Source organism: Aquarana catesbeiana, linkage group LG09 (assembly GCF_042186555.1).
Source record: "Aquarana catesbeiana isolate 2022-GZ linkage group LG09, ASM4218655v1, whole genome shotgun sequence".
NCBI lineage: Eukaryota > Metazoa > Chordata > Amphibia > Anura > Ranidae > Aquarana > Aquarana catesbeiana.
Window position 1 is genome coordinate 102,392,767 of NC_133332.1, and position 52,956 is coordinate 102,445,722.

General features: G+C 40.9%; 2 protein-coding genes across 2 annotated transcripts; both read left to right on the plus strand.

Annotated features, from left to right (window-relative positions):
* The first annotated feature begins 9,080 nt into the window (after positions 1–9,080).
* Positions 9,081–36,407, plus strand: LOC141108974 (olfactory receptor 6F1-like). Its single transcript, XM_073600930.1, has 2 exons — positions 9,081–9,599; positions 35,439–36,407. The coding sequence occupies exons 1-2, from the start codon at positions 9,081–9,083 to the stop codon at positions 36,405–36,407; spliced, it is 1,488 nt and encodes a 495-aa protein (XP_073457031.1).
* Positions 36,408–40,570: 4,163 nt separating this feature from the next.
* LOC141108975 (olfactory receptor 6F1-like) lies at positions 40,571–43,156 on the plus strand. The gene is made up of 2 exons (XM_073600931.1): positions 40,571–40,831; positions 42,179–43,156. Exons 1-2 carry the CDS (start codon positions 40,571–40,573, stop codon positions 43,154–43,156), a joined length of 1,239 nt encoding a protein of 412 aa, XP_073457032.1.
* The last annotated feature ends 9,800 nt before the right edge of the window (positions 43,157–52,956 follow it).

Genomic DNA, 52,956 nt, shown 5'->3' on the forward strand with positions numbered 1-52,956 from the left:
CTCATCAAATAGCTTGGGGTGTCCACTTTCCAAAATGGGATCATTTGGGGGGGTTTGTGTCATCTGGGCATTTTATGGCCTTCAAAACTGTGATAGGTAGTGAGGAGTGAAATCAAAAATTTACGCCCTTAGAAATCCTGAAGGCGGTGATTGGTTTTCGGGGCCCCATACGTGGCTAGGCTCCCAAAAAGTCCCACACATGTGGTATCCCCATACTCAGGAGAAACAGCTGAATGTATTTTGGGGTGAAATTCCACATATGCCCATGGCCTGTGTGAGCAATATATCATTTAGTGACAACTTTTTGTAAATTTTTTTTTTCATTATTCAATCACTTGGGACAAAAAAAATTAATATTCAATGGGCTCAACATGCCTCTCAGCAATTTCCTTGGGGTGTCTACTTTCCAAAATTTGGTCATTTGGAGGGGTTTTGTCCTGCCCTGCCATTTTAGCACCTCAAGAAATGACATAGGCAGTCATAAACTAAAAGATGTGTAAATTCCAGAAAATGTACCCTAGTTTGTAGACGCTATAACTTTTGCGCAAACCAATAAATATACGCTTATTGACATTTTTTTTTACCAAAGACATGTGGCCGAATACATTTTGGCCTAAATGTATGACTAAAATTGAGTTTGTTGGATTTTTTTAATAACAAAAAGTAGAGAATATCATTTATTTTCAAAATTTTCTGTCTTTTTCCGTTTCCTCCCATACACCAATAGACAATGTAGTCATCAGGAAAAAGAAGCAGCCAGCAGCTCCATAACATCAAGCGTATTCATTGTAAAGCCTTCACAGCGAGTACAGTCAGCGGCAGACGCTGTTCGGCGATAAGCCTTGTTCACAGCACCAGTGACTGTACCGTCAGCACTGCTGACTGTACTCACTGTGAAGGCTTTACAATAAATACACTTGATGTTATGGAGCTGCTGGCCGCTTCTTTTTCCTGATGACTACATTGTCTATTGGTGTATGGGAGGACACCTCAGCTTGGGCACCCTGACTGCAACTTCCAAAAAGGTTACTGACATATCCCAGGACAACTGATGATTGACCATTGCAGATGAGATCCAGCGTAGCTGTTCATAATTTTTTTACCCAGGCTTGTCTGACCCCCTGTAACTAAGGGGTCCACCTTTTCTGGTAAGCGCACTCTTATGATTAAGCATATGACATCTAATGCGTTATGAAAAGGGATCTGCCTGCCCGTGACAAGAGGAATTGAATACATGTTTCTATATTTTCTTTGTGCTGCACTTGAATTTGTTTATTGATTGTTATTGAGGTTGGTGAATCCTTTAGTGTACAGCTTGCATTCGATATTACGTGTAGTTTGCGCTGATTGCCCTTTGTTTATTAGAAATCATATGTGTGCTTTAAAAAAATAACACATCTAAAAGTATATAAATGTACATTCAAAATCACCAAGGAGATTGTGAACACACCAGAATAATCTAAACATGAAAAAAGTCTATCCTGTACAGGATCATAACAGTGTAAATCACATCACTGAAATAAACAAAGTAAACACTTATCAAATACTGCACCTGTATGCACCAAAGTATAATCATTATTGCAATTCCAACACTGCACCCAAATAGTTGCAAGATTGGTTTCCTCTGCTTGAGATTCCCCGGCTCCAATCCACTCTGATTACAGAGGAAAGTTTCTCGATTTTCCTCCATGTCCCAATACTCAGTGCTTCATCACTACTGACTAGGCCTTTTCTGGAACTTCTTGTTTCCAAGTTTAAATTAGTATTTTTTGCTAGAAAATTACTTAGAACCCCCAAGCATCATATATTTTTTTTTTCGCAGAGAACCTAGAAAATAAAATGGCAATTGTTGCAATATTTTATGTCACACTGTATTTGCACAGCAGTCTTTCAAGTGCAATTTTTTGGACAAAAATACACTTTAATGAATAATAATTAAAAAAAAAAAACAATAGTTACCCTAATTCTTTTGTATAATGTAAAAAGATGATGTTATGCCAAGTAAATTGATATCTAACAACATGTCATGCTTTAAAATTGGGCACGCTCGTGAAATGGCGACAAACTACGGTACTTAAAAATCTCCATAGGCGAAGCTTTACATTTTTTTACAGGTTACCTGTTTAGAGATACAGAGGAGGACTTGTGCTAGAATTATTGCTCTCGCTGTAACGATCATGGCGATACCTCACATGTGTGGTTTGAACACCGTTTACATATGCGGGCGCGACTTACGTATGTGTTCACTTCTGCATGCAAGCACGGAGGTATGGGGCACTTTACATATTTTTTTCTTATTTATTTTACTTTTTATTTATTTTTTTATCACTTTTATTCCTTTTACAAGGAATATAAACATCCCTTGTAATAGAAATAAGCATGGCAGGTCCTCTTTATTAAGAGATCATGGGCTCAAAAAGACCTCATTTACCTTTAAAAGCAAAGCCAAAAAAAATATTTTTTTGACATTTTGACAAAAAAAAATAAAAATAATAATTTGTTTATGCCTGAGAACCGGAAGTGAAGTCAGAGGTCACTTGGGTCCTCCAAAAACATAAAGCTGAGTAGTAGGCATCTTGCCCTCACTCAACTTCCTGCTCGGGCATCAGCCACATTGGATTGCCTCCGGGCATTATCAACGGCTCCAGTAAGCCCGGAAATTACCAGGAAGCAGCGGGGGGGAGAAAATCTCTTGCCGCTTCTAAAAGTGATCTTGCGGCAAATCTGCCACTGTGATCACTTTTATCGGAAAGCCAGCTGCCTAAGGGGAAAAAAGATACTGGAGTTATGGCATCTAGCTGCAGCCATAACCCCAGGATTTAACGTAAAAACCTGCTTCCTGCTAAATGGTATTTAAAAAAAATGTAAGATTCAGGTACAATACACTTCAGTAAGGGTTTTGGTGCTGTATTTGTGATTTCTGGATTTTGCCAATTGTTCTGTGAACATCCAGTGTACCGAATTTTGATTAGTTCATCTCTAGTCAATATAGTTAGTACACTACTGCGAGGAAGCTGTGTTTTGTATAAAAGTTATATTTGTAGTAGCAATAATAATAATAACCATAATTATAATTTAACCTCTTCACGCCGACAGTACATTTTGTATGCAAATATGCAGCCACTCGGCGTCAAGGCCCACCTGCCAAGCGACCGCATATTTGCATACCAAAATGTGAACAAACCTGTGCCACCCTGGAAAGCTCCCTATTGCTACTTGTTTTTTTTGTAGAACTACAAATGTCAGCTGTCTTTTAACATTTTAGTGAAAGAGAAACTGTAATTTTTGATTGCTTTAGGTATATAGGGTAAAGTTTTATAGTCCAACTGTAGCAAAGGGGCAATAAACCTATATTGTGTAATAAGAAGAATTTGCTTATCTGTCTGAGCAGAGGCTGATCTCTGACTAGGATGATTAGGTCTGACTTCAACCCTTCTATTTTGGAAACTTCACACTTTAAAAACCTCCCGAATTGGGCCCCTCCTACCCCAGGCCACAGAGAAGCTGCGTGGGCTACTTTGGCTATTGGTTTGCATCACAGAAGTGATTATATTTGCCACTTAAAGCAGAACTCCACTGCATCTAAGCACCAGAACCCAAAAATGCTATTTAATTCTTTCTTAATATTAATAAAAATTAAATAAAAGCAATGTGGGATACAAGAATTGCTAGCCCGACCGGTTTCGACACTAAGGGGTCTTCAACTGGGGCAAAATGTTTTGCCCCAGTTGAAGACCCCTTAGTGTCGAAACCGGTCAGGCTAGCATTTCTTCTTTCAAAATGTTTTATTAATTTTCCAAGAAAAAAAATATAAACAATATAAAATAATGTGAAGTATAGCAAAACATTACATTACGTTCCCCTGAGGGGGGGTGCAAGACATATCTAAAACATTAAATAAGAATCTATCACACATCATAGACATTGACAGGTTCCTAAGAAGCTATTGTAACTCTTCCAATTAAGTGCAATCCGCCCAGCCTGCGGCCAAAAGTGGGGAGGGGCAAGGAGAGGTTCCGTCGGCACCCCAAAAGGGATCACGCTGTGCACGGCCGAATCTCAACGAGCCACCCATATCGACTCTTGGTCAGTTAGGCCTGGGGTCTAGGATAAACAATGAGGTTGCTATAACCTGATTTGCTGGCCTCAGAGGAAGAGTCTTCCCTCTGCGGAACTGATTGCACTTAAATCGGGGCAACTTTCCTAGTACCTTGGAGGGTTAAGCAGAAGGGGAGTGAATAGAGGGGAGGGGAGAGAAAAAGAGAGGGGGTGGAGAGGAAAGGTAAAGAGTAGAGAGCCCATCAACGGGAGAGGACCACGCCTCCCTTTGTGAACCGAGGAATTTTATGGTTGAACTCCTGTAATAAGGGAAATGCCCATATACTTCGTCCAAGGTTCCCAGATCGCTTCAAATTGCGCTTTGGTGTTGTGGAGAATGCTGGAGAGTTTCTCTTGGGACATAATCCAAGATATTTTACGAGCAGTGGCTTTGACTGAAACCTTGGGTTGTTTCCAAGCTTTGGCAATGGTGAGCTTGGCACCAAGGAGAATGAAGTGTATTAGTTTACGCGTAAGTTTCGGTGTTTTAGGTAAGTTTGCATTGAGGAGGGCGGGCTAACATTTCTTGTATCCCACATTGCTTTTATTTAATTTTTACTTGTTCCTGTGATCACTTTTATTGATTGATGTTTACCATCTGAACTTTTATTCTTAATAAACCTCATTGGTTTTTGACCTGCACCATTGGAGTCCTTCTCCTTCCTTCTGCTTTACATGATCATTCCCTGGAGCCCTCACGGAACATCGTTGAAGACGGCTATTTAACAGGGGAGTACTTGGAGCCTTCACGGTCCAGGAGCTGAGGATACCACCTTGAACGGGTTCTTCCATCTGTGTCCAGTATCTGAGCGACATCTGATGAATACAACAATATCTGATATACATAATATAAGATCCCAAGCCTGTCTGATCCCTCTGTCGTATGGCATTTGGGGTCCATCACAGCTGGTAAGAGTACCCATTTATATCTTGAGTTCCGCTGTTGTTGACTACAGACAAGCCTTACACTGATTATCTCACGATTGAGATTACTCTCACCAGGGGAATATACTATTTAAGATTTTCTGTGGACATTCTTTCTCACACCCTCACTGGGTTATATTCAGCATAGCCAATTTATATTGTATTTTGGTTTCTTTTTAGATGTGTGATTTATTTTTCATTTTTTGTGATTTATTTTCACTTTTTAGTAGCACTACACTATTATTATATTATCCCTGACCTGTCTGGTGTGTTTCTTGGTCTTCATGATGCTGTTTTTTAACTAAGGTTCTCCAACAAATCTATGAGGGCTTCACAGAACAGCTTTATTTATACTGAGATTAAATTACACACAGGTGGACTCTATTTACGAATTAGGTGACTTGTGAAGGCAATTGGTTCCACTAGATTTTAGTTAGGGGTATCAGAGTAATGGGGGCTGAATACAAATGCACTTTTCAAATATTTATTTGTAAAAAAAATTTGAAAATCATTTATCATTTTCCTTCCACTTTACAATTATGTGCCACTTTGTGTTGGTCTATCACATAATATTCCCAAAAAATACATTTACATTTTTGGTTGTAACATGACAAAATTTCAAGGAGTATGAATACTTTTTCAAGGCACTGTACCTTCCTATCTATTTATTAATGCTAGCAACATGACAATTAAAAATAGTTAGTGTTGATTAAAAGAGTGAAGTTCTGCTTTAAAGGTTTCTCTAAATAACTCAACATCTGCCTGCGTATGGAATCAGAGTGTGAATGGGCTAATTATGGATAACTTGGTCTGCTATCCCCAAAATGTTTATTTTCATTACAATGAATATGGCAATAACATTAGGAGTTCCAGGGACATTTTACTGCATGGTGAGATATTCAGAATGTTTAATAGATGATAGGGCACTATCCAATATGCAAAGGAAAAACACTAAATGTGAAGGCAAGAGCTTGCTCTATGTTTCTTCTTGCTTTCCTGATTTCTCCATAGTGCCAATGTGACTTATACCACTTGGACGCTTAGAATCCACCATGCACTTCTTTACTGACTGTTACTGAAGCCACACAATTTCACACTGACTGCTGCTGCAACAAAGCCCTTCCCCACTAACCACCACTGTACTGTCATAATTCTCTCATTGTGCTATGTTTTACATTCCCCAAACTGCCCAATCCTTTACATTGACTGTACAGTAATGGGGGTCAGAGTTTAGTGCCATAAGCAGGGCTTGAAAGAAACACAAAGACAGAAATATCTAGCCTGCTATTGTTGACCTCCTTTTGAAAATGCTGGTTGCCTGGCTATCATAATGATTATCTGGTTCTGTACTTTTTGAGTTATTGACATGAAAGAAAACTCCTGCTCAGCAAGCATTTTTAGAGCTAGTAACTTATAAAGTATTAAAAATACTAGAGCAGTCTAATGCCCCTGTACACACGGTCGGACATTGATCGGACATTCCGACAACAAAATCCTAGGATTTTTTCCGACGGATGTTGGCTTAAACTTGTCTTGCATACACACGGTCACACAAAGTTGCAAAGTGTCGGAAAATCCGATCATTCTGAACGCGGTGACGTAAAACACGTACGTCGGGACTATAAGCGGGGCAGTAGCCAAAAGCTTTCATCTCTTTATTTATTCTGAGCATACGTGGCACTTTGTGCGTCGGATTTGTGTACACACGATCGGAAATTCCGACAACGGATTTTGTTGTCGGAAAATGTTATAGCCTGCTCTTAAACTTTGTGTGTCGGAAAATCCGATGGAAAAAGTCCAATGGAGCCTACACATGGTCGGAATTTCCAACAACACGCTCCAATCGCACATTTTCCCGTCGGAAAATCCGACCATGTGTACGGGGCATAACAGACTGAATTTAATCATTTTTTTTAGAGAGGAAAAGTGAGTATGGTAATCCCTATATTTCTTTCTATACAGATTTATTTTATTTTTGACTCTGAAAACAGTCAAGGCAGTCTATACAATATGGCCTTAGGATCAAGGCGTCCCCCAGACTAAAAGGAAACTGATTTGAAGACAAACACAGGTATGGACCAGTAATAATAACTTTATAAGCTTTGGTGAACATTGCAGGTTCACATTCAAAGTTTGTATTACTGAATTAAATAACTGATATAAAAGTTTTCTTAGGAATGTATTCCCTTCCTACACATAACATTAAGTAAAATTATTCCCCTGTATGTATACACTAATGGGATTTGGTAATATTTATAGAGGTCTATTCATCAGTGGAGGCTTATATTAGTTATATATATAAAGTAATATACCCTGCCTTATTATCGCAGAAAGAATTAACAAAAAACATGATGCTGGAGTATCTTACACAAGATCTCACACTGTGGCAGGTAAAGCAGAACTACAGCATGCTATATACAACATAAAATGTTGTAAATAATGGAATTTTTTTTTGGTTTCTTGTTTTCTTGTTCCAACATTTATTTGGGGGGAAAGAAGGGTTTAGTTAACAACATATACTGTAGGCTAAGAAACCATTGTGAGATATACAAGAGCAACAACAAAAAAAAATGTACAAGACAAGATGCACAAAAAAGTGTAAACAATTTAGAACTGGAGGTACAATAAGGTATTCAAAACTATGGGTGCTAGGCAATACAGGAATTGTGTATTTTTAATTTTGCCCTAAAAGTTGTATGAAAAGATCCTTTCTGGTTGTATAATATTTAAAAAAAAAATGTTTTCGTTGCATTGGTACATGTCCCCTATGGCAGAGTTTGCCATGCTTTTTTGACAGAAGTTCGCCTATTAGCTCTAAAAATAGTCAAAAAATCTGGGTTCATCAAATTTCATACAAGGCTCATTGAACCCTTGGTAGATTGAACCTAGCAGATATGAACATAATTACTCATAACCAAGGAGATGTTTCACTGAGAAGAACGGATGGCGAGACATTTACAAGCCTTCAAGCTGACTGGAACCTGTTATGATATTAAGTGCAGCTTAGCAGTATAATCTTACTAACATTGTTCTAACTGACAAGGAGATGAATATTCTAAACACAGGTTTGAAATGTTTCACAAAACCTATAAATAAATTTAATGTTTACATTGATATGTATAAATACGTATGAAAAATGAATATGAAAAAGTATTTTTTGAGTAACCAACCTAATATAAGAAGGTCATTGGAAAAGGTTATGGTAGGAATGGATAGTGGCTTGAAGAATAGATCATTATTTAACCCTCCCTCTACATCCAATCACCATATAGAGGTATTCAAACAATTGATTTTGAAGGACTTAGATAAAATTGTTCCTAAAAAGAACATGAATCCAAGATACATACAAGAAGGGATTAGTGCCCTGGAAAAACAGAAGGGCATTATTATCCATCCGGCAGATAAAGGGGGGGGGGGGGGGGTAGTTATTTTGTTCAAAGAATTTTATCACTCCCAATTAACAAAGATGTTAATAGATGTGAATACATATACCCATTTAAAGGGGGATCCCACCTGAGAGTATAGACAGGACTTAATGAATCTTGTGGAGTATGGGTTTGATAATAGGGTATTAACAAAAAAGAAAAAAGGATATTTGGTACCTAGCTTTTGTCGTATACCAACAATATACACCCTCCCAAAAGTTCCTAAAAATATGACTAACCCTCCGACTCGACCTATTGTGAACAATATAGGGTCAGTTTTGGCTAGCTTAGGACAGCACCTTGATTGTTTATTGCAGACTATTGTGACTAATACTAGAGCTTATCTTAAGGACACCAAGGATTTTCTTTTGTGTCTCAGTAAAATTAAGCTCCCGGAAGGAGTTGAGACTTATTTAGTAACGTTGTATACTATCATACAGCACGATGATGCATTGCTAGCCCTTAATTGGGCGTTCAGCCAGAGGGATGATATACCCTACATCCAAAAGAAATTCTTAAGGCTAGTACTGGAGTACTGCCTTACATACAATTATTTCTGGTATGGAGGTCACTTTTATGCTCAGAGGAGAGGTGTTGCGATGGGCACAAAATTTGCGCCTAGCCAACCTCTTCATGAGTGAGTGGGAGGATAAATTCATCTATTTCCAAAGAAGGACTGAACTGTTGTTCTTCAAAAGGTATATTGATGACCCGTTCTTGGTCTGGGCAGGCACGGAACAGTCATTGAAGGACTTCGTGATTTTTGTAAACTCTAACCCTAATAACATTAAATTGGATTATCAGTATAGTAAAGACCAGGTTAATTATTTGGATGTCACTGTTTCGAAAAGGTCCAAACAACTAATTACTGAAGTATACTTTAAATCTTCAGACCAAAATAGTTATTTGTCAATATACAGTGGTCATCACCCAACCTGGTTACGAAATATACCAAAGGGTCAGTTCATGCGAGTCAGAAGGAACTGTACTTTTGATTCTGACTATAGGGCCCAATCAGAAATCTTAAAAAACAGATTTGTGGAGGAAGGTTATCAAGCAGAAATTTTAGATTCAACTATACAAGTGGAACAAGTTTCACAAACCCTGTGTTTAGAGAATAAAAAGAGGATTAAGGATGAAAGACATGAGTGGGTATTTATTAGTAATTTTCATGTTCAATTTAGGGAGGTAGAGGAGATTTTTAAGAAACATTGGGAGATTCTAAGTATGGACAAAACCCTCAAGAAAGTATTACCTAAGGAACTAATGTTCATTTATAGGAAGACCTTCTTTTTGGGACAAAGTCGTCAAAAAGGTCTTAGATCAACCCCAAAAACCAAGGATGTTTTGGGATAGGAATGGCTTCTATGCCTGTAGAAGCTGTAAGGCATGCCAACAGCCTAATAACCACATTAGAGGATTAGCGTCCTTTACTTCCACGGCGAATGGTAGGGAATTTGATATCAATAAATTTATATTTTGCAACTCTACACACGTAGTTTATGCTTTACAGTGTCTGTGCAGCCTCATGTATATAGATCGCATAAAAAGAACTCTGGCTAAATGAGTCTCAGAACATATTTACAAAATTCTGATTGGCTTTAAGGATCACAGTCTGCCACTTCATTTCAGACGTAGAGATCCTTCTGATCTGCTGTTTTGGGGTATAGAGAAACTAAGCCCCACATGGAGGGGTTCAAATATGGTAAGGGAGATCTCCAAATGTGAGACAAAATGGATATATCTCACTAATACTCTTCAACCTGCAGGGTTGAACGTTGAACTCGATCTTAACTGTTTTATCAGTGATTATTGATCGAGTTCATGTTATAAAGTTCATTTATGTATAAGCCATACAGTTTCTCGTGACATGTACTTGTTTGGCTATGCGGGAGAAAGTGGGTTGATCTTGGATGCATCAATTGATTTTCCAGGTCTTGTTTTTAATGTGGTGGACTAGTGCCCGTATGGGTAAAAAAAGAATATATGAGGATCATAGGGCAGTGCAGCTTAGTGGTTCCCCTTTGTTGTGCGCGCCCCCTGCCTTCCTTCCCTTTTGGGCTCCCTTAGATGATTAATTATTAATTCTATGAGTCCATTATCCAGCTCTTGAATCAATTTTAGGCTTGCCTATTTTTATAAATTTTTGTACATATTTTTTATGATACATTTTTTATTCATATTTATTAAATTGTGTATCTATTTGGGGAATGATTAAATGTAAAATGTATAATTTATGTTATAAATTTTAAAAGAATATTATTTTATATGTTTTATTACCAGTAATACATTTAATTATTGTTTTTTTGGATTTGTTTAGAATTTGGGTTTTATGAGATATTCATTTCTTTTGAGGAGCTGACACATTAGAATTAATGATGTTTGCTGAATAAATAACGTATAAAATTATTGGAGGTCAACGATTAATTAATTAACTACATTGCGGAATAGATCTACGTTAATGGATATTTATGTAATGTGCAGTTGCCCTCTTATATACCAAGTTTTGATTACTAATGTTATTGCTGTTTAAGATTTATGAAATACATCATACTAATTAGTTATGTATTGTGATGCGGAGCTCTTCTGATGTATGTGCATGTATTCATTCTGGTAACTCTGGTGAGAGGTGGTGAGAGGTGGTGACAGCCGTTTCTTTACGAACAAGTAATGACTCTTTTGTCTGCAGGGTTGTTTGGCCACCATCCCCATAGTCTACGATGATGCTGTCTTGATAGATATTATGAATAGGTGTGCACCGTGTGAGTGTGATCGTTTTGTGGTGGGAACCATTGAGGATCGTGCACTGACATATAGAAAGGGTTAACGCACCAGATTGACAGTTTATAAATTTGCAAGTCCATGCCGTGTGGGTCACGCCTATTGACAAAGACGTATCCACATGGCTTGAGCATTTGTCATTGGCTCCAAGTTCTTCCCGGGAACCACCACAGACAATCATATTTCCAAAAGAGGTTGTGAAAATATTGGAACTGAATTATACAGTGCAATATCTACTGAACTCTTTTTTAAATAATTTGTTTGTAAGTGCATTAGCATAAGGGATGGGTTTGTCTGTTAAATAAAATTATACAGTTTTACACTATGCGGGTTCTTTTCCTTCCTTACGTGTGAAAGGATTGTGGCTTGTTTGGTCTGGGCGATCCACAGGATCAGTACGTTCGATACCCCTCTTTTTGATCGATGTTAGATTTCCATGCTGATGTCCTTTTGGCACTGATTACAAAGGCTAAACATATTATACAAAGGCGATTGTGTTTTGGGAATTCGGGGAGTGCAATTCCTAAAGGGAGCGGAATCACATGGTTGTGGTGATGGTCAAACGTCTACTCAGCTGATGTTTTTGATATGAACTGTCACACTGATTTACCGCATTACTCTGCACCTGGATTCACACACTATTTTTAGATTTTATTTTTTTTGTTTTAGCTCTGCTTAAGCTGGAAGGACTATTATTTTTTAGATCTTTTTCTGCTTCTCTTTTTAAAGCTTAGCAGTAGTGTTATATTAAACTACCTGTCCTCCTAGGCCAATGGGGTCTTTTGCTGTCAACTCTCTTGTATTGCCAACCCCCCTTCCTATCCAACCATCTTTCTTGTATTGCCAACCCCCTTCCTACCCAACCAACTATCTTGTATAGCAACCAGGTTCCCCTACCTAGCCAACTGTCTTGTATGGCCCCATCCCTCCCCTGACCAGTCAACTATCTCGTATTGCCACCCCTCCCCTACCTACTCAACTGTCTTGTATTGCCATTTCTCTCCCCTACCCAGCCATCTGATTTATTTTGCCACCCCTCTCCCCTACCCAATCAACCATTTTGTGATGCCACCCCCTCCCATACTTAGCCCATTGTCTTTCATTACCATCTTTCTTTTCTATCCAGCCAACTGCCTTGTGCAATAGGCTTAGATGTAGAGGAAGCCTTGAAATGTGCCTGTGTAGACACATTATCTAGAGATATTTGTGGGGTCTCGCCAGAATTTTTCATTTGTCACAGTTGAGGTGGAATTCTTTTTTCTCACAGACCTTTGCACTAGAATGGCTGAATAAGTCATGAGCAGTAGTATTTTTTTAATGATATTCTGGCTCTTAAATCACCGCCTAATAAAATGTATTGCTTTATATTCAGTGTTGGGATGTTTCTCTCATGTTCATGTGTCTACAGTTTTAAATCCATATACAGTATTTATGCATGGTATGTAGAGTTGGGTGAACAGTTCTGCCCGACCATCAGTTCAGGCTGGACATTGGCTGTTTGCCCTGTTTGGGGAACACTAGAATTCGCAGGATGTTCAGCGGGTGTTCACCCCGCCGTACACCCTGCAATGCACTGCGGGCTGTGCAGTGCATTCAGGGAAGCTGGCCGCGGCGTCCTTACCAACCAATGAGTCAGACTTCAGCCCCGGAAGATTTGGCTGCTCGATGACCAGGCCATTTTTTGCCATACGGCACTGCGTCTCTTTAACTTGCAACTGCGCAGTTGTGCGACCCTGTACCCAAACAAAATTTACGTCCTTTTTTCCCACAAATAGAGCTTTCTTTTGCTTGGAATTTGATTGCATCTGCAGTTTTTATTTTTTGCGCTATAAACAAAAGAAGAGCGACATTTTGAAAAAAACACATCTTTTACTTTTTGCTTTGTCTGGAGGATAAACCGAGTGGCTGTGGCCAAATTGATGATGGATTTACACGGGAGACACTGTTTTTTTATTATGGTACTTTTTGACACTTTTTTGGTAAATGGGTAGGGTATGTACCCCATACTCACTCACATGGGGGGGGGGGGGCAGGATCTAGGGGCTCGATTTTTGAAGGGGGCTTCCAGATTCCAATAAGTTCCCTGCCAGCATACCCCCACAACCACCGGCTAGGGTTGTGGGAATGAGACCCTTGTCCCCATCAACATGAGCCCCCCCTACCCCAAAGCACTAACTCCCCTATATTAAAGGCATGTGGCCTGGTATGGTTCAGGAGGGGGGAGTTGCTCGCTAGTCCCCCCTTTCCTGACCTAACTTTCCTGTTCGGCTTCCAGAAACTTCAATGGGGTTTGCGGTTCGGGTTAGGACTTTTCCCCTGTTCAGTTCTGCTGCAAACTGAACAGGGGGGTGTTTGGGCCATCTCTAATGGTATGCATAAAGCCATACCATAAACAATCTAGAACACCATTACTTTTGAAGGGGGTAAATAAGAGGCTAAAGAAGCTTTTGGGTGAAAATGTACCCACTTTAGTTTAATGTTTGGTACTGAAACACAGCCGCTAGAATTATGCTGCGTACACACGATCGGAAATTTGGTCAGAAAAAGCTATGATGGTTCTTCCGACGGGATTCCGCTCAAGCTTGTCACAACACGGTCACAACAAATTCCGACCGCCAAGAACGCAATGACGTACAACGCGTACGACAGGACTAGAAAAAGGAAGTTCAATACCCAGTGCTCCACCCTTTGGGCTCCTTCTGCTAAGCTCGTGTTAGTAGTGAGAGACGATTTCCGCTTTACAGACTTGTGCTTTTTCAGATCGTTTCACTGCTGTTCAGTTTGTGCTTGTATCTGTTTTTCAGTGCATGTAGTCAGTTCGTATCTGTTTTTAAGTGCGTTCTTGTCCGCTCGTTACTGATTTTCAGCTTGCTCTTCACAGGCCTTGCTGTTATTCAGCGTGTTCTGTTTAGTTCGTTCTGACCAGTCGACCGTTTTGAAGCCATGTTGTGGTTACATACTCGTCGTAGAGTTCCTGCTGTGCAGGGGCTTGTTGTTGGGGTTATTACTTTGACCCAAGCCCAGTCCATGAACAGGGTGGGGAGGAGTTCATGGACCAAGAATTGGTTACTCCAGCGTGACCAATTCTCTCATATGCCTTTGCTGTGGGAGATCCAGGAGAACAACCCTGATGATTTCAGGAATTTTTTCCAGATGACAGACCTCGTTTTTCACCGTTTGTTGGCTTTGCTCACCCCTTATATTACGAAGTAGGACACCTGCATGCAGTAAGCCATCACTTCCGAGCAGAGGCTAGTCACCACGTTGTGGTACTTGGTAACGGGGAGAAGTCTACAGGACCTCAAGTTCTCTGCAGGCATCTCCGCCCAGGCTCTGGGGATCATTATTCCAGAGAGCTGTTCTGCCATCATTCAGTCCTGCAGAAGGACTATATTAGGGTAAGTTTTCTCCTTTAACATCACATTATATGTATCTATTGTTTGCTATTTCTTTCATCATTCCATAATTACCCTGATTGTAATATGCTGTGAATGTCCTCTTTATCCTCATGCATGCTGTAATCTTTTAATGCTCCTTTTTTGTCCTTCATGCATATTTTCCTTCACTAACCTCCCCAGCATGCTATCCTGGGCCCATATACACCTAGCCTAGTCACTTAACAATGTATTTTGTCAGCTCCATTGTAGTACTTTACTCTAAACACCCCCTAGAATGTGTCCAAATGTTATTGTTGTCCTTAAATTCAGGCAGAGTGCCAAAGGCTTTTTATTGGCTCCCAAACTCATTTAGAACCCCCCCAATGGGCCATCAGAGGGGGTGAGGAATCTGATAAGTGGACCATTTTTGTCTTTAAATACTCCTTAAAATAAATGTTATACTGATGTTGGCCAAGAATGTTTGTGTCTAATCTGCTTTCAATGTTTATGTGCAAGATTACTAATTTTTTTTTTTTGTTTGACTCCACAGTTTCCTTCAACGCCACAGGAATGGCAGACTGTGGCCTCCCATTTTGCTCATCGTTGGGACTTTCCCAACTGTGGAGGGGCAATCGATGGGAAACACATCCACATCGTCCCACCACCCCATTCGGGGTCATACTATTTTAACTGTAAGGGGTTTCATAGTATCGTGTCAATGGCGGTGGTGTTGGCGACATATGAGTTTCTCAATGTGGACCTGGGGAAGAATGGCTGGATGTCGGATGGTGGAGTTTTTGCCCAGACCGAGTTCTACGGACGTCTCCAGAGTGGTGGCTTAACAACAGAAGGGGTCCCCTAGTGGTGGGCTTTTTAGGCACATACAGAAAAAGCATAAAAACGTATATAAAGTACAAATATAATTTATTAAGTAGAAACAGTAAAAACATAACAGCAGTATAACATTTATTGTTTGGAATGCGAATCAGACATTTTTACAATAATAATGTGTATACAGTGTTTGAAACAGTACTCTTGCACCCGACGCATTTCGGAGTAAATTAGCCTCCTTCCTCAGGGGTGGGTGTAAATTAGAAACAGTTCTATACTAGAAAAAATATATTAAGAAAACAAAAGTAAGCATTTGAATATGAATGTATGTGAAATATTTCATCATGTACTCTTTATATCTTTTTCACTTACGTTTACACTGCATTAGCTGACTTGGCATTCCATAAAGTTTTAATTAAAAACAGCGACAATGACATGGTCTGTCTACCAAATATGTTCTTGGTTCCGAGGGAGAAACATTAATCTAGGTATTTTGAGGAGGTTATTATAAATCCATTAGTGGTTGAAAATAGGATCTATTTTACATAAATATATGTATAGTTTGCTCTTCTATTGCAAAAAAGAGTAAAGGGAGAGGAGGGGAAACCTCTCCTTTGGCCTTCCAAAAAAGGCCCGTAAAGGGAGTATAAGAGTGAAAACTTGAGGCTCCACTGGGGACGAGAGGCAAGTTCTGCAACAGAATATAATGATACAAATGTATAATAAAGGGTTTGATTCATTACTGAACATAGAAATATTAAGATAATTTTTAAATCATTTTAAAATATTTTTAAATCATACCTGGCGGTAATTCAATAAATGGCGTTGCGGATGTGTGGTTGATGGCTAAAAGAGTAATAAATAAATAAATAATATATTTAGTTGGTTGAATGACTAAATCTAAATATTCGTTTTTCAAAACAAAAAAGTTTGCATAATGAAGTTGTTATAATACTATGGCATTTAATGTGTGAAATATAAAAGAAGAGAAGAGAGATAGTGGTATCAGGCATTTGCATGTAGTAAACTCAGCTTATATTGAGTTTATCTATCAAATTTATTGAAAGTAGCAAAGAAACCCCAGGTAGAGCCTTAGTAAAAAAGATTAGAGAAATATAGTGAGCATATTTAAGCTAGAGCAGTAGCTTCCAAAGAGTACTAGGTTACTTACATAAACAAGGTTAGATCAGAACGTATGACTGTTCAAGCCGGTGTCATCCCGCAAAATGCAGTGGATATCCGGCAAGAGCGTCTGGTGCGGTTAAAAAGCCTCACCTCTCCAATCAGCTGTTGATGTAAATTACAACAGCTGATAGTGTGGGAGGGAGAGGAGGCAGGTATGAGCCATATATGGCCCCCCGGGAGGAGTGAGCACCGCCCTGTCCACAGTGCACATGTGCAAGCATGTGCGTCAGAGCGTTGCCGCGCACACTCTACCCGCTGACACAGTATGCTTCCCCGGCGGACTGCACATGTCCGCTGGGGTCCCAAGATGGAGGTCAGTCATAGATGGATTTGACTGTAACCTCACATAGCGCCGCCGCGGGTTTCATGGCCCGGGTGGCTTTGTGTGCCGGGCGAGCATCAAGTATAGTCTGTAAAGGTAACAGGGTAGTAATTAAAGAGACACCTCCTTTTGTGTGAATAATATAAATGAAAATAAAGAGATATATGTTTACCATTGATGTTGGTTACAATTTTATGGAAGCAAGAAAATACTGGTGGCAGACATTGTCTCACAGGTTTGCATGACATTCTGGGATAAGTTAACACAGATTCACATGACATTGTAGGGTAAGGTATATAAAACAAAAGAAGCATAGACAAAAAAATCATGTAATTCAAACAGGATGGCTGACTTACATAATATATATGGGAAAAGATAGGTATTTTTTGGCAAAATTAACAAGAATGTATTGCATTCAGAGGCAATATGATATAATAAGCAGAAAAAACAGCAATATCATACATAATTTCATAGCAATAACTATTTAGCAAGGGAACTCCTAAGGATTTTCAAACATTGAATCAAAAGCATACATAGTTTACAAATACGAATATTGGAGATAGCAGACTAGAAGTAAATGCAGATGCGAGTCGCATAAAATGATATATGCCTGGTGGGCCCAACATAGGGAAACTCATTTATAAACGTATAGATAACGTGTATTTGTATGTATGTCCAGGTATATGTTGCTAATTGGATATAGGATGTTTCCCATTTCTATGCCACTAGGGGTGGATCGATAAAATCAAACGTATGTGTCGGGAATTCATCATTAACTTTTTTGTTCCAACCGTAAACAAGTTACATCCAAGTCTCAGAGAGAGAGACCGGAGCAAGAAAGAGAAGAGGGGGGAAGGGGGGGGCGCCATATTTTGTCATTATTGTTCTCTACCCCCTGAGGAAAAGCCGTCAAGGAACGGCTTAAACCAAATTGTTTCATTCAGGCCCGGAGGCTTAGTAGCTTATACACACCACACTCACCCACTCAGATAGTAAATGCAATGCGGGGCAGCCCCCACAGGGTTGGCCGAGTACATAACCCCACCACGGGAGCTGAGGCAGCATAATACAAGGATGCAACGTCAGGCAGTGTAAGAGAGTGTGAGGTATGGCTGGAATCTCCATATAACAAAAAATAGTGTATATTCCGTGAAGGAGGGGTATCTGGGAACAAAATATTAAATGTATGTATAGTTATAACAATAGTATGTTATGAATGATAATAATATTTTTAATAGTGAACCCAGTGTAGTTCTATAGGGAGTGACAAGGTTAGGTGGTGCCAAAGATTATTGAAAAGCCTATGTCTGTGAGTGATGGACAGTTACATAGGTATAAAAAGGTATGCAAGACTAAAAAAGTTGCCAAGTGTGGAAAAACAGGCGAAATATTAAAGTGAAGGGCTGCACCACAAAAAGGAAGAAAAGAAAGGACCAAGGGAATCTAAACCAAAAACAAAAGCAAATGAAAAACTTACCCCAACGCTGCATCAAAGCAACACCAGCAAACCATTGTAGCTGGTGTGCAATAACCCCAGAGGGAGACTGGTCAAGGTGAACAGCTCTCTTCAATGGAGAGATGAATATATGCCGCCAACGCCACGCAGGTGAACCAATAAGGGGGAGAATACCGCACCTGAACCGAGTGAACACTCAGCAACAGGCGCGGAAACTCCCCCATGTGGAGACACAGGATGTTGTGGCCGAGCTTCGGGGCAATGACGTCCTGACTGACGTCACGCGCAGCGCGCGTCGGCCGTCACACACACAGCGTGACAAACGTGGAGCGGATGCGCAAAGGGGCAGCCGCCCGATCCTCCCAGACAGGGGAAGGAGGGGGAGGGGCCGCTGAGCGAATCGCAGCTCCCGCGTTGAAGAAGGACCACAGCGGCACCCAAGCGCCAAACCATCCATACAAGCATAATGCTAACCAGGCGTGAAGAATGTGTCGGATAACTGAATAAAATTAAACCATGTGGGAACATTTGACCAGTACAGGGAATATTGCATGTAAAAAATATATTATACCATGTGCAATACTCAAGGCATAGACATAGAAAAACAGTGTAAATGAGTATTCGTATTATCAATTTGTAAACCTTAACAGAAGATACCCTATAAATGAGGGCAGACCTCACACAGGGATGGCAGGGGAACACTGCCAATCCCAAATATACAATTGCTTACATCCCGGTATATATGTAAATAAAGGGGGGAGTTGGGACTTTAAGTGAGGCACCAAAAGTTGCCTCCATCCCGATAATGAATAGAAACCAAAAGGGGAGTTGGGACTTGACAATGTCATGTGAATCTGTGTTAACTTATCCCAGAATGTCATGCAAACCTGTGAGACAATGTCTGCCACCAGTGTTTTCTTGCTTCCAAAAAAATTGTAACCAACATCAATGATAAACATATATCTCTTTATTTTCATTTATATTATTCACACAAAAGGAGGTGTCTCTTTAATTACTACCCTGTTACCTTTACAGACTCTATACTAGATGTTCGCCCTGCACACAAAGCCGCCAGAGCCATGAAACCTGCGGAGGCGCTATGTGAGGTTACAGTCAAATCCATCTATGACTGACCTCCATCTTGGGACCCTGGCGGACAAGTGCAGTCCGCCGGGGAAGCATACTGTGTCGGCTGGTGGAGTGGGCGCAGCAACACTCTGACGCACATGCCCACACATGTGCGCTGTGGACGGGGTGCCGCTCGCTCCTCCCGGGGGGCCATATATGGCTCGTACCTGCCTCCTCTCCCTCCCACACTATCAGCTGTTGTAATTTACATCAACAGCTGATTGGGGGAGTGAGGCTTTTTAACCACACCAGATGCTCTTGCCGGATATCCACTGCATTTTGCGGGATGACACCGGCTTGAACAGTCATACGTTCTGATCTACCCTTGTTTATGTAAGTAAACTAGTACTCTTTGGTAGCTACCGCTCTAGCTTAAGTATGCTCACTATATTTCTCTAATCTTTTTTACTAAGGCTCTACCTGGGGTTTCTTTGCTACTTTCAATAAATTTGATAGATAAACTCAATATAAGCTGAGTTTACTACATGCAAATGCCTGATACCACTATCTCTCTTCTTTTATATTTCACACATTAAATGCCATAGTATTATAACAACTTCATTATGCAAACTTTTTTGTTTTGAAAAACGAATACTTAGATTTAGTTATTCAACCAACTAAATATATTATTTATTTATTTATTACTCTTTTAGCCATCAACCACACATTTGCAACGTCATTTATTGAATTACCGCCAGGTATGATTTAAACCCTGTAAAAATAGCTCTCTTAATATTAAATTATCTTAATTCTTCTATGTTCAGTAATGAATCAAACCCTTTATTATGCATTTGTATCATTATATTCTGTTGCAGGACTTGCCTCTCGGCCCCAGTGGAGCCTCAAGTTTTCCCTCTTATATGCCCTTTATGGGCCTTTTTTGGAAGACCAAAGGTGAGGTTTCCCCTCCTCTCCCTTTACTCTTTTTTGCAATAGAAGAGCAAACTACACATATATTTATGTGAAATAGATCCTATTTTCAACCACTAATGGATTTATCATAACCTCCTCAAAATACCTAGATTAATGTTTCTCCCTCGGAACCAAGAACATATTTGGTAGACAGACTGTGTCATTGTCGCTGTTTTTAATTAAAACTTTATTGAATGCCAAGTCAGCTAATGCAGTGTAAACGTAAGCGAAAAAGATATAAAGAGTACACTATGAAATATTTCACATACATTCATATTCAAATGCTTACTTTTGTTTTCTTAATATATTTTTTCTAGTATAGAACTGTTTCTAATTTACACCCACCCCTGAGGAAGGAGGCTAATTTACTCCGAAACGCGTTGGATGCAAGAGTACTGTTTCAAACACTGAATACACATTATTAACGTAAAACTGTCTTATTCGCATTCCGAACAATAGATGTTATACTACTGTTATGTTTTTACTGTTTCTACTTAATAAATTATATTTGTATTTTATATACTTTTTATGCTTTTTCTGTATGTACCTAAAAAGTCCACCACTAGGGGACCCCTTCTGTTGTTTAGTCTAAATTTTGGATGTGGCACAACAATACAGTTGGCTGCCGATCCGTTATTCTCCAGAGTGGTGGCTTGGGATTTCCACCTGCTGAAGAGAACGTGGAAGGACTCCCATTTGTTTTTATCGCTAATGAAGCATTTGGTCTGGGTGATCACATGATAAGGCCATTCCCCCAGAGGACCCTCACCCCAGAAAAGAGGGTTTTTAATTACCGGCTGGCCAGAGCCAGAAGAGTCGTGGAGAATACCTTCGGGATAATGGCCAGCTGGTTTCGCTTATTTCTAACAGCAATTAACATGGCGGAGTACAAACGTAATCACATTGTTTTATCCTGCTGCATACTGCACAACTTTTTAAAGCGAAATGCACCTGGTTATGTTGCCACAGTTGGGCCTGAGGCCGGACTTCAGGAGAATCCAATGACGGCCCTGGAAGCTGGCCGTCCTGGCTTGCCCCCCCAAAGCAGCCGTGAAGTGCGTGACAAACATGTGGAATATTTTACGGGTAGGGGGGACATTGCTATGCCAGCTAATTTTTTAATATTTTCAAAATAAAAAAAAATGATATGATAAAATCTTGATTTTGGATTTACAGCTTGTGTTTTTTTTATCTGTCTCCTAGGTTCTCCTAGTGCACTTGTAGTGCCAAGTGGTTTTAACATTATTTAAATAACACCCATTGTCACTGTAAACACCAACTTAATACAAAAAGTGTTATTGAGCATTGAAAGAAGAAGCCACACATTGTTGAGTAGAAAGCCTTTTATTCCGTGCACATTCACATGTGCATTCTAAAACATTTTTTGGTAAGAAAAACACATTTTTTTTTTAGGTTTTACCTTGAAATTTTTGAAAAATTGCAGAAACAGGCATGTTTCCAAACATAACATACACAACTCTGAAACTTACAAAGTTCAACATTGCAAAAATGAAGGCAATATCAGACATTATAGTGTGAAAAATGTCTTGATCTTGCCTTCATCAGATGGGATGAAGTCACCCCTGTAAAAGCCAAATTTAGAAGATGCACACAAATTGTGAGTCAAAATGGGGATTTCCTTTCTGATCCCATACCTAACGTCAACATGTGCTATCTCCCATCTTGGGGGATCAATGGACGTGTTTTGGGGGTGCAACCACTTCCTCTCACCTACTAGGGTTGGGATCCTCCACAAAACGTGTACATTGAAATCTCCTGATGGCAGATAGCACATGTTCACACACTGTGTGCATCTTCCAAATTTAGCTTTTAAACTGTATTTAAATTTTAGAGAAATTTTACAAAAAAAAGGTGTAATCTTTTTTGGATTTAGATTCTCCCTAGTACATCAATCATATTCTTCAGTCTTTGTTCAATCTCCTTGGTTTTTTCATTGATAAGGTCTAAATCCCGACTATACCACATTATGTCCTGGATAAGCTGTTGAAATGAGTAGATTGTTCTTCCACAACCTGCACATCACCTAAAATAAAAATACACACCATGTGTTCTAAATATGCAGGCATACATCTATTACCTGAATCTGTGGTGTCAGACACTGACCTGTTGTGGTGACAATTTCAATCACTTCTTCCACCTCTCCTTCCTCCACATCCTCAGATTGTGGTGTCCTCTGTTCCCCTTCTTTCGGAGGTGGGGTTTCCTGTTGTCCTCCGACGTCCCGAGTCTTTTCTCCCCTATGACAATGAAACAAAAGGTATACTTGTGGCCAGAAATATAAATGTGAAACTTTGCTTGGAAGTGGGGGTACAATTGTCTGTTTGGGCAGAGTTCCAAGTTGAAGACATGATTAAATCCCTTAACCAAGCTGGAATACTTTCCTTTTTTGGACAAGTTTCACACATGTACACGCAAGTATCCAATATAATACCTGTGTGGGACACCTTAAAAAGTTTGTTCTTGTGTCCCACACTAGTGCCCCTGAGTCCAGGTGTGTAAACAGCTGCTGAGTGTCCTCTCCTTACATTACACTGAATCAAGTTTGCAATTCATTCTAGTTACAAACACATCTAGACAACAATGTCCTAAACTTCTTTTAATACAAATTAGCATGACCAAATGTAGTTAACCCTGTATTTGCCCAAAACATCGTATTTAGTTGGCAAACGAACAATGTTTCTTACGACCGATTACTGTGCCCACGAACATGAAAGTAGCCATTTTAAACTGTACAACAGTAAAGAAAAGCACATGGAGCAGCATGCAAGTAATAATAATAATAGGAACACACGACAACTACTTACTTTTTAGAAGCACTTTCTTGATCCTTCTGTACTGATCCTGCTCCCTCAATTTGAGGTCTGACCAGCGTTTCCCCAATTGCTCCTTGGATCGTCCTAACCCAAAATTTCGGCGCAGACTCTTCACAACTTTAGTCATGATCTTGGCCTTTCTCACATTTGGGTTTAGGTAAGGTCCATACTTCCCATCATAGTCGGCCCTCTTCAATATGTCCACCATCTCCACCATCTCACCAAAGGACATATTGGAGCCCTTATATCTTCTCCTTTGGGATCGGAACGTTTCTTGCTCCGGTCTTTCCTCCTCCTTGTTACTGCTATTATGCACCTGCTGTGTCTCCACCATTTCGTCTCCCACTGCGCCGAAAGAGAAGGGGTGGGGAATATTCTAAAAAGAATGTCAGGGGCGGGCGTCACGGGTGGAGTTTCACGCATGCGCAGTGTATATAAAGCTAACACGCATGTGTCGTACGTACGATCTGGGAGTGGAGGAAGTACCGAACATTATAACTAATGTAATATTTTAACTTGGGACATCAGTGGCCTATACTCATTCTAGATTGAGGCCTATATTGGGATAAGATTAGGAGAGTTTAGCCTGATATTAGTGTTTTGGTCTTGCGTTTTGTCTTTCAGCAAATATGAAACAATTCAAAGACCCTGAATTCATGGGCCAGTTCATAGACATATACAGGGATATGAGAAATTTGTGGGAGGTTAAAAACCCCTTATATCGCAATAAACCAGCTAGAAGGCATCGCTGGAGAAACTGCTGATTTGTGAAGACGCAGGTGCCCGACGCAGACATCGAGTTTGTGGAGAAGAAAATTGGTAGCTTGAGAAGCACATATAAGGTCCAGGCTTCCATGAGATCAGGAGCTGCAGCAGAGGATGTATATGTACCCAGTCTGTGGTAGTACAACAGGATGTGGTTTCTGGAAGACCAGATGGAAGCCAGGGAATCACTTTCTACACTTCCATCCACCCTTCTCTCAACCCTTCCCTCAACCACAGCTGAGGCTTCCGAGGACCAACCTGGTCCTCAACTTCTTCCATCCTGGAAGAAGTTGAGGAGCCCAGCTGGAGCCAGGTATAGTAGTTTTTAAAATATTTATTGTCCAAAAATGATTGTTGTTAACTAGATGTTATTATTGCTAACAAATTAATGATTTAACAAAAAGTGTTTGACATATCAATAGACAGTAGGGGCCAAAAATGAGTGTGACAAGAATGAAAAATGCTGGGGTCAGAATGATAGTCTTTTCTATTTATTAACATTCAATTTGCAACAGTCATGAGCTGAAAATTGTGTGTGATTGATAAAACTAAAACTATGTCCCTTTTTCATACACAGAAAGACCTCAGCCATGACGAGGCTCTGGAATGTGGCAGACAGGATGAGGCTCTGGAAAGTGGCAGACAGGAGGAGGCGGGGATAAGTGTCAGCCATGAGGTGGCCATGCCCAGTAGCCTCACCCAATCCCAAGTGCCTCCCCTCCGCCTTACAACAAAAAGGGCCAGGAAGGGGAGTAACGTGGAGGAGGCAGCACTGGGCCTCATTAAGGACGCTAATGCGGCCCCGAAAAGCCCCCCCCGACGCTATAGAGGCCTATGGCTGCTATGCAGCTGCTAAATTGCAGCAAATGGAGGAGGGCCAACGCTTCAGGTGTGAGAAATTTATTTTTGAGGCCATTCGTAAGGGGTTGGGAGGCAAAATAAGTGATAACATGCACTCATGTGTGCTCGCCCATTCTCCTCCTCCTGCCATAAGTCCACCTCCAGAGCCACAGCCTCCAAGGAAGGGAAGCGTGGAGGGAAGGCTGCAGGGAAGACAAGAAAGTAATGGCCTGGGTTCAGTCTGGTCTGACAGAAGACGCAGGCTGTTGTAGTACCACAGCCTGGGGACATATATGTCACTTGCTGCTGTTCATGATCTCTGGGAGTCCAGGACCAGATTGTGCTCCCCATTATATGGACTTCTCAAGCTACAAATTTTATTTTCAAAATAGTTGATGTGTGCCCTGGGGTAGAAAGGCTTCGCAAATTCCAGCAGTTTCTTCAGCGTTGCCTTCCTCTTTATTTTGTTATCAGCCAGAATAAATGGAGATTTTTTTTCCTGAAAATACTTGCCTATGTGTTTTTCTTCAAATAGGACAGTTTGTGAGTAGGCAGGTACATTTCAAAAAGACAATGCCAAATTAACAAGGGGCCTCATCTCCTTGAGTTTTAAAAACACAAAATAATAATGTTGTTGTGTAAACTTGACACACACAAAAAAAAAATATTATGGAGATGACTAGAAAATATTTTCAAAATATTCAAAAAAATAGGAGTTCTTGATTAAAAAAAAATAATATGACAATAAAAAATAATTCCAAACAATATTATGGAGATCTGGCTTTAAAAACAAAAAAGATTATTCATGAGATCACGAGAAATAATAAAGAAAGAAGTTTGTGAGAACTCTCTTTGAATATGAGCAGCAAAACAACTTCCTTCTTATAGCATTATAAAGAAGAAGAGAATGCTCTGCATTAAACTATTTAAAAAATGTCAGAGTGACGAATGTGCCATCTCCATTTCGAACGGTAGTTTTACCAGACCGAGTGCTTCCGTCTCATACTTGTATCTGAGCATGCATGAGTTTTTGCGCGAAAAAAAGACTGAGTAGTCCATCGAGTCCACCCGTTATTTTTAAAACATGTTTTATTGTCCCAAGCATGTTGGAAGCCAATTACTGTTGAATGGCTCACTACCTCTGCTGGAACTTACAGTAAAATAATACTTTCTAAGATTAGTTTTGAACTTTCTTCCAGTTATTTTGAGGTCATGTCCCATGTTCTTGATTTTGGTTTCATATTGAAAAAACTGCCCTCCTGAACGTTATTGGTGTATTTAAAGGTTTCAATCATGTCTCCTCTTTCCCTTCTTTCCTTCAGAATGTACATATTAGGTTCCTGAAGTCGCTCTCAATATGTTTTTTCCTCTAAACCTTTCACCATTTTTGTTACCCGTCTCTGGACTTGTTCTATCGTATCAATATCTTTTTACAAGTGAGGTCTCCAGAACTGGACACAGTTTTCTAAATGAGGTCTCACTAAAGATCTATATAGGGAAATCAGGACCTCCTTCCTCCTGCTGGTAACCCCTCTAGTGATTAGGGATGAGCCGAACGACCCCCTGATCGGTTTGCACCAGAACTTTCGAACATCGCGAAAGTTCGGAACCGAATAACAAACCCCATTTGAGTCTATGGGACCCGAACGTGAAAAATTAAGAGTGCCCATTTTAAAGGCTTATATGCAAGTAATTGGGCATACAATGGTTATGGGGGTCCGAGTAATACCCTGGGGGACATGTATCAATGAAAAAAACGTTGGTAAAAAACATCATTTTTAAATGAGCAGTGATTTATTAATGCTTAAAGTGAAAGCATAAAGATTCCTTTCAATATAGTGTCTGGGGGGGGTCCCCTTAGTCCACCTGTACAGTGGTATATCTGTACTGTGTATAGAAGCTGCTGCAGCAATAACTGTATTTATAAAGCCCAAAAAATTACATTTTCCCTGCAAGCTTTCTTTATTTTGTAAGCAACAGCTTGGGGAGCCAGTCTGTATGATAAGGCCACAATGTAGTGCACCGGGAACATGATTAGAGATTTTTTTGGATCAATTCTGGTGTCTCTACCACAGACTTTGGCTAGAAGTAACTTGTGCGGAAAAATTGGTCTTTAGGTGTAGGTGGCACCTTCACACAATAACCCTATAGAGGTACTCTTGATGAAAGCAAGAGTTGGCCTCGCTGTCAAAAATTGCAATGATATGCACCTGTCAGACGATCCATGGAGTCTGTGGACAGATGCGTTCTATGATCAATAACAAAACCTCCAGCAGCACTGAATTCCCATTGTGAAAGCATGCTGGATGCAGGGCAGCCCAGCAGCTCAATAGCATACTGGGCAAGTTCTGGCCACTGGTCTATTCTCATGACCCAGTAAGCCAGTGGATCGTCGAATGGAAAGCTCTCCATCTCTGTTTTTGCCACTAGATACTCGTGTGACACAGACGCTGCTGATGGGATGTGGAAGCTGACAGCCCTGGGCGGTGAAAATTCAGAAATGCATCACTTAGGCATCCACCTTCTCCACCACTCCTCTCTTGACCAGCAGAAGCCTCAAAACTACATTTTCCACGACACTGTAACTTGCCAGAGTCGGGAAAAGCATTTTATAAACTCCTCTTTAAGGTGTCCTCAAGAGATTTAATCTTCTGCACCCTCTGTGAGGATGGGATGAGTTTTGAGACTTTCCCCTTATAACGGTGGTCAAGGAGGGTTGCCAACGAATAGTGATCCTTTTCCTCTTTTCCTTTACGCCATGTATTCTTGGGTCCTTTCGCAGGCTTTGAAACATAAGGGAGCCCATGCACCGCAAATTTGCAGATTCATGAGAAGCAGACTCCTCTGGGTCACTGAGGATTATGGTATCTGGAACTGCTTCCTCCCAGCCACATACTACTCCCAAGGGTTCTGGGGTTTAAACCGTCTCTTAGTGTTTGAGCTATGTCTTCCTCTATGTCTTCTCCTGCATCCATTATGAGCAGCCATTGGCGTGGGGAAAAAAAAGCTGGCTTGAGCCTGTTGTTGTGCCATACTCACACAGGTACTCATTGACGGTCGTCTGCTGCATGTGCAGCCACTGCAGCATTGCCAAAGTCGAGTTCCACCTGGTAAGCATGTCGCAAATCAGGCGGTTTTTGAGCAGGTGGAATTCCCACTGAATTTCAGCCAACCAAGCACTGGCTGTGTATGATTGCCTAAAATGGCTACAGACTCTTCTGGCCTGCTTTAGTAGATCTTCCAACCCTGGGTACCTAATTAGGATAGGCTGCACCACCAAATTGAGGACATGTGCCAGGCCTGGCACATGTGTCACCTTTCCCTGTCTAAGGGCAGACAGGAGGTTTGTGCCATTATCACACACCACCATTCCTGGCTCCAGCTGGTGTGGCGTGAACCACCTCTGGGCCTGTCCCTGCAGAGCTGCATGAATCTCAGCACTGGTGTGGTTCCTGTTCCCTAGACACACCAGCTGAAGCACTGCAGGGCACCTTTTAGCCTGACTCATTGAATAGCCCTTTGAACGCTTAGGGGGTACTTGAGGTTCATAGGACAATTCAGCAGAGAAGGGTATTGAGGAGGAGGAGGGGGTAGAGCTGACAAGTCTGGCATCTTTACCAGCTGTATGGAGACGTGGGGGCACAACAAGCTGCAGCATTGAGCCCTGTCCTGCATCCTTCCGAGCTGCAAGCAGAGTTACCCAGTGTGTTGTGAATGAAATATATTGTCCCTGCCCATGCTTGCTGGACCATGTGCCAGCAGTAACGTGGACTTTGAGGCTGACTGCCTTACCCAACAATGCCACAACATTGCCTTCCACGTGATGGTAGAGAGTTGGAATGCCTTACATGAAAAGAAATAGTGACTGGGAATCTGCCATTGTGGTACAGCACATTCTGCAAATTCACGGAAGGGTGCAGAATCCACCAGGTGGAAAGGCAGAAGTTGTAGAGCCAGCAGCTTTGACAAGCTTGCATTTAGATGCTGGGCATGTGGGTGGCAGGGACTGTATTTTTTTTTTCCGCTGCAGAAGCTGGGGCAGAGAAATTTGCAAGCTATAGTCTACAGCTGGTGGTGTGCTGCTGGCAGATGTGCTGCAAAGACCTGGGACACCCTGCGCTATACCATCATCCCTGTCAGTGGAGGCTGTTGAGAGGTCATGAGGTAAGGCAGGGACAGACTGGGGTGAGTGAGGAAGAGGGGCAGATTTGTGTCCCTTTTGTGTGGCTTTTAGGTTCTCTTGCCAATGGGCTGAGTTGTGGGAGGTTAAATGCCTTGTGCAGCACGTGGTACCCAAATGGTTGGTGTTTTTGCCAAGCTTGATGTGCTTGAGACAAGGTTTGCAAATAGCAGCAGTGCAATTGGCTGCACATATACTAAAAAAGGCCCAGACAGCTGAGCTGTGGGAAGTAGGCCGGGCGATAACACCTGCACAATGTGATGGAAATGGGTGGATGCTCTCTACTGTTCCATGATGGCTGGCTCGTTGGGGTTGTGCCTCCCCCTCACTTTCTTCCTCTGCTCTATCTGGCACCCAAGTCGAGTCAGTGACCTCATCATCATCTCCTCCATCCTCATTACCACTGGAGACAATTTGGTAATACACTGCGACTGGAGGAACATGAATGTCAATTTGTGTACCAGTGTCCTTCTCTTTCTGTAGGCTCATGTTCCTGCCTTCCTCAACCTCAGAATCAACATCTGAATCGAGCAATGGCTGTGCATTGTCAAGAAGCAAGTGGCTGATGCTGTGTTCAAATAACTCTGCTGACTCCTCCATGCCTGATGCTGGGGCTATGGCAGGAATAGCTGTGGACGTTGCAGGTTAAGCCACTCTGGCCAGCTACAGGGGACTGTGCTCTAGTCTCTGCTTGGGTAAGGGAGGATGAGGAGGATGAGGACGGTTTAGTAAGCCAGTCCACTACCTCCTCTGCATGGTGTGACTGGATAGCATGGGCAACATCGCTAACCAGAGGAAATTATGTCTTGCCAGAGGACTGACCATGTCCACCTTTGCCTGTGGACACATACGCTGCTGGCCCCCTTACAGTGCCATGGGAACGTCTGCCTCTCCTTGCTGTCCTCCCAGACATGATGGGGGGGGTTCTTATTAACAAAATGTAATAAAGATGTGTAAATGTGTACATGGATGTACTTTAATCAATGCAAAGTGGTGTTTGGTGCACTTTAACTTGAGTATTCACTACACAGACACACTCCACGGATACACTATAATATACTGCAATATACTGTGTTAAACGTGCAGTAACACACAGAACTACAGTATCTCACAAAAGTGAATACACCCCTCACATTTTTAGAAATATTTTATTATATCTTTTCATGTGACAACACTGAAGAAATGACACTTTGCTACAATGTAAAGTAGTGAGTGTACAGCTTGTATAACAGTGTACATTTGCTGTCCCCTTAACATAACTCAACACACAGCAATTAATGTCTAAACCACTGGCAACAAAAGTGAGTACACCCCTAAGTGAAAATGTCCAAATTGGGCCCAAAGTATCAATATTTTGTGTGGCCACCTTTATTTTCCAGCACTGCCTTAACCCTCTTGGGCATGCAGTTCACCAGAGCTTTACAGGTTTCCACTGGAGTCCTCTTCCACTCCTCCATGACGACATCACCGAGCTGGTGAAGGTTAGAGGCCTTGCGCTCCTCCACCTTCTGTTTGAGGATGCCCCACAGATGCTCAATAGGGTTTAGGTCTGGAGACATTGCTGCTTGACCAGTCCATCACCTTTACCCTCAGCTTCTTTAGCAAGGCAGTGGTCATCATATAATGTGTGTGAATATATATGTATCTAATGTCTGTGTGTGTGTGTGTATATATATATATATATATATATATATATATATATATATATATATATATTATGTGGGGGGACTTTTTATTTTATTAACATGAGGTGGGTCACCTGTCAGTGTACTGTGCAGTGATAATTAATCACAGCTTAACGGACACCTCTGTGTTTCTGTGAATTTCTGGTACTGTAATCTCACGAGATTCCAGTATAAGAGGGCGTTCTCCACTGTCTGAAACGTTTGTAGATCGCTCCACTTCACAAAAGGAGAAGCGATCTACACCGCTTCACAAACTGGCACCCAGAGGAGATAGATCTCCTCTGTGAATGCCGAAGAATGGAGCAGTGGATATTTTCCACTACTTCATAAATGGACACCTCTGTCTAGTAAGAGTTTATCCAAAAGGACGCAGAGACAAAGCAGTCAAGCAGTAATAAGTCACTAGCTAGATCTGTGTTTTTTGACATTCTAAACATTATGGGCCCCAGCAGTCCTTATTCCCTTATGACCTGTGCAGGTACAGTGGTGACAGCCAGGAGAAGGGCTGACGGCCTACAAATAGAATCTATGGATGGTAAGACATATCTACCCTTACCGACCATAATAGAGTGTAATCAGATCCCAGACAACAGAGCTGAGTTCCCCACATCAGATGCAACAGTTCACCAGACTCAGCTGAATCACATAGCACTCATACCAGAACTAGATGATCAGGCTCAGATAATTTTGCTCCTGGGGAGAGACATCTTGCAAACCCACAAAGCAAGAAAGCAGATCAATGGCCCTCACAATGCCCCATATGCCCAAAAACTGGATCTTGGGTGGGTCATTATAGGTGATGTTTGCCTTGGAGGAAAACACAATAACTTGCTTACTAGTACACTAGAGAATGGTCGTCCTTCTTTTTTCCAGCCCTGCCTAAATCACATCCTCATAAAGGAGCTACCACACAGCAACCCTGTACCTCTTCCTTTCATAAGTTCCCTCTGTGACAGCAATACCTATGATGGTGACCAAGACGACTTAGGATGCACAGTGTTCAATAGAGAAAAAGAGAACAATCAGGTAGCAATGTCCATTGAGGATAGGCTCTTCCTGGAAGTTAAAGAAAAGAGCATAGAGAAAGATGAGTCTAATAGCTGAGTTTCACCTCTTTCCTTTAGGCCACGAAGACGATGTTTGCCTAACAAAAGGGAGCAAGTATATAAACGCTTCACTTCCCTAAGACAAAATCTTTAAAGAAAGCCAGAGATGAGAGAACACTTCTTTTCCTTCATGGCTTCAGTAACCAAAACTGCAGTGTTTATCCTTTTGACACATCATAGGAAGCACCTCCATGGTTAACAGAGGACAGAATTAAAATTAGACTTGGGAAACGTAACATTAATAAATCATTGGGACGAGATGGCTTGCATCTGAGGGTACTTAATGAACTCAGTCAAGTAATTGCCAGACCAATGTTCCTAATTTTTTTTTTGACAGTTCCTGACTGGAATGGTACCAGCTGATTGGAGAAAAGCCAATGTAGCACCAATATTTTAAAAGGCCCCAAAATACTTCCTGGGAATTACACCAGTTAGCCTAACATACAATAGTATGCAAGCTCTTGGAGGGGATGATAAGGGACTATATACAAGATTTTAGTAACAAGAATGGTATCATTAGCAGTAATCAACATGGATTCATAAAGAATTGTTCTTGCCAAACCAATCTATTAACCTTCTATGAGGAGATGAATTGCCATCTAGATAAAGAAAGGCCCATAGATGTGGTGTATCTGGATTTTACAAAAGCATTTGACACAATTCCCCATACTTGGAATGGTCAGAGGTGGGTAGTGGGTCCCCCAGGGTTCTGTACTGGGACCAATCCTATTTATTTTCTTCATAAATGACCTAGAGGATGGGGTAAACATTTCAATCTCTGTATTTGTGGATGATACTAAGCTAAGCAGGGAAATAACTTCTCCGCAGGGTGTGGAAATCTTGCAAAAAAGATCTGAACAAATTACTCTAAATTAATCGAATTAAATTTTTCGAACCCGTTTTTTTTGGAAAAAAAATATTTTTGTGCTTTAAAAAAAGAAAACAGTAAAGTTAGCCCAATGTTATTGCATAATGTGAAAGATGAAGTTACGCCGAGTAAATATATACCTAACATGTCACCCTTCAAAATTTCACACGCTCGTGGAATGGCGCCAAACTTCCTTAAAAATCCCCATAGGCAACACTATAACATTTTTTACTGGTTATATGCTTTGAGTTACAGATGAGGTCTAGGGCCAAAATTATTTCTCTCGCTCTAATGTTCACAGCAATACCTCCCATGTGTGGTTTGAACACCGTTTTCATATGTGGGTGGGACTTACATATGCGTTCGCTTCTTCATGCGAGCACACGGGGACAGGGGAGCTTTAAAATTTTTTTTTTTAATTGTTCATTTTACTTTATTTATTTTAGTTTGACACTTTTTTCCAGAAAAAAAATTTTTGGATCACTTTTATTCCTATTACAAGGAATGTAAACATCCCTTGTAATAGGAATATGGCATGACAGGTCCTCTTTACAGTGAGGTATGGGGTCAATAAGACCCCACTTCTCACCTCTAGACTGGGAAGCCTGAAATAAAAAATAAAAAAACGATCCTGGCGGCGGGAGAGGGGTAGTCTCCTCTCGCCTCCTGTAAGAACAATCATGCAGTGGAACAGCCACTATGATCATTCTTATGGTGTAGGGAATTGCTGGCTGAAAAAGCTGATATCTGAAAGATGCCTGTAGCTGCAGGCATCCTTCAGATATCCCCACACAAAGTCAAGGACATCATATGATGGCGGGCGGGATGTGGTTAAAACGCATTTTTTTTTACACAAAGTTGTCCATTTATATAATATTTCTAACACATAGCATGTACATACCAAAAATGACACCCCAAAATAGATTCTCCTACTTCTCCTGAGTACGGCGATACCACACGTGTGAGACTTCCACAGCCTGGCCACATACAGAGGCCGAGTACAGCCAAGTATGGCTGAGCATGGCAGAGGATTTGCAGAGTATTGCAGAGTATTGCAGAGTATTGCGGGGTATTGCAGAGTATTGCAGGGTATTGCAGAGTATTGCGGGGTATTGCAGAGTATTGCAGAGTATTGCAGGGTATTGCTGAGCATGGAGGGATGGCTGAGCATAGTTGGTGGAATGGCTGGATGTGACTGCAATTGTCACAGAGCAGCGCTGTGGGCACTACAGATCCAGCCCACAGCGCTGCTGCCATCCGATTTCTCCCCCTCTCCTCTCACACTGTACCGATCGGTACACAGAGGGGAGAGGGGAACCGACGTCATGAGATGATGCTGGTTTGTTTACAAGTGATCACTCCGTCACTTGACGGAGCGATGACGTGGTAAACGGACGCTATCAGCGGCCGTTTACCATGATCCGGGACCCGGCGGTCACGGATGTTCTCAAGTGCGCTCCCCAGGGGGCGCGCAGGAGCGGGATTCTGGGAGGACGTCACTCTACGCCCTCCCAGAGTTATGCAACTGCCCTATAGGAGGGGGGCATTGTAATGTCGGAGGGGGGGAGGTAAATAAAGGGGAAATAGGGGAACAGAAAGGAGAAGAATCAGATGTGCAGAAAGTAAAGGAACTATCAAGTTCAGGGTGAGATACCCTGATGAAACTAAATCATGCAAGTAATAATCTTGTAATGCCATATGTCCCTCAAAATTCCTGGGAGTGTACACTAGCCTACGTGGGGGAAAGGTTTAGCCAAGGCCCAATAAGAGAGGTCCCAACCCTCCCATCCAACCCAGCAGGGTCAACATGCAATGGAAAATAACAATGACAAAAAAGAAACAACATAGAGCATAAAGAGCTCATCTGGAAATATGAAGTGTCCCAAATGGTCTGCGTCTCGGCCCCTTGGGGTCACACACCCACCAGCGAGAACCACCAAGGTCCCCAAGAAATACTTCTGCGTTGTGAATATATGCTGATTTTGTTTCCTTTAATATCCTACTTACCTCTTAAGTGAACCATATTGTTTTTTTTTATGCTTATTCTTGCTAACTTCCCTGACATATAATCAAGTTGCCTCCAAGATGGTAGATTTTAACAGTGCCCGCTGATTACTTGCTCCTGTCATTTTACTCCAACCCTTTAAATTCATTTTTTAGAAATTTGCCCATTTCAGTAAAATACCCTCTCACACAACTAGGGTTCCATTTGACTAGGGTTTTGGCACTAGATCTAAGTCATAGTGGAGCAGTTAAGTGGTAAATACTATAGTGCCAGCAACAAATGGCACAATTTCTCTAAAAGCAATGCAGATCCAGGTAAATAAGTGGAGAGCAAATGGATGATCACAATACTGTTTTGTTCAACTCATATCATCTGAGTAAGTTAATAGTGGCCCTGGTGGTTCAGCCATGGAAGGCCAAGGCAGATGTAGTCTGCAGACATACCTAGCTCTACTCAACAAATGGAACAATTGCATATCCATTCGAGCTTTATTTTTTCTACAATGAAATACAAAGAATCAAGTTAGTTCATAAAGAATTTTCTCAATAAGTTGGAATATCTCTGTGCATGACAACTTTGACTTTTGCAGTAAGGGGAGGTCATGATGACTCCAAAGTCTATATCAAATTAGCTAGGGTAGAATGCACTCACATCCTTAGTGCTGCTTTACAGTAATAAACTATGTCATGTTCTCTCCTCCTTTGCCTTATCTGTAGGTCAACACATTGACAGTAAAACATAAGAACAAGACAGTTATACCAGAATTTCTGCTCATTGGATTCTCTATCCAGAAAAAAACACAGTTTTGTCTTTTCATAATAATTTGCATTGCATATGTTGTTACAATGACAGCTAATGTCTTTATTATTATTATGGTAAAAACTGAAAGACGTCTTCATAAGCCTATGTACTTTTTCATCGGTGGACTTTCATTCATTGAGATTTGGTACCCTTCAGTCACTATCCCCAGACTCTTGTGGTCTCTTAAAACTACAAAGGAAGCAATATCCCCAGTTGGGTGCATAACACAATTTTATTTTCATTTTTCTCTTGGAGCAACTGAAATATTTCTCCTGACTGTGATGGCTTATGATCGTTATGTAGCCGTCTGTAACCCTCTTCGCTATATGGCAATCATTAATCCTAAAGTTTGCACCATACTCATACTCGGGTCTGGGGTTTGTGGCTTTGTTTCAATGATTACTCCATGTGTACAGATTGCAAACTTGTCATTTTGTAGGGAGAACCAAATTGATCATTACTACTGTGACTTGGCGCCAATACTCAAATTGTCTTGTTCTGAGACTTCAAGCATTGAAAAGCTGTTTTTTTGCCTTAGCTTGTTCATAATATTAGGCTGTTTTTTGTTAATTGTTATCTCCTATATTTGCATAATCAGGACAACTCTGATGTTTCCAACAGCTATAGGGAGGCGCAAAACATTCTCTACTTTTGCTTCGCACCTTATTGTTGTATTGCTTTTTTACGGGCCTATCATCTTTATGTTCGTCAGACCTAGCACCGGTGGCCTCATGCACCTCAATAAAATTGTTTCCATCATCCCGTCAGTAGTAACTCCTCTTTTAAATCCAATCATCTATACTCTGCGTAACCAGGAGGTACATATTGCCATGAAGAAAACAATTCAAAGATTTGTTTTCCCTGTAGAGTGCAATATCAATTAGAAAACTGTCTATAAGACCTACAAAAATGTAATTACATTTACAGTATAACCATTAAATGTTCATTGAGATAAACAAACCACTTAGTATTGTGTTCACAGAATGCTATGTTTTGCTATGCTAATATTAAATTTCCCATACATTGGTGAAAAATTATTCCTGGTGATTAGGGATGAGCTGAACACCCCCCTGTTCTGTTCGCACCAGAACATGCGAACAGGCAAAAGATTTGTTCAAACACGCAAACACCGCTAAAGTCTATGGGACACGAACATGAATAATCAAAAGTGCTAATTTTAAAGGCTTATATGCAAGTTATTGTAATAAAAAGTGTTTGGGGACCCGGGTCCTGCCCCAGGGGACATGGATCAATGCAAAAAAAAGTTTTCAAAACGGACGTTTTTTCGGGAGCAGTGATTTTAATAATGCTTAAAGTGAAACAATAAAAGTATAATATTCCTTTAAATTTCGTACATGGGGGGTGTCTATGGTATGCCTGTAAAGGGGCGCATGTTTCCCATGTTTAGAACAGTCTGACAGCAAAATGACATTTCAAAGGAAAAAAAGTCATGTAAAACTACTCGCGGCTATTAATGAATTGCCGGTCCGACAATACACGTAAAAGTTCATTGATAAAAACGGCATGGGAATTCCCCACAGGGAAACCCTGGCCAAAATGTTTTAAAAAAATGGCGTGGGGTCCCCTTCAAAATCTATACCAGACCCTTATAGGAGCATGCAACCTGGCAGGCTGCAGGAAAAGAGGGGGGGACGAGAGAGCGCCCCCCTCCTGAACCGTACCAGGCCACATGCCCTCAACATTGGGAGGGTGCTTTGGGGTAGCCCCCAAAACACCTTGTCCCCATGTTGATGGGGACAAGGGCCTCATCCCCGCAACCCTTGCCCGGTGGTTGTGGGGGTCTGGGGGCGGGGCTTATCGGAATCTGGAAGCATCTTTAACAAGAGGACCCCCAGATCCCGGCCCTCCCCCCTGTGTACAAAAGTACCCCTACCATTTCACAAAAAAAGTGTCAAAAATGTTAAAAATTACAAGAGACAGTTTTTGACAATTCCTTTATTTAAATGCTTCTTCTTTCTTCTGTCTTCTTTCTTCTATCTTCTTTCTTCTATCTTCCTTCGGTTTCTTCCTCCATCTTCTTCTTCTTCTTGTTCTTCTGGTTCTTCCTCCAGTGTTCTCGTCCAGCATTTTCATCCACGTCCGGCGTCTTCTTCCCTTCGTCTTCTGGGCCACTCTGCATCCAGCATGATGGGAGGCTCCCGCTATGTGACGCTTCTCCTCTTCTGACGGTTCTTAAATAACGAAGGGCGGGCCACCCTCTGACTCCCGGGGACTTCCCTGTGGCATTCCCCGTGACGTCAGAGGGGGCGGACAGGGAAGTCACCGTGCGTCAGAGGGGGGCGGGGTCACCTGGTGACCCCGCCCTCCGTTATTTAAGAACTGTTTTTATCAATGAACTTTTATATGTATTGTTGGACCGGCAATTTATTAATAGCCGCGAGTAGTTTTAAATTACTTTTTTTCCTTTGAAATGTCATTTTGCTGTCAGACTGTTCTAAACACAGGAAACATGTGCCCCTTTACAGGCATACTATAGACACCCCCCAGGTACGAAATTTAAAGGGATATTACACTTTTATTGTTTCACTTTAGGCATTATTAAAATCACTGCTCTTGAAAAAACTGCCGTTTTTAAAACTTTTTTTTGCATTGATCCATGTCCCCTGGGGCAGGACCCAGGTCCCCAAACACTTTTTATAACAATAACTTGCATATAAGCCTTTAAAATTAGCACTTTTGATTTCTCCCATAGACTTTTAAAGGGTGTTCCGCGGCTTTCGAATTTGCCGCGAACATTCCAAATTGTTCGCTGTTTAGCGAACTGGCGAACAGCCGATGTTTGAGTCGAACATGAGTTCGACTCGAACTCGAAACTCATCCCTACTGGTGATATGGGCCTGATATATCAAGCTTACTTTGCCAGCACATACCATGAAAATGATGCTCACTTGCTCAGGCAACACTGTGCAAGCATAAATGAAACGAGTCACACTGGTGTTGTAATTTAAAAGGGTGATTGATTGAAAATAATATGTAAATAACAGTTCAATTAAAATATATTCCAAAAGGAATTTATTGCAAATAAGTATATGATCTAGATTTTAGAATTTTATACAAAAAAGTTTTTAAAATGTAACTTTATAATTGTGAATAAAAAAACCCCAATAATCTATCAGTATTTTTGATAAATATTCTGTGTAAATGAACAAAATAATAATCGAACAAAATGTTCTAATTACAGTTTGCAAACAAAATAAATAATTAATTAATCATAAAATACTTGGTACTTCTTTCAACTGATGTACATTCAATATCTTTGCATGCCTGGAAATAATACAAAGATAAGTGTACTTTTAAACAATTAAATCTTAACTGTCTCCACTCCATGTCTATTTTAGCTAAACCCTCTTTTTTTAACCTTACACAAGCAACTCGGTCTAAAAGCTGTGGCCTACAGGGCCATATAGTTCTGAATATATATACCTTTTCTTCACTGGTCTTAATAAAAGAGCTGTCTACTTGAAAGCATACAGGTTGCCAACATTTATACTATGATCTGCGGAGAAAAGGTTGTGCATGTGCAGCACCACGTGGCCCTGCTTGTTTAAAATAGATCCGGAGAGCCATCCAAACTAGCCTAGGCCACAGTTCTTGGACCAGGTCACAAATCTGAAGAATAGCTAGAATGGGAAAGGTGTGTGTGTGTGTGGGGGGGGGGGGTGACAGTTGGTATTTATTTGTATAAAAGTATAATTATCATTTAAGGGGAATGTCTGCCAATGATAACTAGCAATATAGATAGGATAGACCTCAGCTGTGAATAACCATATATTAATTTGCAGTATTTTGCCTTTAAAAAGAATTATATCCATCTGTCATTGAGCAATTCTGGGTGTATATTCACAGATGTGCATACAGAGTAAGGCTTCGTGAATATCAACTAGGGATGAGCAAAATGGTTTCAGCCAAATTGATTTTGCTGTGAATTTGGGATTTTGCCACTAGTAAAATAATGTTGAGCTGCAAACTGTTTTTTTGTTGTTACGATGCTTATTCAAAATTTAGATAGTGTACTTTGTTTTTGTGTCTTGTTTCTTTATTCTGCGTGTTCATTTTTTTGTTCACTGTTGCTTTAAAATTCTTATTTCACTTTACCTCAGAAACCATTTAAAGACCTTTGCACTTAAACCCCCCCCCCCCCCCAATTTTGCCTTCTCCATTGAGTCCAATATATTGAACCAAAATGGAAAAAAATTGAAATCTTACAATTCGTTGAAAATTTAAGGATAGAAAACTCTCAATTTTACTTTTGGATTTTTTAATACTACAATTAAAGAGAAAATTTATGTTGCAATAAAAATTAAATGTGTATGTAAATACATTAAATGTATAGCTCCCTTATTCTGTAGGTATATTTTAAGTGGCATTTTAACATTTTTCATTTGTGAATATATATGATCACAAATACTTCATATATGGGGCATCCATTAACAAAAAGTATTGTAAATGTAATTAGTTTATTTAGGGAACCAGAACAAATACATTACTTTTCCATTTTCCATTACAACTTTTTTTAGTTTGTATAATTTATTGATTGAGCAAAGTTATCCAACACCAGCTGGCACTGTGTGGGAAAGTAATTGCTTACTGAACCTAATTGAAGACAGAATTACATTCACATTCACACTACATCCACGCTACATTCACACTGCTGTACAACAATGGCCAGCAATGGCTGCCAACGAGAATCACTGGATTCCCCCTGTCAGATCCAGCCCACAGAGCTACTGCCATCTGATCTTTCCCCCTCTCCTCTCACACTGTACCGATTGGTACACAGAGGGGAGAGAGGAACCGGCGTCATGATATGACGTCGGTTTGTTTACAAGTGATCACTCCATCACTTGACAGAGCGATCATGTGGTAAACGGACGCTATCAGCGGCTGTTTACCGTGATCCGGGATCCGGCAGTCATGGATGTTTTCAGGTGCACGCCCCAGGGGGTGCGTGAGAGCGGGATTCTAGGAGGACGTCACTGTACGCCCTCCCTGATTTATGCAACCGCCCTGTAGCCGTCATTCGGCTATGGGCCGGTTGGCAAGTGGTAAAGTCCCCACCAAAGATCAACTGGCCCTCTGTGAATTCCAGAAGCTTTTCCAGGGTATGGTGAATAAAGACATCTTGATATTCATTGGGGTCATACAGAGTTTCCATAGTCACCTGCACGTCCCCTATAAGGCCTTTAAGGAACACATAGCATCTGGTGGGATCTTTAAAAGAGTCTTGACACTTAAAGGGAATTTTACTGGACAGCAATATGGAAACCCCTGTGGACTTAGCTGTTGGGTTAGTGGAGTTATACGTCAGTGGATAAAATCGTTTTTTGAGAATTGGGAGTTTGTCATTCTTACATTGGGTCCCCTGGATAAAAGCTACATCATGGGAATGTTTCAAGTCATTCAATAGCATGCGTCTTTTCTCTGGTATGTTAAGGCCTTTTGGATTCAATGACACAACTCTAATGTTGTTCACTGTCATGTCGGAGGGGGGGCTTAAATAAAGAGGAAGTAGGGGAACAGAAAGGAGAAGAATCAGATGTGCAGAAAGTAAAGGAACTATCAAGTTCAGGGCAAGATACCCTGATAAAACTAAATCTTGCAAGTAATATCTTGTAATAGCATACGTCCCCAAAAATTCCCCGGAGTGTACACTAGCCTACGTGGGGGAAAGGTTAGCCAAGGCCCAATAAGAGAGGTCCCAACCCTCCCATCCAACCCAGCAGGGTCAAAATGCAATGGAAAATAACAATGACAAAAAAGAAACACAAACAACAAATGGAAATATGAAGTGTCCCAAATGGTCTGCGTCTCGGCTGCTCGGGGTCACACACCCACCAGTGAGAACCACCAAGGTCCCCGAGAAATACTTTTGCGTTGTGAATAAATGCTGATTTTGTTTCCTTTACTATCCTACTTACCTCTTAAGTGAACCATATTGTTTTTTTCTTATGCTTATTCTTTCTAACGCCCCTGACATATAATCAAGTTGCCTCCAGGATGGTAGACTTTAACAGTGCCCACTGATTACTTGCTCCTGTCATTTTACTCCAACTTTTCAATTCATTTTTTAGAAATTTGCTCATTTCAATAAAATACCCTCTCACACAACTAGGGTTCCCTTTGACTAGGGTTTTAGCACTCGATCTAAGTCAAAGCGGAGCAGTTAAGTGATAAATACTATAGTGCCAGCAACAAACGGCACAATTTATCTAAAAGCAATGTAGATCCAGTACATAAGTGGAGAGCAAATAGATGATCACAATACTGTTTTGTTCATCTCATATCATCTGAGTAAGTTAATAGTGGCCCTGGTGGTTCAGCCATGGAAGGCCAAAGCAGATGTAGTCTGCAGACATACCTAGCTCTACTCAGCAAATGGAACAATTGCATATCCATTCGATCTTTATTTTTTCTACAATGAAATACAAAGAATCAAGTTAGTTCATAAAGAATTTTCTCAATATGTTGGAAAATCTCTGTGCATGACAATTTTGACTTTTGCAGTAAGGGGAGGTCATGATGACTCCAAAGTCTATATCAAATTAGCTAGGGTAGAATGCACTCACATCCTTGGTGCTACTTTACAGTAATAAACTATGTCATGTTCTCTCCTCCTTCTTTGCCTTATCTGTAGGTCAACACATTGACAATAAAACATAAGAACAAGACAGTTATACCAGAATTTCTGCTCATTGGATTCTCTATCCAGAAAAAAACACAGTTTTGTCTTTTCATAATAATTTGCATTGCATATGGTGTTACAATGACAGCTAATGTCTTTATTATTATTATGGTAAAAACTGAAAGACGTCTTAATAAGCCTATGTGCTTTTTCATCAGTGTACTTTCATTCATTGAGATTTGGTACCCTTCAGTCTCTATCCCCAGACTCTTGTGGTCTCTTAAAACTACAAAGGAAGCAATATCCCCAGTTGGGTGCATAATACAATTTTATTTTCATTTTTCTCTTGGAGCAACTGAAATATTTCTCCTGACTGTGATGGCTTATGACCGTTATGTGGCCGTCTGTAACCCTCTTCGCCATATGGCAATCATTAATCCTAAAGTTTGCACCATACTCATGTCTGGGGTTTGTGGCTTTGTTTCAATGATTACTCCATGTGTACAGATTGCAAACTTGTCATTTTGTAGGGAGAACCAAATTGATCATTACTACTGTGACTTGGCGCCAATACTCAAATGGTCTTGTTCTGAGACTTCAAGCACTGAAAAATTGTTTTTTTGCTTTAGCTTGTTCATAATATTAGGCTGTTTTTTCTTAATTGTTATCTCCTATATTTGCATAATCAGGACAACTCTGATGTTTCCAACAGCTATAGGGAGGCGCAAAACATTCTCTACTTTTGCTTTGCACCTTATTGTTGTATTGCTTTTTTACAGGCCTATCATCTTTATGTTCACCAGACCCAGCACTGGTGGCCTCATGCACCTGAATAAAATTGTTTCTATCATCCCGTTAGTAGTAACTCCTCTTTTAAATCCAATCATCTATACTCTGTGTAACCAGGAGGTACATATTGCCATGAAGAAAACAATTCAAAGATTTGTTTTCCCCTTTAGAGTGCAATATCAATTAGAAAACTGTCTATAAGACCTACAAAAATGTAATTGTATTTACAGAATAACCATTCAATGTTCATTGAGATAAACAAACCACTTAGTATTGTGTTCACAGAATGCTATGTTGTACTATGCTAATACTAAACTTCCCATACATTGATTGGTGAAAAATTATTCCTGGTGATATGGGCCTGATTTATCAAACGTACTCTGCCAGCACATACCATGAAAATGATGCTCACTTGCTCAGGCAACACTGTGCAAGCATAAATGAAACGAGTCACAGTGGTGATGTAATTTAAAAGGGTGATTGATTGAAAATAATATGTAAATAACAATTCAAGTAAAATAATTTCCAAAAGGAATTTATTGAAAATAAGTATATGATCTAGATTTTAGAATTTTATACAAAAGCGTTTTTAAAATGTAACTTTATAATTGTGAATAAAAAAACCCCAATAATCTATCAGTATTTTGATAAATATTTATTATAGCGTAAATGAACAAAATAATAATAGAATAACATGTTATAATTACAGTTTGCAAACAAAATAAATAATGAATTAAACATAAAATACTTGGTACTTACCTCAACTGATCTATTCACAGATGTGCATACAGAGTAAGGCATCATGAATATGAACTAGGGATGAGCAGAATGGTTTCAACTAAATTGATTTTTCTGTGAATTTGGATTTTGCCACTAGTTAAATATTGTTGAGCTGCAAACTGTTTTTTTGGTGTCTTGATGCTTATTCAAAATTTGGATAGTGTACTTTATTTTTGTGTCTTGTTTCTTTATTCTGTGTGTTTTTCATTTTTTGTTCACTGTTGCTTTAAAATGTGTATTTCACTTTACCTCAGAAACCATTTAAAGACCTTTGCACCTAAAGCCCCGCCCAAACTATCCAATTTTGCCTTCTCCATTGACTCCAATATATTGCACCAAAATGAAAAAAAAAATTTAAATCTTACAATTCTTTGAAAATTTAAGGATAGAAAACTTTCAATTCTACTTTTGGATTTTTTTATACTACAATTAAAGAGAAAATATACAGTCAGGTCCATAAATATTGGGACATCAAAACAATTCTAATCTTTTTGGCTCTATACACCACCATAATGGATTTGAAATGAAACAAACAATATGTGCTTTAACTGCTGACTTTCAGCTTTAATTTGAGGGTATTTACATCCAAATCAGATGAACGGTGTAGGAATTGCAACAGTTTGTATATGTGCCTCCCACTTTTTAAGGGACCAAAAGTAATGGGACAGATTAACAATCATCCATCAAACTTTCACTTTTTAATACTTGGTTGCAAATCCTTTGCAGTCAATTACAGCCTGAAGTCTGGAACGCATAGACATCATCAGACACGGGGTTTCATCCCTGGTGATGCTCTGCCAGGCCTCTACTGCAACTGTCTTCAGTTCCTGCTTGTTCTTGGGGCATTTTCTCTTTAGTTTTGTCTTCAGCAAGTGAAATGCATGCTCAGTTGGATTCAGGTCAGGTGATTGACTTGGCCATTGCATAACATTCCACTTCTTTCTCTTAAAAAAGTCTTTGGTTGCTTTCACAGTATGCTTCGGGTCATTGTCCATCTGCACTGTAAAGCGTCGTCCAATGAGTTCTGAAGCATTTTGCTGAATATGAGCAGATAATATTGCCCGAAACACTTCAGAATTCATCCTGCTGCTTTTGTCAGCAGTCACATCATCAATAGATGCAAGAGAACCAGTTCCATTGGCAGTCATACATGCCCACGCCATGACACTACCACCACCATGCTTCACTGATGAGGTGGTATGCTTTGGATCATGAGCAGTTCCTTTCCTTCTCCATACTCTTCTCTTCCCATCACTCTGGTACAAGTTGATCTTGGTCTCATCTGTGCATAGGATGTTGTTCCAGAACTGTGAAGGCTTTTTTAGATGTTGTTTGGCAAACTCTAATCTGGTCTTCCTGTTTTTGAGGCTCACCAATGGTTTACATCTTGTGGTGAACCCTCTGTATTCACTCTGGTGAAGTCTTCTCTTGATTGTTGACTTTGACACACATACACCTACCTCCTGAAGAGTGTTCTTGATCTGGCCAACTGTTGTGAATGGTGTTTTCTTCACCAGGGAAAGAAGTCTTCGGTCATCCATCACAGTTGTTTTCCATGGTTTTCCGGGTCTTTTGGTGTTGCTGAGCTCACCGGTGCATTCTTTCTTTTTAAGGGTGTTCCAAACATTTGATTTGGCCACACCTAATATTTTTGCTATCTCTCTGATGGGTTTGTTTTGTTTTTTCAGCCTAATGATGGCTTGCTTCACTGATAGTGACAGCTCTTTGGATCTCATATTGAGAGTTGACAGCAACAGATTCCAAATGCAAATAGCACACTTGAAATTAACTCTGGACCTTTTATCTGCTCCTGGTAAATGGGATAATGAGGGAATAACACACACCTGGCCATGGAACAGCTGAGCAGCCCACTGTCCCATTACTTTTGGTCCCTTAAAAATTAGGAGGCACATATACAAACTGTTGTAATTCCTACACCGTTCACCTGATTTGTATGTACTTACCCTCAAATTAAAGCTGAAAGTCTGCAGTTAAAGTACATCTTGTTTGTTTCATTTCAAATCCATTGTGGTGGTGTATAGAGCCAAAAAGATTAGAATTGTGTCAATGTTCCAATATTTATGGACCTGACTGTATGTTGCAATAAAAATTACATGTATATGTAAACACATTAAATGTATAGCACCCTTATTCTGTAGGTATATTTTAAGTGGCATTTTAACATTTCTCATTTATGAATATATATAATCACTAATACTTCATATATGGGGCATCCATTAACAAAAAGTATTGTAAATGCAATTGGTTTAATTAGGGAACCAGAACAAATAAATTATTTTTCCTTTTTTCTTTACAACTTTTTTAATTTGCATAATTTACTGATTAAGCAAAGTTATCCAACACCAGCTGTCACTGAGTGAAAAAGTAATTGCTTCCTGAACCTAATTGAAGACAGAATTACATTCACACTACATGCATGCTACGTTCACACTGCTGTACAACAATGGCAAGCAATGGCTGGCAACAAGAACCACTGGATTCCCCCTGTCATTATTAAACGCTGCAAATTAATAAACCATTTGTGAGAAAATGATGGAATTTTAAAGGTATTGGCTTCTTCTCCCAGAATGATTACACCAACATCAGTTCACTTCATTAAAAGCATATATTTATTACAAAGTTCATTAAAAAGTTTAGGGTATCAAACCCCTTAAAAGCATCAATTCAGCATACCACACTACTAGATGCCAACCCCCAGAAAATGTGGCAACCCACTTCCAGAGCATGGATTATATTGTACATAAGGTCTAAATATATAGCATTAAATTATAGGTAATACACAATATCTGGCTTCTAAAAGAAAGGTCTTTGATCAGTGTGTAAGGATGGGGGGAGTAAAAACATGTGCGGAGAGGTCTGGCAGCATGTCCATACCAGCTATTCTGAGTTGTATACCTCCATGGGTTCTTTGGACTACATCAGGCAATGAACTGGGTCACAAACCCTTGCACATGGAGTAACACTTTGTCTGAAGGCATGCTCACCAATGCCCAGGACTATACAGGGCCACAGTCATGAGACACAGTCAAACATTAAGGGGACCCCCTGACTCAGACATGAGCCACATGTATGTAGTATCAATAGATGGAGTTCCTCCATAAGCTGATTTGTCCAGTTGGATGCATTTCCAACTGTAGGCTTCCTCAGGGGTTCATGGGGTGCAATAACAGTGGTTGATTGTTCAAAAAACAGACAATGTCCTTTCACAAGAAGGATACATAAGATAATGATAGTTACTCTAGATCCAGTCAAGGATATAGATGGTATGGAAGTGGTGATAAATGTCTAGGCTAAGAGCATCCACATGGGGCCCCCCATAAACGGCACCCTAGTCAAGCGGGGCTGGCAGGAAAGGCAGGCCTAATTTTTTTATACCACCAACAGGGGTACCTCAGTCTGTGTTAGTAAAAGTGATTATATTGCTCCCAGACATTCCAAAGTTAAATGTCCTGAGAGTGGCCCAACCTAGACTCAATAGTAGATGCATAAAGTCTGGTCAGGTTCCTCTGTATCCTTTTGAAGCATCTCACCATGCTCTGAAAGGATACAGAGGCACCTGACCAGACTTTATCCATACTAAAAGTGGAGAGTGCAAAATTTGGTGCAGATCTGCATAGAAACCAGAGTCCAGATTTTCTGTCAAAGCTTAATTGAACAAGCTGAAATCAGAAGCTGATTGGCTACCATGCACAGCTGCACCAGATTTTGCACTCTCCAGTTTTAGTAAATTAACCCATATGTGGCCAGGGTCAGTATTTCTATTGAGTTCTGGCTGCACACAACTTAACCGCAGCTAAACGGAACACAGTAAACTATCTGCATCAATCGCCCATTTGAATGTGGTCTAAAACTGACCGTACACTACTGAAAATCATCCAGTTCAGCAGGGATTGGCTGAATTTTGATTAGTGTGTGGCAGTCCTTGCTTCACAAAAGTCAGTCTTTTGGTAGACTTCTGCCGGAAAAATTCTCTTTGATCAGTGTGTAAGGATGGGGGGAGTAAAAACATGTGCGGAGAGGTCTGGCAGTATGTCCATGCCGGCTATTCTGAGTTGTATACCTCTATGGGTTATTTGGGTTACGTCAGGCAATGAACTGGGTCACAAACCCTTGCACATGGAATATCACTTTTTCTGAAGGCGTGCTCACCAATACCCAGGATTATACAGGGCCACGGTCATGAGAAAAATCAAACATTAAGGCGGCCCCCTGACTCACAGATGAGCCACATGTATGTAGTATCAATAGACGGAGTTCCTCCATAAGCTGATTTGTCCTGTGTCCTACACACTTGTAATGATATAATGTATGTGTTGCATTCGGAGTGACATGCTGAGCCTCTGCCCACTCCACCAGTCAGCATACCTCTGTTACCTCACTCCAAGTAACAGAACGGGTTCCTGACAAGCTCGTAACGCAGACCTCATGCGTGCTCACCCTTAACTCTTCTCTTCCCATACCTAGTGATTAGGTATCAGTGATCCTATACCCAGGTCGCGATGACCGCCGGGCTCCCGCATTCGCTCGTGACACGACAAGACCTGGGATCTCTGTGTGTAAACACAGAGATCCCGGTTCTCTGAGGGGAGAAGAGACTGATCATGTGTTCATACAAAGTATGAACAACGATCTATCTCTTAGCCTAGCAAGTCCCATCCCCCCTTCAGTTAGAACACGTAGCAGGGAACGCAATGCTGTATAAATGCCAATGGTCCCAAAAATGTGTCAAAATTGTGCCTGCCTACATGTGGCTAGAACCAATTGGCTTCAGCTGCTGCAATGTATTCTGACAGCTGTGGGTGCTGCTGTAAGAATATAATGTCCTGGCGAGGGGACTCTGTTGGATTTTTTTTGTTCAGCCTACCGGCTGAATTAACATAAAAGATGTAGCTCTGCTTGGAACAACTGGTTCTTTCCAAAAATACAGAGGCTGCCCACCACCACAAGAACCAGTCCATTCATACCAGCTCCAAAAACACAGTCTAGAAGATGTCTTTTTAAGATTTATTGCTTGAGGAAATTTTAACCGTAGAGGGGTAGGGCATAGGATACTCCAAAACGATTAGCACAAAACAATTAAAAGGACATTTTTTTCCGTATTTAATGCAGGGGTGGATCCAGAGTCTAGTCTCAGGAGGGGCACTGCCAGAAAATACCTTTTTTGCAGGCAATTTATCAGGGAAACGGCTGGTGTTAGCGCTTCAATCATCATGGTTATTATGGTGTCAGGATGATTGAAGCACATTATTTCTATTCTTACATTGTAATAGAAAATGAAATAGTTCAACTCACCATAATGCAGAATCAGTGGGAGCCCTGAGTGTGTCACTTTCCACGTCGCCTGCCACCAAATGCGGATTGTCACTTGCCACGTCACCTGTCACCAGATGCAGATTGTCACTTGCCACGTCACCTGCCACACGCTGTGACTTGTCACTTGCCACGTCACCTGCTACACGTTGCAGATTATCACTTGCCACGTCACCTGCCACACATTGTGAATTGTCACTTGCCAAGTCACCTGTCACCAGATGCGGATTGTCACTTGCCACGTCACCTGCCACACGCTGCAAATTGTCACGTCATCTGCCACATGCTGTGAATTGTCACTTGCCATGTCACCTGCCACCAAATGCGGATTTTCACTTGCCACATCGCCTGTCACCAGATGTGGATTGTCACTTGCCACGTCACCTGCCTCACGTTGTGAATTGTCACTTGCCACATCACCTGCCACACATTGTGGGTTGTCACTTGCCACGTCACCTGCCACACGTTGTGGATTGTCACTTGCCACGCCACCTGCCACACGTTGTGGATTGCTACTTGCCACGTCACCTGCCACACGTTGTGGATTTTCACTTGCCACGCCACCTGCCACACGTTGTGGATTGTCACTTGCCACGCCACCTGCCACACATTGTGGATTGTCACTTGCCACGCCACCTGCCACATGTTGTGGATTGTCACTTGCCACGCCACCTGCCACATGTTGTGGATTGTCACTTGCCACGTCACCTGCCACATGTTGTGGATTGTCACTTGCCACGTCACCTGCCACAAGTTGCGGATTGTCACTTGCCACATGTTGCGAATTGTCACTTACCATGTCGCCTGTCACCAGATGTGGATTGTCACCTGCCATGTCACTTTCCTGCTATGTCCCAGAGTCAGGCAGCAGAGAGATAATATAATCTCTCTGCTGCCCACAGCTGCCTTCACAGTGAGGGCGGAACTGCAGGGATGCAGGACGGGCGCAGGGTGGTGAGAGATAATGTCATCTCTCTGCTCCCCTGCCCGCCGGCTCCCTGATTGGCCAGCAGCCTGCTCACAGTCACACACAGAGCCGCCCAGCTACCCCCCCTCTCACCCGCCAACTCACTCACCAACCGAGCCGCCCTCGCTCTCACCCACACTGTCCCCGCACTGTTACCTGGGGAGCCGCCCGCACTGTCACCTGGGGAGCTGCCCGCACTGTCACCTGGGGAGCCGCCCACACTGTGACCTGCGGAGCCGCCCACACTGTCACCCGCGAAACAGCCGCCCGCACTGTCACCCGCATTCTCAGAGGGGGCAATTTCCCCGTTGCCCCCCCTGGATCCGCCCCTGATTTGATGGCTGTGACATTTTAAAGCCTCGTACACACGATTGGATTTTCCGCAGACAAAGCGTCAGACTTTTGTCCGAAGGGCGTTGGCCAGGAACTTGTCTTGCATGCAAATGGCAAGAATTGTCAGCCAACAAACAGGAACGTAGTGACGTATTAGACATACTACGAGACTACAAAGAGGAAGTTCAATTAGCATGTGCCACCCTTTTGGGCTCCTTCTGCTAATTTCTTGTTAGTAGAAGTTTGGTGAGTGTTGATTCGCACTTTTCCTTTTGCGCTTTTCATTTTGCACTTTTCATTTGCGCTTTTTTAATTTCGCCCTTTTCAGTTAGTTTCTGAACAGCCGTTCGTCAACTAGCCATGTTGCGGAATTGGAGGAGATGACATGTTATTTATTATTGGCCTTGGAGTTATTGCTTTGACCCAAGTCCAGTCCAGGAACAGGAGGAGGAGGATTTATTGGACCAAAAATTGGTAGCTTTATTAATCGTGACCAATTATGTCATATGCCTTTGCTGCGGGAGCTCCAGGAGAATAATCCAGATGAAACAAGCGTGAGGGTAGGTGCTGCGCTAACCAGGTGGAGTAAGAAAAAATTACTACAGGTGGCAGTATGAGGTAAATGTTGTAGTAAAAAGTGAAAGCTATCAGCTACATATATGAAAGAAAATGAAAGAATGAAGTATTAATAGAGGTAGGTCTCAAGCACAATATCTTCTAAGACCATGCAGGAGAAATCTTGTGCAAAATCATAAATAGCCACGTAGTAAATCAAATACTAATGTACAAACCTGGATGTGAATATAAATATGTGCAAAAAACAGCAAAACTATATATGCAGAAACCAAAAAAAATTTATAAAATTGTTAAAAAAATTCAGATGAAACAACAAACTGATTGTGCAAATACATCATACATATGTGATAATAGAGCAACAGTTGCAGCTCTACTCATAAAGTGTAAATCAATAAATGTGCAAACCACAGCAATATAAAAAATATCCTATGAACTGTGCAAAATTGCATATAGAGTGCAAGGTGATGTGTGACATACAAGCATCAATCACATCACAAAAAAGTGCCACCGTGATAGGTTTATCAAAAAAACAACAAAAAATTCCAAAAAAAGTCCAAAACACAAGCAAACATGTGTACCAGTGGAAACCTGGAAATGCTGAAACATACAGTGATAATAGTCCTTATAAGAAAAAATACACAGTCCAATGTGAAAAATCGCAGGAGTGGGGTGCCGAAAGAGAGAGGGTATATATCCTCTTCGTGCATAAACCACACACAGGTGAGTAGTGGCCCCTTACCTTGCGGTAATGGGAAAACCGCATAAAAGCAAATGCTGGTGGGGGTATCTCTCCTTGGGGTCCCTGGACCGGAGTAGGTGCTTTCTCTGCCTTGATACCTCAGTGTCAGCAAAACGGATGATAAAAGAACAGAGGGGTACCGAATAGTGTAGTATTTCCAGCAAGGTACGTTTTTTTAAAGTTTAAAAGCATGTACTCACATTCAGTAAACAAGCATCACATCTATCTGCTACGAGCGGTGAGCTTGTCAATCTCAGTCAGTGTCAGTGTAGAGTGCCTATCCCGTCCCTACGCGTGACGTCACCAATCATGTGACTTCATCAGGGTATACAGGGAAAGCACAATAATGTCTTTAACGCGGCCACATCGTATGGGGGACGCTAGCTGTTGGCTCAGCGTGTAAAATAGGTGCTTGGTATTAGAGCTAGCCCGCAGGCTATATAATGAGATAAGAATATAGAATGGTGATAAGATGCAAATGAGAGCAACTAAACGGAAGTATTAAAATACACTGTCAGTGTGTGCATGACAGAATAGACCTCAACACTGACATATGCATCCAAATACACAAATAGCACTAGCGGACCATAAATGTAATAAAATTGATAAAAAAATTAAAATAAAAATAAAAAAAGAACATAGACATGGAATCATTGAAAACAAGGTGCTAAAATAAAGTGTAATACATGTGATAATATTAAAATAAATGCAGTACCATGGTGCGCGTACACCCTTAAATATGGATGCACGCACATCATAAAATCCATTAAAAAAAAATTTATATTTTGAATCATTAAAATCACCATAAAATCCCTGATCAGAGGCATTCGCAAAGTGAAGAAACGGAAAAAATGGCCATCTATATAGTTGGAGGACAGAAAGGCTTTTCTGTCCTCCAACTATATAGATGGCCATTTTTCAGTTCATTGGAAATTTTTTATATTGCTGTGGTTTGCACATTTATTGATTTACACTTCATGAGTAGAGCTGCAACTGTTGCTCCATTATCACATATGTATGATGTATTTGCACAATCAGTTTGTTGTTTCATCTACTGTAAATTTTTTTAACAATTTTATTAATTTTTTTTGGTTTCTGCATATATAGTTTTGCTGTTTATTGTACCTATTTATATTCACGTTCAGGTTTGCACATTAGTATTTTATTTAATACGTGGCTATTTATGATTTTGCACAAGATTTCTCCTGCATGGTCTTAGTAGATATTGTGCTTGAGACATACCTCTATTAATGCAAAAAATATTCTCAGCTGCTG

What these genes read in the sequence shown, in the direction of transcription:
- LOC141108974 (XM_073600930.1), top strand. Translation starts at nt 9,081, where the DNA reads ATGAGTGAGTGGGAGGATAAATTCATCTATTTCCAAAGAAGGACTGAA. An exon ending in AGGATGAAAGACATGAGTGG is followed by an intron (nt 9,600 to 35,438) that starts GTATTTATTAGT and finishes CCTTATCTGTAG; the next exon opens with GTCAACACATTGACAGTAAA.
- LOC141108975 (XM_073600931.1), top strand. Translation starts at nt 40,571, where the DNA reads ATGGGCCGGTTGGCAAGTGGTAAAGTCCCCACCAAAGATCAACTGGCC. An exon ending in CCTGTGGACTTAGCTGTTGG is followed by an intron (nt 40,832 to 42,178) that starts GTTAGTGGAGTT and finishes CCTTATCTGTAG; the next exon opens with GTCAACACATTGACAATAAA.